Raw genomic sequence first — 72089 nt, 5'->3', positions numbered from 1 at the left:
CGCCCACCGTAGCCGCACGCTGTTGAGGCCACGGCGAAGGGAGCCAATGCAGCTCTTGGCCGGGTGATTTCAGCAGTAATCGGCTCCAAAAGTACTGAACTACCCTTCAGGCATAAACCAAACCATTTGTACGCACAAGCGAACCTTACGCTTTAGAATATTTGCATGCGAGAACTGGTTTTGAAGGCAGCGTCGCTTGCCGTTGTGTAGGCACGCTGCGTTTTTGCCTACACCCCATGTCGCTGTCGATCGCAGCGCCACTTTTGTTTACAAACACGACGCCTGTCTAATCGCTTTTGCGCGGTAACATCTTCATCAAGCACTTCTGTATGAGAGACGAGCACTGTCCATTGTCCACAAAAGAAATAGACGTTCCCTTTAATATTGCAGCCTGCATTGCAGACGACGCTCCACCGAGTATTCTCTTCTGACGTCACACGAGCACTTCAAAATGGCGGTTTCTATCGGTGGGAGGAGCTTCCAGATTGCAATTTCTATCGCATTTGTTTTGTAATATGCGCCGCGCGCTATGCACTAAAACTTTGCGAGTAGAATCACAAGCCTGTATATTATTCACAGAAGTATAAAATGGATAAATCGCCCCTTTAAGCGTCATTGTCATCGCCCTTTAAGCGCTTTGAAAATTTGAAAAAATTACAAGTTACATAGTGCCGAATTACTTAATTGTTTTAGTCTACCTATTAGGCCCCCATTACTCTGTATTTTAACCGAGACCGCATTGTTGCATTCACATAGTTACGCCCGCAGCCTAGCTTCAGGGCACCGTGCTTCAGGGTCATCTGCTGAAGGAGTGCTGGATGCTCCAGGTGAGATAGCTGTGTATTATTGTGCAGCAGCTTATTATTGTAAAGCTGTGTACAAGGCAGCTTCAGTGAAGAGACTTTCCTAATTTTTTTACAGACAGAAACAGAGCACAGGAAGTTCCGCTTGACACTAAGGAGAATCCGTGTTATGCAGAGTGTTGATTTTGAGCCGCCGGGGAAGACAGTACTGGATTACACATCTCAAAATGCAGCACTATACAACTGCAGTGGCTCCAACACACAGGTAAATGTTTATTACATTTGTAGTAATTTCGACACATAGCAAGGCTTAGCAATTGGAAAAATATTTATTTGCAAGCACCTGCAGCCGTTCACTTTTCACATTCCACAAGAAACCTATCACAAGCGCACTGTCTTCTGTCAGCCATTCTCAATCATCAATAGGAAACGCGCCTACCTTACTGAGTGCAATTTTAAAAACACAAAAAAGCTCTAATTCGGTCTCCACAACTGTACCTCCAAATGCGGGAAATGTGTTCTTATTTTGAAGAAGCTGTTGCTGGCATGGTCGTCTGCATGAACACAAGCTATGAAACTAATTACAGCATTCTAGACTAAGAAGTGCACCCCTCAGCATTTCTCCCATTCTCACTACTGTATAAGAATATGGTGTTGGTACAGCCACCTCCACAAACGCATCCTCTGAAGGCTTATTACAGCATTCAATGTCATGAACAGCACTGGGCGCCACACTGAGCACCAAGCTGCCGTGTGAATAGTGCACTGCAGCACTTACACCTGACTCGACCAAAAACAGACATACATCGACTTATTTAACACAAAAAGCACGGCAGGAGTGCGCTTCTCATCATGGAATGTAATTAACATCTGCCAAGTTCTAGCAATTTTAGCAACTGCATTCAAAACACTGAAATCAAAAAACATTGTTTAGGATATTGTGCTTGACAACGTTTTCTGAAAAGGCGTTAACAGTGATTATGCTGATTATGTTGAATATGTGATCTGTGCAATAAAAACAATTCTGTGCACTGGCCGAAGCATCGAATGTGGAGTATGTGCAGGGAACTTATATTCCATTTTCTGCCACTCGGCTGAATGCTATCCAGGAGTGTTAACGCGATCTCAGAATACGTTACCACTGTACCCAATATGTTGGTGCAGCGTTCGCCATGTCGTTGCCAAAAGAAATGTGTCGCGGATAGACGGGTGCAGCCGCCTTACGCTGTTTCACATCCATCATGCAAGACCAACTCACCCATTAGTTTGTGCTTTTATGTACAGTGTATTTCCAGAAAACGATTCATTCTGAGTGACACTTCCTATATAGCGCTACACAATCAATGTGCGGCTCTATGAATTTAACTAAACTAATTCTAAATGACATTAAATTTGCCCATTTTACCCAGTAATGATTACAGCAAATGAGATCGTGAATGAAACACTGAGACAGCTTTTCTCGTGCTCGCTGCTACATCAGATGGCGATCCTGGCTGAGCGAGCTATACGGTATGCACTGTTAGGTTAATCACAGTAAATAAGATCCGGAATGAAACACTCAAACAGTTTTCCTCATACCCACTGCTATATTTGAATGGCTGTGAGCACCGAGTCAGGCATACGGCACACGCACCGCTGAATTAATCGCAGCAAGTGAGATAAAGATTGAAACACTGAAGCCGTTTTTGTAGTGCTGGCTGCTGTAACTGAATGCAGTAGGCTCCAAGCCAGCAATACCACACACACACCAATGATTTAATTCCAGCCAATGTGGTCAGTAATGAAACGGTGAAGCAGCTTTTCCCGTGGTCACTGCTATGTCTGAAGGCGATCCTGCTGAACCGGCTAGATAGCAAGCATCAATTAATTAATCACAGCAAATTATAGCGGTGTTTTTTCAACAGTAGCAAATTCAGCAGCGGGTCAATCAAGTTCCAATACCTGTAGGACACTTGTGAATAGGTGCTAGCCCTACATATATTCAAGGGGTTCTACTCCAGATCATCACTTTCGGAGTCTATGTCATCTTCATCGAGATGGATGATGATGGTCTGGACATGTGCACTGCCACTTCTGTCTTCCGTAAACCTTTTTTTTTTTTTTCAATATCGATTACATGCCTGACAGCATTTTCCAAGTGTTCCGCTGTCACCTTGAAGGCTTTTTCTCTAAGGAGAACCTCAACATCTGTCACATTAAATGTGGCATTCCTGGCGGCCACAGCATGCTTCATCTGAGCCCATATGAGCTCGATTGGATCGAATTCACAGTGGTAGGATGGAAGCCGCAACACCCTACCCTTTCAGCTGCGCTGTCAACCCGCTACTTCATGTATTGGGGCTTTACAGAGGCCACAAGGTTCAGGAGCTCCTTTTTGGGCATTTTCTGCTGCCAGATGATAGTCCCTTTTGATGTCGGCCAATCCTGCAATACTCTCTTGCGAGAAGCAGTTATAGGCACTGCTTCTTCCAACCAGCAGTGGTACGAGGAATTGTCCATTACAATAACACTTCCTTGTGGCTATTTCTCCAGAACAGCATAAAACCACCTCTCGAAGCAGGTGCCATCCATTTCCTCATGGTAATCGCCGTTCTTCTTACCGCGAAAAACGTCCAAGCAACCGTCGATGAAGTCGTCCTCGTTGCCAATATGCGTCACGATCAGGAGCTGCACCACGCATGAAGGCGTCGCCGTGGGAAGCAATCGTCGTGTCTATTCACACAGTCGAGAGCCTGTATCCTGTATTCACCCGTGTTTCGTCCAGGATAAATATTCTCCGGCCTTCCTTCATGTACCTCACGATGTCATGCAGGTATCTTTGGTGCCAAGAGACGATTTCACCCCGCTCAATCAACCGCGAGTCCCGGCCCCTCTTCTCACTCCTGAATCTTGTGGAGCAGTCGGCGAACAGTCCATGGCTTTAGGGGAGTAACGTCGCCGCTTCGTTAAAATCGGCGGCAATCTTCTTCACAGTTGGGATCTCATTACGGCGAAAAACAAATTCCGAGTGGCACTTTGGACCACTAAAGTGCGCTAAGGCGACAGATGTTGTTAGAAACTTCCCTGATTCCTGGTTTACTGCATCTGCTTATATAAGCTGTGTGGTGCGGCTTTCTAGGAAGCGCCACATAAAAGGCGCCACACGGACGCCTGAATCGATATAACTAGATAGCATAAGCTACCAGCCACCATATAAAGCCCCGCTTTAATCAAGCCGCATGACCGTGTCTGCGTGGCCTAGGGATAACGTGAATTCAAGGGTCTTGGCAGACTGATTCTTATATGATCCTCCGGTGGGGAAGGAGAGACCCGAGTTGGCACAGCCTGCCAAACTATAGTGCCCTGTGATTGGTCAAGACCTCTATGACGTAATTTCCACCTCAGCCAGTCAGAGCGCTGCGAAAGTGTGACACTTGCTGACGATAACTATGAGCAATTAAAGGTTTTCGTCTTGAAACGATGTACACAAGGCTGCAATGCGCACTTCATGAAATCGTCATACACCTCCCTGCGCCGTTTCTTGCCTGCGCTTCGTGCGCGCTTCTGGGAGGGCGTTGTAACGTTTCCATCGTTTTTCTTCACCTTCTTAACATCCATCACCGACCCCACGCTTACTCCTAGGTCACTCACTACTGCGCACGTTTCTTCCACGCTACGCTCCGGGTGCTGATACCTCAAGCGAGCATACGCATTTCTGACCATCTTCCGTCCGCAACTGCAGATGATACGGCCGCTCTTATTCTTGTACCACTTGCGAGGCGTGGACATTAACTTTTCTCAGTCCTCACTGGAGAAGAATGAAACGCATTCTAATGTCACCTCAGTGCTCCATGGCAGAAAAGAGATGCAGTGAAGCGCAGAACAACAAATCCGTTTCATGAAAACTCGAAAGTGCTGAATGTGGCCATCACAATTCGTCGTTTACCTGTTATACTCTGATGAGCAAACGACCATCAATCGAATTGAGTAAATGTATGTATTTTTTCAGGAACTCACGAACATTTAGGAACTATTTGCCAGCACGGACTTACTTGAAGAAACCACGTTGCAAGCACTGCTCATAGGCGCAAGGCGGTCGGCACTGACGTCATGGTATAGCTCGGCAGCTATTGTTTGGAGGGGGGCCTTTGAGAGCTGGATGCCGAGACCACCCCCATATTTTGACAGGGGAACACGCGCGCCTGTTTTGGGATTGCGAAGGCTGCGTTGACCGCGGACGAGGCGGAGCCAGTGAGATCTGGTCACGGGGTGCTCGTCCGCTCACGGACTCCAGCAATTCCATCCGTCGTGTGAACCAGCCTTATTCGTTGAGCCCGCATCTGTGGCAGCATTTAGCTTTTAGAGGAAACAAACATAAAACCCGACGAGGAGGTGCCTTTGTCCCTTGTGCTGTTGTCAAACATCCAGGAACGCAACACGGAAAACCTCCCCATTGTGCGAAGGCTCCCCGCATCGTGCCGCGAACTAAAATCGCTCAGAAACGAGGCGCGCAGGCAATCCGGCCGGTTGAAGCACCCTGATAATTGTACGTACTGTCTTTGTCAATAGTTCATAGCCCATGGGGTCTGCTTCTGAGCCATACCAAATGGTACATAACGCATTCCAAGGTTCCCAAACTTGCTGAAGGCAAGATCTTTCGTCATATACCCTCTCTGTGGTAGACGTAGCCGGTATAACAAGCAAAACTGTTTATTTATAAATCAGGTAATGGCGCCCGTTTTCCGCTCTCTTTGGCGTGGTCGCCCATGCCGGGGTCTCCCGGCGGTCCGCCTGGTTAGCTTGCCGCTTGGGGCGCTGTCGTCAGTGGCGCCCACAACACCCCCCTTTCTTGGAAGGTTTGATCTCACAGGTCCAGGCGTTCTGGTCGCTTACAAACACGTCCATTTCTTGTGGTGCTCGTGTCCTGCAACGGTTGCAGGTGTCTTGCTGTACGCCTTGCTTGTCCTCTGTCGGTTCGTACAACGTAAGACCTTGGTTCTGATGTTGGCTGTGTTACCACGCCGTGTGATGCAGCTCCAGCGAGGATGCGCACCGCTGTGCCTGGTGGTAAGCGCTCTCGGCTCCGTACCTTGTGCCGGGTGTCGTATGATCGTTTTTCACGAGCTCTGTAGGCTTCATTATTTTGTCTGAATTCGCCGTCGTCCCACTTCGGGGCTAGCAGCTTCGAAGTGGTTGGTACTGTGGTGTTCAGACGACGACCCATTAAGAGTTCTCCTGGTGAAAATCCTTCCACGCTGTGTGTGGCCCTGTAGGCAAGCAGCGCTTCGTGTATGTTGGAAGACTTCCTCAAAAGCTGTTTTGCTGTCTGCACAGCCCTCTCAGCCATTCCGTTGCTCTGCGAGTAGTAAGGGCTTGAGGTTGTGTGTGAGGCTCCCCAGTGATGCACTAGTTCTTTGAACTCTGTGGAAATGAACTGCGGCCCGTTGTCTGTGCGTATTGTCCGTGGAACACCGTACCGTGCAAACACTGGCTCCAAGGCTAGGGCTATGTTTTTTGTAGCTGTCCTCGGCAGCTGTTCTAGCTCGAAAAATCGGGAGTAGTAGTCTACTACTACAACATACTCTTTCCCCTACAGCGTGAAGAGATCTATGCCGACTGTGTCCCAAGGGTGTGCTGGCAATGGGGTTAGAAGCGGGGGTTCTGTTTCTGGCTTCCTGGGCTCTCTGCAAGTTGGACACTTTTCCACGTTGTCTTCAATGTACTTGCCTATGCCTGGCCACATTATGCATTTTCTTGCCCTCGCTCGGCACCTCGTTGTGCCCAAGTGGCCTGGATGGAGTTTTTCCAGAACCTCTACTCTGATTTCTGGCGAGATGATTATTCTGTCGCCTTTGAATAGCAGACCGTCAACGAGCGAAATCTCACTAGCCACCTCGACGTACCTTTTCAGGTCAGGTGACAGCCATGCACAGTTGGCCATGATGTGGTGCAGAAGGTAGCCACCCTGGAAAGTGTTTCGTCTGACTGGATGCTTGCCCTGATTCTGTGCAGCATTTGGTTTGAAGCAGGGAGCTGTTCAAGTGCTAATTCTTCAAACTCGCGCACTGCACTCTCGAGAGTTCTTTCTTTGTCTGCTGGTTTCCCAGATGGCTTCCAGGACAGAAGGTCAGCTGTGTACAGCTTTTTGCCGGGAGTGTGGGACATGGTGTAGTCGTACTCCAAAATGCGCATCCTGAAACGTTGAAGGCGAGGACTCAGCTCGTCAAGTCGTTTAGTCGTCAGCAGCGGTATTAACGGCTTGTGGTCCGTTTCCACGTGCAAGGTTGATCCCAGCAGGTATTTGCGGAAATGTTCGCAAGCCCTTGTGATTGCCAGTGCCTCCTTTTCGATTTGGGCATATCTTTGTTCTGTATCCGTAAGGGAGCGTGATGCATATGCCACAGGTAGGAGCTTTTCGTGCGACTGCTGTAGAAGTACAGCCCCAAGACCGTATGAAGAAGCATCCACAGACACTGTGTGAGGTGACTGAGCATCGTAGGGAGTGAGAATCGGCGTCCTGATTAAACCTTGCTTGAGTTTGTCAAACCTCTGCTGCTGAGCTGGGCCCCAGTGCCAGTCGGCGTCTTGGTGGAGCAAGTCTCTGAGAGGCTTCGCAAAGTCTGCTAGCTCTGGAAGAAATTTTGCTAGGTGGTTTGCAGAGCTCAACAAAGACCTGACTTCTGACACATCACATGGCGGGTCAAGCTCTACTATGGCCCTGACCTTCTACGGGTCGGCGCTGACTCCTGTTTAGTTTACGACGTGTCCTAAGAATGTTACTTCTGTTTGTCGAAAGGAGCACTTGTCGATGTTGAGGGTAACACCTGCATCTTCCAGCTTCCTCAGCACCAGCAGTAGGTTGGTGTCGTGTTCCTCAGTTGTCTTCCCTGGGAAATGATGTCATCTTGTAGAAAACTCACACAATCTAGTCCTTCGAGCACACGGAGCATTTCTCGTTGGTAGAACTCTGGCGCTGTGGAGATTCCGAAGGGAAGCCTCAGGAACTGGAACCTGACAACTGGTGTGATGAAAGTTGTGTATTCGCGAGAGTCCTTGGACAGTGGCACCTGCCAGTACCCTGCTCGTGCATCTAGGCGGCTGAAAACTGTCGCACTTGCTATTTTTGCAAGACGCTCGTCCACCGTAGGCATGAGCACACGTTCGCGTATTTGTTGGTTGAGCTGACCATAGCCCACGCAGATGCGCAGCTCATTGGTCTTTTTTCGTGCGACAACCATTGGAAAACAGCACTCGGTTGCTCGCTCGATCTTCTGGATGACTCCCAAGTCTTCCATCCTTTCTAGGTCTTTATTCACAATTGGAAGCGGTGTAAGAGGCACGCGCCTAGGATAACTGACTGTATATGGCTCAGCATCCTTTTTTATCTTGATGCGGTACTCAGTCTTCATGACTCCGAGCCCAGATGTCAGCTTTGGGTATGACGCCAAGAATTTGGGAACATCAGTTGATTGTGCGAGGGTTTCGTCTAGCTCAAGAGAGCGCTGTAGAATCCCAAGTGATTCTATAGCTGGTCGACTGAGCAGCGGTTCTTTTAATCCTTTGATGATGAAGACTCCTTCTTGGACTTCAGTGTTGCGCAAGGTGACTGTTGCATCGATGTAGCCAACAGTGGCTATCGCTGTCTGGCCTGGGCCTATCAACAGCTGTTGCGTTGACTTGATGGGTCCCATGACGGTTATGACGTACTGGTCGTGTGCGATTGCAGTCACATCCGCGCCAGTGTCGACCTTGAAGGTAAAAGGCAAGTTGTTCACGGTAGCAGTAATCCTCCACGGCGTGTTCACTCCCACTTTGATTTCGCCTAGATATAGCTCTCCGAGATCTTTTGGTCGTTGTCGGATACTCGAGGTCTCGTCCTTGGGCTTAGACATGCAGACGCGGGCGTAGTGGCCTTTTTTCCCACACTGGTTGCACGTCTTGTCTATCGCGGGCGGGACACTGTCATCGTGCGGTCACGCACACCACCACACCACTTGCAGCGTTCGTCTCCCGTGTTGTGTGTACGTTGAGGGCGCGACTTGAAAGGCACCTTCGCTTCGTTCTGGCGAGTTTTGACATTTATCTGGCCGCGAACTTCTCCCATGTCGAGAGCTGGCTGTTCGATGGAGCGAATTTCTCTGTGTTGAAGTTTCGCGCTTTGAATTGCGGGAAGCTGTGATTGCTGTTTCAAGAGTGAGTTCTGCGTCAAGCTGCAGGCTCTCGCTGAGTTTTACGTCTCACAAGCGGACCACGAGCCTGTCCCGAATCAGTGCGTCTTTGAGAGTTCCGTAATCGCATCTTTCGGCCATCTTGAACAGTTCAGTCGCAAATGCATCGACGTTTTCATGCTGCTCTTGTTTCCGAGAGTTAAATCGCGTTCTCTCATAGATGACATTCTTTCGAGGTAGGAAATGCTTTTCAAAAGCACTCACCACGGCGGAGTATCATGCCATCTGTTCGTCTGTCAGTTTCAAAGCAGCGAGCACGTCCTCCGCTTCTTCGCCCATGGCGTAGAGTAATGTGTTGATTTGCGTCGTCTCTTCCTGTCCTGTCAGACCGGAGATGAGTCGGTAGCGTTCCCACCTGCGGTGCCATCGTGTCTAATCTTCGGGCTTGCAGAATCGAGCTTTGTCGGCAGTTCCACGGCGAGCGGGTTGAACGTCATTCTCGGAGTGCCGCTCGCGCGCTCTTCGTTCGCGCCGCGAGTGTCTGGCATGACGCTGCGGCCACTTACGTTGGGCTCGCTGTCCTTCTGGGTGTCACGCTGCGTTGGTTATCCCGCCGCTGCCACCATGTGGTAGACGTAGCCGGTATAACAAGCAAAACTGTTTATTTATACATCAGGTAATGGCGCCCGTTTCCCGCTCTGCTTAGCGCGGACGCCCATGTCGGGGTCTTCCGGCGGTCAGCCTGGTTAGCTTGCCGCTTGGGGCGCTGTCGTCAGTGGCGCCCACAACGCTCTCCAAAGCTATGACTTCGGCGACTTTTAAAAACGCCATGCTATACGGCTTAAACGCAAACCCTCTGGGCTCTAAACCTTTTGACAAAGGCTGTACCAGCATGCATCGCGGCAGCGGTGACGCCGTCAAATCGGCCTGGGTGGCCTCGAAATGTTCGCATGACGTCACGCAGCCTAGCGACCAATCCGCGTTCGACCGCGCAGCATCACCCTGGGACGTGATAAAAGCAGTTGTGAGTCATCGGGGAACCAACGCAAGCGGATGTCTTTTTTTGTTTTGTTTTTTTCGTTTTCTTTTTCCTAAGTAGTGCTCCTAAAGTTAGCTCGTTAAAAGGCGTTCATCATTTTGGAGATGCCCAGAAGCCTCTAGCGTTGGGCCGCAAACTCGTCGCGCGTCGGCCGGTTTCTCACATTTTCTCATCCACGGAGCAGCTGCTACTCTCCGGGAAAAAAAGAACAAGTTAGCGAGAAGAGCTGCATGCTGCTAATGAAAAGCGAAGTCGAGTGAATCGCACTCGCGATCTGGCAGAAAAAAAAAGGAGGCGACGAAGCTTATACCCATGTTAAGAACGGCAGAGCGTCGCATCGTTGTGCGGGCTTTTCCCAGATTCGGGCAACCCACACACCCAATGCAGAAAGCGATGCTGTCACCTGCTAGCTGGGAGCAAGAGGTTGAGCAGGGGAACCTGCACGGTGGCGCGTCGGAACCACAGGCAGGTTCGGTAGGCCACGCAGCTACCTCCACTGATGGCGCTGCCGTGTCGCGACGGTTCGGCTGAGGGCTGCTTGGGCTGGCTCATCGCCACGGCCGCCATGGTTTCCCGAGCTGTGCGCGCTCCTGCAAGCCCGCAACCTGGCTTAGCACGAGGAGAAAGCTATTTAAACTAAAATGATTCAAGTCCATGGGAAAATATACGACGGGGGAGGGTGGCGTTGCACCAAGCTGGAGGACCTGCCAGGAATGGTCGGCAAGAACACTCTTACACGCATTTGGTTCAGCCAACCGCTCTTAAGACAACCGTATTACGTCAGAGGAAGAGCTGCTGTAGGCAGGATCGGAAGTTGTGCGTATGAATGTGTGGCGTAAGAGTATCCCGATATATAGGCCTATGGCGAGTGTTGCATCTGATCTTGTCGTACAGGATCGGACAAAGGAGGATGAATTCATCCAAACATAATACTGTGATGTTTTTATCCTTCCTGACAGCCAAATTGAATGGCTGGTAAGTCAGAAGTGCTGCAGCTGGACCATGATGTGAGAACACGGGTGAATTGGCACTGAGCTCCCGCCAATGCAAACAGTTCGCGATGTCGTGCATGCGCCGACTGTAGCCGCGTAAAGGGCAAACGGTTTCTTTCTCGCGTTTGTTTCGTATTCCCTATCCTTGACAATGTCCGCCGTCGGCCCGGACGCTCATTCAAATCGGCGGACGAGGAACGTCCTGTGTTACCGAGAACTAATGCAGAGAAAATGACGGGCTTGCATAAGTAGCGAGCTAACAGTCACTGACAAAAGAATATTTTATTGATTAATGTGAAGTAACAGCTAAACGTGGAGATAGTTGGTTACGGACTAGAAGAAAAAACTGCCACATGCCGCCGGCGGGATCCGAACCCGCGACCTCCAAATTTTGCATTCGCTCTTCTACCACTTTTAATCCTATACTTTCTCAAGCATTTACGTTGCGTGTAGCCTATCCTTGAAATACTTCGCCATTATCACCCTCCTCCACGCCGGTAGAGGCTACAGGAAATCCCAACGTACTACTAGATGGCGCGAGCATCGTCAAGCTTTGTCCGCCCTGTCGATGGTCGTCGGTGGCATGCAACGGCGCGCACAGTATCAGGGTTACTGGCAGATGCCCGCCGTCTATTGGAAATCCTCCGTAAAGCTTTATTAAGTGTTCAATACTTCCCCATCCACTTTTCATTGTGGAGCCCTTTCTGCGCATGGAGTAAGCAGCGGTATTTTCCTGCCACGGGTCATAACACTTCCTGTTCGGTGTTGCAACTACGCATTTACCCATGCAGCCGCTCGACAGCAAAAATGGCCGGCTGCGTATTACACGCAACACGACTTGCAGCTCATCAAATCTGTTAACTGTTAGCTGCCACTGATGCAAGACGCGTCTTGAAGAAACAGCGTCTTATTAATAGTCCCAACTCCAAAACTGGCGTGACCGCGAAACGCAATTTCCAGTGACGGTAGTCGGTGAAGTGCCGATCGAAGCTTGCACAGGCGCTATTCCAGCAGTAAAGCAAAGCGTATCAGTTGCTTAATTTGGGTGACAGAAGGTCGAGCAAACTCTTTCACGCGATTGCGGCATAAACGGAAGCGCAGCCAGAATGTTCTGAAAATTTACTGTCGGCAACTAGCTATACTTGAGATGCACTTACCTGGAACCTAGCTTCGCAACAACGCGATATGGACCAAAAACCATTGATAAAGTTGTAATACCCAACTTGCAAGTCGACACAGGAGACAGTTTGCGCTAGCTAAGTCACATAACAATTTACTCACCTTTAAAAAGGGCGCGCCGCCATCGACACCCCCAGACACGAGCGCCTCTTGGCCTCTCCCGATTGACAAAAAAGTTAAACGGTTTCATGGATTTGTGCGTTTAAATTTTTTCACCTGTCGTAAAAGACTGCCCTTCACAAGGAGATCGAGATGTCGGTGACTTCAACGCGAGGCAGTGGTCTTGGTAGTACGCCGCACTTCACGTGAAGTTACCTGAGTATCTTACGAGCCGATGTTTTCACAAAGTCGAACCTTTTTTCGGGACCGTCGTTTTCCTTATTCCGCGCTGTCCACGGGTGTATTCACTCATTCCCACGGTTTTCGGAGGCACAAATTCCGGCAAGACGCGAATAGGCGCCCACGGATGGCGAGTAATATACTGCGCTGGTTACTGCGCCCGCAGACACGACCACGCACATGGCGAATACCGCACCAGCCACTGGCGCCCCTTGCGGATGACGTCACGTGAATGCCTTCTATACATGTGAAGTCAAGGTCGTTCAGGCATAGCTCGCATGCATTCCTTTGTGGCAGTTGGCTTCCTTCTTATGTATGTCATAACGAAGCCCATGATTCTCCATTTATCTGCTTGCTGGTCAGTGATCAGCTTAGCGATGGGCTTCGAAATTTACTGCCTTGACGTAATACGCATTGCGTAAGAGGGTTATCAAACAGCGGCAGCCTTCCCGTTAAATGACGTCCTACGTGACACTTGCTGCATCACACTTCAAGCAGCCGCAACCTGCGTGGAAACAGGCCTTTCGAAGCGGGCTTCAATGCTCCCCAGATAAATCCGAAGTCATCCGCATACGTGGGTACCACTATACATCACCAGGCAATCTAGCATCCTCCTGCATATGGTTCCAATCCGGGAAGTGCCACTCATACGAATCCTTGGTCTCTGGCTCCAAAGCGATAGAAAAGTAGACCACGTGCTCCACCTCCTCAAGAATACAACACAGCAGATCTCTAAAATGATCCGCCGGGTGGTCAGAAACCGAAAAGGCATGCGGGAAGAAGACACGATCCATCTGGTGCAGGTGCTGGTCATCAGTCGCCTCTCCTATGGACTACCTTACCTCACCCTGCTCCGAAGAGATCTCAACAAAGTAAACGCAATGATACGTGCAGCTTACAGGAACGTGTTAGGCCTCCCACCATACACCTCCAACGTCAAATTGGAAGCTCTTGGACTGCACAACACATTTGAAGAAATTCAAGAGGCGGTCCTCCTGTCCCAAAGGGAACGCCTTCTGTCAACTGAGACTGGCCGGCTCATTCTCAAGCGCGTTGGCTATCCTTCGGACGTACAAGCTATACAGTCAACGACTAACATTCCTGTTCCGTACCGGGCAAGAGTATATGTGTCCCCGCTCCCAAAGAACATGTCTCCAGTCCATAACGAAGGCAGAAGACACGCCCGAGTGAATTATCTTAAACGTGCAGTGGAACGCAGTCCGAAAACTGTCTATGTGGATGCCGCTCTATACGAGCATACACCGAGCGCAGCAGCAGTCTTGGTGGTGGGCTCTTCATACACAGAAGTCTCCAGCATGTCCATCCCGCACTGTACTACCACAGAAGCGGAAGTGGCGGCGATCGTGCTGGCCATTACCTACGGAGACGCGACCAATCGAGAGCTGCACGTAATCACCGACTCACAAGCGGCGTGTCGGCTCCTTCTTGCAGGCAGAATACCTAAAAAATTAGCTCGCTTCACAACTAACCCATTGGCTACAACCTCACAGCTCAAACATCAGATCACTTGGGTTCCGGGCCACTCTGGATTGGAAGGTAATGAGGTCGCGGATAGGCTAGCTCGAGGTCACACAAACCGAGCGGCCACCAATCCCGATCTCACAACCAGCATTCCTGTCCCAGCGACTTACGGCGCGCAACTTAAGTACCTACGGGAACAACGTAGGATTTATCCCCCTCCACACAAGGGTCTAAATGCACAGGAAATGCGGGAATGGAGACAGCTCCAAACCAACACTTACCCCAACCTACATCAATACAAGATAATATTCCCAGAACACTACACAGACATATGCCCTTGGTGCAACGACCAGCCCACCGCCTACCACGTCACATGGGGGTGCACAGGCACCAAACCTCCACACATAAACATGCACCATTCGGAGGCGCAGTGGGAGGCCACTCTGCAATGCTATGATCTAGAGACCCAGCGTAGGCTGGTAACTCAGGCAAGAGCGGCAGCCCAGGCCACTGGGGTCTTGAAATGAAGACTCCACTCACTGCCCCCCCCTTTTTTTTCTTTTTTCTTTTTCCTTTCTCTTTTCTTTTTCTTTTTGAAATAAAGTTCTCTCTCTCTCTCTCTTGCTGCATCACAGAACGTTCCACGTCAGCCGCTGGGGAGGAAAGTGGCGCTGGCGAACGCTCTTGGAATTAGGTTACACGTAACATAAATACCTAAGAAAGATGAAAAAGCCTTCACCGCAGCTCAGTGGTTTAGCACCGGACGCAAACTTCGGATCCCGCCGGCGATATGCGGTTGTTCTCTCCCATATTTTCTAATCACGTTTAGTTATTAATACACATTCATCAAAACAATCTCTCCTTTGTATCAGTGGCTGTTGGCTTCATTCTCATCTGTCTTACCGCAACTGTAAAGTGGAGCGCAATCCAACAGGGAGGGTGGGAGGTGTTTGATAACCCTCTTACGCGAAATGTTACCTCAGGTCAGTCTGAAATGAGACCCTCTATAATTAAACTAATCAGCAAACAATTGTTGGGTAAATGAGGGGTCTCGTTATGTGACGAAAATAAAGATAGCCAACATTCACCGACACCAAGTAAAGCATAGAAGATAATTGTGTGCGTATTGATCATTGTGAAGTAATAGTGTAATAAAAGAAATAATTGATTGAAATGCAGCATGAACAATCTTAAGGGACCGGTGAGATAAAAACCCACGACCTCCGAATTTCCCGCGCACAATGAAACCCATAAATACATGTACAGATCTGCGTGGTTGGCTGACGTTCTTAGCGGGATGGGTTTCCCGGCTGAAGAATTCTGCGCACGCTGTGAACCAAGCAAGCCGTCCCTCACCGGAGGCCACCAGCACGAGGGTGGCGGCGGTGCCCAGGAGCCCGGCCAGCACCAGCCAGCGAGTCAACGTGCGCGCCGAAGACCAACCGCCCCCTTCGGCCCAGGAGAACGTCGGTTGCGCGTTGCATCCGGCCTCAGGATCGCCCAACAGGCGCCGCTTTGCGTTGAGTAAACGTTGATACATCGCCGCCATTGCAGCCGCTGTCTCTTCTTCCTCACTGCCAGGGGGCGCGCTCCTTTCCGCATCGTCATCGTCATTGTAAATGGGACGGCTACCACTAGAGGCGAAAAGCAAGGCGCCCGTGTGCTGTGCGATGTCAGTGCACGTTAAAGAACCCCAGGTGGTCGAAATTTCCGGAGTCCTCCACTACGGCGTCTCTCATAGCCTGAGTTGCTTTGGGACGTTAAACCCCACCAACCAACCAACCATTATCGTCCTCTTTTCTCATTTTATCTTTGTAACGGCCAGATCCAGTACGCGTGATCCCTCCGCACAGAAGAGAAAGGATGCATCAGTGTCAGACGATCAGCTTTGTTTTTTTTTATTCGAAAGCGGTACGAAGCAATGCATAAACAGGTTCGGGGTGCGACCTGATGCCGGTGAACACCTCCGGCAACGCACTCCCTCACCATAACAGGAGTTGGCCACCCTGGTGCAGTAACTGGTCGCAACCTCTCATGATTAGTTACATAAAAACCCGGCCCTCAGTCACCAGCGGCTGCGGAACAACTGACCACGGCGGCGGTCAGACCTGTGACGCAGCAGGGGGTGCTAAGAAATCCTGGCTCCGCTGGACAGGCCGCCATTGGTAACTGACCCTGGCAACGCTTAACGCTAGAACACTAGCTTGTGAAGCTAGTTTAGCAGTGCTGTTAGAGGAACTAGAGGGTATGAAATAGGCTTAGTGAGGTTAGGAGGCCGAATGTGGCATATACTGTACTGAAGGACGGGCATGCACTGTGTTATCGAGGTTTACCGGAGAGGCGAGGTGTAGGTTTCCTTGTCAATAAGTATATAGCAGGTAATATAGATGAATTCTATAGTATTAATGACAGGGTGACAGGCATTGTAATTAGGCTTAATAAGCGGTATAAACTGAAGGTTGCACAGGCCTATGCACCTACATGTAGTTATGATGACCAGGCAGTTGGAAGCTTCTACGAAGATATAAAATCGGCAATGCGTGAAAAGTAAAAACGTTGTATACTGTACTAATGGGCGACTTCAATGCCAAGGTAGGGAAAAAGCAGGCAGGAGACCAGGTGACTATGGCATTGGTTCTAGGAATAGCAGGGGGGGGGGGGGTGCTAGTTGAGTTTGCAGAGCATAATAAGTGAAGTGTCATGAATACCTTCTTCAGCAAAAGGAACAACCGGAAATGGACATTGAAAAGTCCTAATGGGGAGAATAATAATAATATTGACTTCATACTATGTGCAACCCCCGCCATTATGCAAGATGTAGAGGTAATCGGGAAAGTGCGATGCAGTGACCACAGGATGGTGAGGTTCCGAATGAGTCTAAATCTGAAGAAGGAACAAAATAGATTAGTAAGAAAGAAATCCATGAATGAATTAGCGGTGAGGGGCAGGGCAGAAGAGTTCAGAATCTCGCTACAGAATAGATATTCAGCTCTGACCGAGGATCGCGACATTACCCTAGAAACAATAAACAATAATTTCAGAGATATCATAACTGAGTGCGCTGTAGAAGTAGGCGGTAGGATATTTAGAAAGGATACCGGTAAGCTGTCTAAGGAGACGAAAGATTAAAAAATGCCAGAGTATGAAAGCTTTCAATCCAACAGACCAGATAAAATAGGCAGAGATATCAAAACTAATCAACAAGCGCGAGGTGGCCGATATAAGGAAGTATAACATGGAGAAAATTGAGCATGCTGTAAAGAGCGGGGGAAGCGTTAAAACGGTAAAGAAGAAATAGGGCATAGGCAAAAACCAGATGTATGCGCTAAGGGACAAGGCGGGCAACGTCATCACGAATATGGACAAGATACTCAAAGTAGCCGAGGAGTTCTATACAGATCTCTACAGTAGCCAAAGTAGGACCGTAACGAGATTGGCGGTAGGGAAAAACAGTCAGATGTTAAACCAGTGACGAAGGACGAGGTCAAGAAAGCATCATAAACTATGAAAAGGGGGAAATCAGCTGAAGAGGATCAGAGAACTACAGATTTGTTGAAGGATGGGGGGGATATCGTGAAAGAAAAACAGGCAACTCTGTATACGCAGTGCCTGGGTTCCATAGACGATACCGGAACCACTGAAGAATGCAAACATTATCCCTATTCATAAGCAAGGGGACGCTAAGGAGCTTAAAAATTACAGACCAATCAGCTTACTGTCTGTTACGTATAAGGCATTTACTAAGGTAATCGCTAATGGAATCAGGACAACCTTAGACTACAATCAAAAAAGGATCATGCAGGTTTTCGGAAACGGTACTCTACTATCGATCATATCCATACCATCAACCAGGTGATAGAAGAATGCTCAGAATAGCCCTTATACATAGCATTCATTGATTACGAAAAAGCATTTGACTCAGTAGAAACCTCGGCGGGGATGCAAGCATTGCGAAATCAGGGGGTAGACGAGCCGTACGCGAAAGTACAGGAAGATATATATATAGTGGCTGCACAGCAACCATAGTTCTGCATAAAGAAAGTAACAAAATTTCCATAAAGAAAGGTGTTAGGCAAGGAGACACAATCTCCCCAGTACTATTCACAGCTTGCTTAGAGGAAGTATTCAGAGACTTGGAATGGGAGCAGTTAGCAATAAGGGTAGATGAAGAATACCTCAGTAATCTGCAATTTTCTGTTGACATTGCCTTGCTAAGTAACTCGGGGGATGGACTGCAAATAATGATTGATGACCTAGACAGGAAAAGTAGGAAGGCAGGCTTGAAAATCAATATGCAGAGGACTAAGGTAATATTCAACAGCCTCGGGAAGGAACAACAGTTCACGTTAGGTAGCGAAGCACTGGAAGTAGTAGGCGAATATGTCTACTTAGGACAGATAGTAACCGCAGATCCGGACCATGAAAAGAAAATAGCAAGAAGAATAAGATGGGGATGGAGCGCATTTGGCAACAACTCGCCGATTATGACTAGCAGCTTACCGGTATCGCTCAAGAGGAAAGTATACAACAGTTGCATCTTACTTGTACTCACCTATGGGGCTTAAACGTGGAGGCTAACCAAGAAGGGTCTACTTAAGTTGAGGACAATGCAGAGGGCTATCGAACTAAAAATGGTAGGGGTAACATTGAGAGATAGGAAGCGTGCAGAGTGGGTCAGAGAAATAACTCGTCACTGACATTCTAGTGGAAATCAAGAAGAAATGGGCATGGGCAGGACATATGTAGTGCGAAGAGAGGATAACCGATGATCGCTTAGAGTAACAAACTGGATTCCAAGGGAAGGAAAGCGTAGCAGGGGGCGGCAAAAAGTTAGGTGGGCGAATGAGGTTAAGAAGTTCGCAGGGGTCAAGTGGATGCAGCTAGCACATAACCAGGTCAATTGGAGAAGCGTGGGAGAGGCCTTCGCCCTGCAGTGGGTATAGTCAGGCTGATGATGATGAATACTATTCTAGGTTTCGAGCCTTCAGCGTAGCGCTCCGTTAGCCACGTGTTACCCACGTGACGCTGTGACATCACACCCACGTGACACTAGGCGATGTGGGCTAGCAGGAGCTGCCAAAAGCCTGCTAGGAGGACAAAACATCTTTTTTTATTTAGTCAGAGAGAGGGGGGGACCTTCAGTCCAGGTCCCGTTGGCCGTGGCTGCAGTAAAAGCGCGGCGAGCCATCCATTGCTGGCGCTCTGGGCAGGGGTCCTGCGGGGCGGCCTCTCAATCTTCCATGCAGGGTTGGGGGAGAGGGCTTAAAGAAGAGGTAACTTGGCACGCCCAAACCATGTGATAGAGCGTTTCCCGCTCAACGCAATGTCGGCAATCAGGGGAATAAAGGGAGGGGTACCAGAGGTTTAGGGGAAATGGTGTAATAAAGGTATTAGTTTGCAGGCGGCGGCAAGTTGCTGCTTCTTGAGTTGACAAGGTGGGAGAAGGGGGAGGTAATGTACGGCGAGACAGCCTGTAGTATTCAAGCAGTTCTATGTATTGTGGTTTCTAGGTGGGCATTGGCCACCAACCACCGCGGGTTCGAGCGTCGCGCGAGCCGGAGCCCCGATCAGCCGTCACCACGCACCCACTGAAACACCGCAGCGCGCACTCAACCTCCAAAGAGAGGAGAGCACTTCGCTGCAAGGACACAAGCCTCCAAGTTCACAAAGGAGACGTTTATTGAAACGCCATCCTCCAGCGGTACACGCATACACGTACACACATACACATATATACAAACGCACATACACACACATACTCAGTCGCCATGTCCCGGGAGCGCGCGAGGAGCAAGGCTCCCTGAGCGCACGAAGTGACACGGAGTGCGCGCCGCAAGCATGCAAGGGCGTGCTGTGATCTCTCTCTTGCGGTTAACAAACGGTTCCTTTGAGAGAGACCGCAAGGTACGCCTGTCGCGGATCGTTGGATCACGATCGACAGGCTCGAGCTGCGCTCTTAGGTACGACCCGAAGCGGACGAACTCGAGTACACAGTGGTCTGCGTGATCAAAGACCGGCAGACAACAACAGTAGCGTACGCACCTTGCGATGTCTCAGAGGGGTCTCTCCCTGGGCCCCGCTCGGAGAGTCTCCTTGATATCCCTTTATTTCCGCCGCCCCAGTTCAGGTGCTTCCGTTCATTTTGATAGCATATGCCGGGGCAGGCAAAAATCTTTTCCTTACTTCATTATTATTTTATTCAATAAAACCACTTACTACTACTCACTACATATCACGGGTCGCGCGTGCCCGGCGCTCTACTTTTAGGCACGAAGAAACGCGTTTGCTTATCATTATTTAGGGACCCTGAAGCCGGAATTAAATATACTAAGGTAATAAATCTGTAGTGGTCGTTTTTGTGCGTATTCTAGACGAATTAAAGGGGCGAGTGTGCGCGCCGGCGGCCGCCATCATCAGTAAGCTCCAGCTCCAAGACCGCGGCAACACTATCCACATCAAGTGGTTCCCGGCGCACGCGGGAGATTGTGCATCCTCACCGAATCACAACGAGACGGCTCATTCGGCGGCGCGAGAGCTTACCTTCCGCTCCCCCGAGAGGGACCGTTCCGAATGGTGGGTCGAAACAAAAGACCGAATGACCAGTTACGAGGAAGTGACTAAATTTCACCGCCTAGCTCGACGGACAATTCCGCCGCCTCAGGCCTCATTCTCACAGCCGGTGCTTCTCTCCGTCGCGGCGGCACTGGCAGGGGACACCGCACGACGGATGGAGCGGCGCGATGTTCAAACATAAAGGGCCGCCGGACGCCGTCAAATCTGTTCGGGCGGCGCTTCGCCGCTCCCACGTGACTACGTCAGAGCGCTTTTTTTTTCTCCTGCAAGAAAAAAAAAACGGAGGGCGGCTGCCCTCTCTGCAGCGGTGGAAGTCGTGTACTCCGCGTCTGTACGGGGAAAAAAAGCGTGCTGTCTCACGTGCTCGAGCAGCAGTTTGTTGCTAGAAAGCGTTTTCATCTCATCTTTGGTAACGGTACAAACTCCACGCGTACTGCACCAAAAAAAAAAAAAAATGAGTATAATTATAGCAAGTATGTATTAAACAGCAGAAAGTTATGCTCACTCCAATAAAATTATTCTTTGCAATCAGCACCATCACAGAAAACGTAATGAACCATTCTATCGATAAGAGAATTGTTCGCTACAACATGGCAAGATGGTTTTGATACAAGCATTAAAAAATCAAGTTAGAATGGCGCCGACTAAAATAATATTTCACGCAAATCTGTCGGAAGTCGAGGTTATCTGTGACGTCCTGTATATTGCAAAGTTAAATAAAATCGGCATTTTTTGTTAGCCTCTCGTGCTTTGGTGCTTCAGTAGCTGTACGCAACTCCACGCTACTCAAGACTGCTATCAATATAAGCATTGTTCACCAGCAATGAAATGTTCCTGTCGATACCACCATTCGTGATATTGTCACGTAGTGGTGACGAGGTCGACGACACAAATGAAGGGGTCGATGATTGCACTAAAGAAACTCTTTATTTGGTCTGACTTGCGCCCGCAAAAGAACTAAGCAACTCGGCGGCGGCGATAGCAAGCGTGCTCGTCGGTCGTCGGGCAAATAATGCCCGTCACACTCGGCAACTCTCAATTTAAAGGCTGCACCGAACAATCTAGATAACGTCGCAAACAGCTACCAGGGGCCGTATTACAGACGGCTCACACTCACAATCACACTCACACTCACAATCTTCCTATTGGCCAGAGGCAAAACGGTGGGAGTGGCCGTCCTTTACATCATCGACGTCTGCTGTTTACGTCATGAACACACTTGAAGTGGTGACGTCGACTACGGGCCAATTGTTAGCGGGGGATGTGAGCGACGCGAGCCGCTCACAACTCGTTTGTGAGCGCGCTCACAAAGGAAAAATGGCGGCGGTCTATGCGGCGGCCGGCGTTCTCGTGAGGCGGTAGCGGCGGCGCCCCGACGCGATCATCGGCAAAGGACGGTGTACGAAGACTGTTTGACGTGCCGGGCGAGATGTTTCGACGCATGTTGCTACTCGAGAAGGATATAGGACAGTGACTGTGCGACGCGACGAACTGAGATAGGTGTGTGCGGCCGAGTGCGCTGTCTGTGTGGCGGCAGATAATGTGTGCACTGCGCTTTTTCCGAGCTCCTAGTGGCTTCCAAACCGCTACTGGCAACGAGGCGAACATCGGCCTCGCGCAGCCGACACTTCGAAAGCGTTTGCGGCATGCAGCAAGGCGGCGGCGAAGAAAGGCTTCCTTCGTCACGGCAGCATACCGGGCGTCGTCCGGTTTGTCGACGGCCCATCGGGCGTCTACGAGTAGCCTTGTGATGTCCCTGTTTTCAGATATGAGATGCCGACATGATTTGGGCCATGAACCTCCCTACGTGGTATCTTGGCATGATGCTTTCTTCTGGCGGCCTTCTCGGCTGCACACAGGCATGACACAGGCCGAGGAAGGCCTTCTGCGAGGCGTCGAATTCACGACAGTGAGCCGTGCTGCTCTTTGCAAAATAAGTTACGGTAGGCTCCACATGCCTCACATGTATTGCCGTTCTTGGGCTTTTATAAAAGCTGAAACGTAAGACACGTCGTACATTTTTGAAATGCCTACGTAAGAAACGAATATGGGAATGCGTGTGTTTGATGCCTGTATTGAGTAGGAATGGGGCACCATTTATACCGATATGAAGTGCAAGGCTGTCCTTACAGCAGTGCTGCTGAAACTTTCAATCATTCATTGTCTGCACTCCCATGAATGTCATCGTCAGCAAGACCTGGCAATGAGCTACTTGATGCGACTCTTCCATTGTGTCAGCAAGGCTGTTAAAGTTTATGAGGCTGTTGAGGTCGACAACGACGAAGAATGTGGTTAACAGCGTGCCATTTTCGGTTATGCTGGTGAAAGGGGCACCTGTTGGAGACATGGCTGCCAGTGTCATGGCATCCCGGTCCGGACTCTCCATAACGGCTATAGAACAAGGCATACACCTCCACAAGGTTAATGGTGGATAACTGCGTAGGCTTGCTGAAGAGCCGCTTCCAGTGCTTGCAAAAATACTAGACGCTCCTCTACCAGCCAGAGCGTGTAACATGTGCCGTGTTGCATAACTTCTTTGGATGTCTTCCTGCCTGCAGACGAGGAGGGTGCTGTTGGCTTGGACAAGAAAGGGTCACATCTGTGTACCGGCTACTTGGAAGTGGGATCACTATTGCCATGCATACCTCTAGGGAAAAGCCATACAGAATCATGTTAGCCTGTTCCACAGAACCTGCCACCAGAGCTGGCTGGCACAGCTGCCCATGGTGCGGCAACAGCTGCGGCGTCAATGCCAGCACAACAATCGGCTATGATATACCACACGTAGCTGACCAACTCATCGCAGGCAGCCAAGTGCAGCGCCTTCTCGTTTCATGTCTGTGCCAGAAACCTTTGTGATAATGATGAATCTTCTCGAACCTCATCTGTCAAGTCAAATTTGTCTTCGTACCCCCCCCCCCATTCACTGTTGCTTGCAACCGTGCATGTTGGTGTTTGTGTGTGTGCCTGTGTTTGAGTACATAATTAAAGTGTTTCACAACGAGGCAGCAATTGTGATGCCTATCGGAATGGGAAAGTCTCACAGAAGTTTTTTAGAAGTACGTGTATCAACTGTGCCCCTTTATTTTCCTGCAGCGTTTCACACGCTTGAATATGCAGCAGCGAAACCAACTGCCTGCAATAGCACAGGCAGTTATTTGCACGTGCTGCACGATTGTGCTACACAGAGAAGACATACACGAATAATTTTTTAGAGCCTGTAAGCTGGCACTGTACTCATCGCAGGTCTGAAACACTTCAGAAACAAGAAATGAAAGTATTGTGCATAAAACTGCGACTCAGTGGCATGACACAAAATAATAGTTGCTTAATGATTACAGGCTTGCATAGTAGTTGTCATAGGTTTGGCACGTTTCAGAAGCAGGAAACAAAGTATGGCTCTTAACAGTGCAGAAACATGACACAAGTAGTGCTATGTACAATGTTTGCATAAGGTAGTCTCCATTAGTGAACCTTCCAGGACTACAGGCCTGCATATACTGTTAGGACGCATAGAAAGCATTTGCTTAATGCTAAACAGTGTAAAGCTGACAAATTGAATGCATAATATTGCGAGTTTTAGTGCTCACAGTTATTGTAGCGTACGCAGAAAAACATCACATATGCATCAAGAAAATGGTGTGTGGGCAGAAGGTATCGCTCAAAAACAAAGCAACTCAGTCATGAGAACAAAGAAAAAAAAATACAGAGCACACTACAACGAAAGCTACATCGAAAGCCCTGTCACGGTGGCACTGCAGTGAATGAAGGCTTCGGGTTCAGTCACGGCAGGGGTGGAAGCATTCCCATGATCATGTTCTTTCCTAAACTATCCAGCTACATACAAACAGATGATAATACAAGGACAGAGTTTCATTTTGGCCTACACTACATGCTTCACAGTCGTCTTGCATTTCCTAAAGAGAAACAAATAGAACCACGGAGCCTGCACGTTGCACTTTAAGCACTTTTCTCATCGATACTAGTAGGCGCCGACCGAAAACACCTTCGCAAGTTGTCTTTGTCCATTTCGGTGTCAAGCGCTCCATGAAATTTTATCGCTGCAGGCCCTGGACTTCGACTGCATTCTATTAGATTTTCAGCATGCTCACGGCACTTGCACGGTACTTCGATTACCGACGACACTAAAAAAAGCAGCACCTTCTCGGGGAATCAGCTGTTTGCTTGCAGGCCGCCATGTGCACGCCATGACGCCGCCGGCGCACCCTCGCGGCAACAAAAGTTACCTAATAGCAAGTATAACTACACAACTAAGAACGCTTCAACTTGAGCTCAATGTTAATCAATACTAAAAATAGTATCTTGCCAAAATAAACCTTTGTTTGTTTTATTTATTGCGTATTAGTTGCGTCGTGTTAGAAAAAGTTAGGAGACGGTCCCTGCTCAGTTTTGTGCCACACTGTGGCATCAACGTTTGCCGAGGATTCGGGACTACTAGGGCGGAGCCACGCTAAAAGTCGCTGGTAATTGGACGATTTCGCATACTCGTCACGATTGACGTCTCAAGGCTGCGTCACAGCTTCGTAATTTTGACGTCACGCTCACAAACTTGTGAGCGGAGTCCGTAATTCGGCCCCAGCACGGGCTGGAACATTGTGGAAAGACACGCGAGTGGCCGGAACCTTCGAGACAGATCTCGGTGCGTCTTGCGCTACAACAAAACTGATAAAGGTGTGACTCGTGACATCGAGCAGTAACAAACAAAGATTACGGAACTGATAGGCGGTCCAGAATCAGAGTGATAAGCCTGTATGCCGGCGGCTGTTAAAAAAAAAAACAACAAATACTGTTTTGAAGGTTTCGCGGCATTACTCCCCCCTTAAAAAAAAACATCGCCTCGATGTTTCAAAACAAAGAAACTTAAACATAAACACTGCAAAGTTTAAACACCACAGATTCTTTAACTCGCGTAATACGGCTTCAGTCGTACAACATGTAGAATTTCTGGGCGTGTGTGTCGCCGTTGTGATGCTGATGTTCCGTCGGGAATGACTTCATAGTCCAGTGCTCCGACGCGGCGAAGGATTTTGTATGGCCCAAAGTATCGACGCAACAACTTTTCACTTAATCCGCGACGGCGAATTGGTGTCCAAACCCACACTTGGTCTCCTGGATTGTACTCTGCGTGGCGTCGTCGTAAATTGTATCGTCGGCTGTCGGTGCGCTGTTGGTCTTTAATACGCAGCCGTGCGAGTCGTCGGGCTTCCTCTGCACGCTGCAGGTAGGCGGCGACGTCAAGGTTGTCTTCGCTGGTTACGTGCGGCAGCATTGCGTCGAGCGTCGTCGTGGGCTCCCTGCCGTACACAAGCTTAAACGGGGTTGCTCTGGTCGTCTCCTGGACTGCCGTGTTATACGCGAAGATAACGTACGGCAAGATGGCGTCCCAGGTCTTGTGTTCAGCGTCGACGTACATAGCGATCATGTCCGCGATCGTTTTGTTCAGGCGCTCCGTAAGGCCATTGGTCTGGGGATGGTACGCAGTTGTTCGTCGATGGCTTGTGTGACTGTATTCCAGGATGGCTTGCGTCAACTCTGCCGTAAACGCCCTTCCCCTGTCCGTGATGAGCACTTCTGGGGCGCCGTGTCGCAAGAGAATTTGTTCGACAAAAAATTTGGCGACTTCTGCCGCGGTACCATTTGGTAGTGCTCTTGCTTCGGCGTAACGGGTAAGGTAGTCAGTGGCCACGATGATCCGCTTGTTACCCATAGCCGAAGATGGAAAGGGGCCGAGGAGATCCATCCCAATTTGTTGAAAGGGCAGGATTGGGGGCGGAATCGGGTTTAGTAGTCCTGCTGGTCTGTTCGGCGGCGTCTTGCGTCGTTGGCACTCACGACACGTCTTCACGTAGTGGGCAACTTCGGCAGGCAGTCGCGGCCAGTAATACTTCTCCTGGATTCGACGCAACGTGCGCGCAAATCCGAGGTGGCCTTCTGTGGGCTCATCGTGCAACGCCTGCAGAATTTCTTGCCGAAGGGTTTTAGGCACTACGAGAAGCTCCGCGGTCTTGTTTGGTGCGAAGTTCTTCACGAGGAGGCCATTGCTTAACGTGAAGGATGATAAATGTCGCCTGAACACACCAGGAGGGGAAGCGGTCTTTCCTTCCAAGTAATCGGCTAGCGCTTTTAGCTCAGGGTCTGATCGCTGTTGTTCTGCGAAACTGCTGGCGCTTACCGGTCCCAAAAAGGCGTCGTCGTCATCGTCCTTCGGGGGAGCATCGACCGGAGCGCGGGATAAGCAGTCTGCGTCGGAATGCTTCCGGCCCGACTTATAGACTACAGTCATGTCAAATTCTTGAAGTCGTAGGCTCCATCTGGCAAGGCGGCCGGAAGGATCTTTCAAATTAGCCAGCCAGCAGAGCGCGTGATGGTCGCTTACCACCTTGAATGGTCGGCCGTATAGGTATGGACGAAACTTAGAAGTGGCCCAGATGATTGCAAGGCACTCCTTCTCGGTCATCGAGTAATTGACTTCGGCTTTTGTGAGGGATCTGCTAGCGTAGGCGATTACTTTCTCCTGTCCAGCACTCTTCTGGACAAGAACGGCTCCTAGGCCCACACTGCTCGCGTCGGTGTGAATTTCGGTCTCGGCGTTTTCATCAAAGTGGCCAAGTACAGGAGGGCATTGCAGGCGGCGCTTACGTTCGTCGAAGACTTCTCCTTGCGGCGCTTCCCATTTAAAAGGTACGTCAGCCTTTGTAAGCTGCGTCAACGGTTCGGCGATCCGCGAAAAGTTTCTGACAAATCGTCGATAATAAGCGCACAGCCCAAGGAATCGGCGCACAGCTTTCTTGTCGGCAGGCGGTGGGAATTGTGCGATTGCAGCTGTTTTCTCCGGGTCTGGGCGAATACCGTCCTTGCTAACGATGTGACCTAGGAACCGGAGTTCTTCGTAGGCGAAGTGACACTTCTCTGCTTTTAGCGTTAGTCCCGATGACTTGATGGCTTCCAGCACTGTCTGTAGTCGTTTTAGGTGGTCTTCAATGTTTGACGAGAAGACAACAACGTCGTCCAAATATACCAAACAAATTTGCCATTTCAAGCCTGCCAGGACTGTGTCCATTACTCGTTGAAACGTGGCTGGTGCGGAGCAGAGGCCAAATGGCATCACTGTCACGAAATCGGCGCCCATTTTCATCAATGTTACAGCGCTAGGCGCGCGCGGCGTCGCGTGGAGAGCATGGAGAGAAAAGCCCCTTCCCCGCGCGGGAGAGCGCGTAGCTTTGTACGCGTGGCCGTGACCCTCTTCCCCATTGCCCGGGGAGGACGGTGGTTCATCGGCCTGGAATGTGCCAGGCCTTTCGAGAAGGTTCTATGGGACCTGGCCAATGACGACGCGTGGCTCGACGGGAGGAGAAGAGGGAGCTATAACCAGCGAAGCTATGTGTGTGTGCGCGCTAGCTTTGGCGCATGTTAACAAACAGACGCGGCGCGCCCTATTTAAAGCGACCGCGCCGCTTGTTGAGTCAGTCAGTCAGTCAGTTCGTCCGTGTTTTGTGACGTATTCGCCTGTGCTTCGGCTGGACTCCCGGGGATCACCCGCTGCTGGCAAGCCCACGGACTTTCAAGGGAGCGGCGCTCGTCTCGTATGGCGGCCACATCGCGACTCTTGAGGCGTCGGACTGCAACAGTGCCCGGTGAACAATTTGGTGTTTGTCTATGTACTCTCTCGTGTTTCATCTGTTGTAAAGCCTCTACGTTATTGGATACCTGTGTAATTGCATGCTTAGCGTTTGTATTCTGTGAACCTCTCGCCTGTTATATTTCAAGTGACCTTGTGTATTCCTTTGTATCGTCTCTTGCTGTGCATAAATTGTGTTTTGTTTGTTACTTCTGACTCCGATCCTTACTCTGGTTTGAACCGGCGACCGCTGGGCACCAAACGACCACCCCCTTCTGTCATTACAAGGTAGTTGAATTCCGGCTGAGCTTGCCACGCAGGTCGAGGGCATCTCCTTCGCGACCGGAACAGCTATCCCCACTCACTCTAAGGGTGTCTGGGAGTGTGCGCCCGTTACGGCGCATCGTTAATAATATCCCCCTAATTATTAACGGGTGACAATTATTCTGGCGTCCGTGACAGGACGTTTGGTGCACTCAAGCTCAGAGGACGGAGAACGAGTTGGAAGAGTTTACGAAGAGGTCGTAAACGGTGCAGCAGCAGAGCGATAGCAAGAGGTACCGCGCTGAAGCGGTTGTGTAAGGTCCATTGAGAGTGCTATGTGTTAGCATTAGGCAGTTCAGATTGAAGATGAATCTCAAGGAGATTATTGCGTTGGGCCTAGAGAAAGGTCTCAAAGGAGCTGAACTGCGGGAATGGGTGGACCGAAAAGAAAGAGAGGTTCGAGAAGAGGCTGAGAAAGAAAGAGAGAGAGAATGGCAGAGGAAACAAGCAGAGGCAAAGAGACAAGAAGAAGAACGAGAGAAAGAATGGCTCAGGAAACGAGCAGAAAGAGAGAAGGAATGGCTGCAGAAGCAGGCCGAAAAAGAGAGAAAATGGAACAAGCGTAGGCTTGAGAAAGAAAGAGAATACTTAAAAGAGAGAAATATCCTTCTGAAGAAGCTGGCTGAGGTTCGGCGTTTGAAAGGTATTACCGAGCCTCCGGAAGTTACCTTTCCTTATATTAGGATGTACAGGGATACAACCGATTCGTCGACAGCCACCGGTGCTGTAGAAAATAGCTCCAGCAGCCAGAATGAGGAGCTTTCAAATAGCAGTCAGCACGAAAGCTTGGATGAAGGTGACAGTGCACATCCTAACCTTGAGGATTCAGAAATGGAAGAAAGCGAAGACTGCACTGCGATGAAAGAATTCAAAGAAAATTTTGAGGAACAAGAAGTAAAAAAATGTGAAGAGAAAGAATTCCCAGTTGAAAATGAGTCCTGCTTTGAGAAAGTACGACTGGAGGTCGTGAAGAAAAGAAAGAAAATGAAAAGGATTAAAGGAGAACGAAGTTCTCAAAAAGACGCTCCTTTCAGACAGCAATGTTCTGATTATGCGGGTAAAACCGGATCAAACGTTTCTCGGCCAAAGGTGCGAATAAAAGTGAAAATGGAAAGAAACAACTTCAAACCTGCCAAGTCAGGTGAAATGGAGCCGGAAAAGTCAAGAAGAAAGAAAAGGAAGAAGTTACTGAAGGACTTGAAGCGCAAGGAGAACAGCTCAAACAGAGAAGAAACTGGGCGGCCGGCACGGAATAATATTAGGCCTGCAGGCAACATTTCTCTCCGCGAGCGTCCTGTTGGGAGCCTCAGATACAAGGGCCAAACTACTTCTGATCGGCAAACAGACAATATAAGGAAGCTCAAAGCGCGAATGAGGAAGAACAGCAGGACACGCGTCAGAAAGAAGTACCAGTGCTTCGTAAGAAAGAGAACTGGCGTGCTAGGTAGTTTGAGAGGAGCTCACCTGTTCGAAGGAAGAGCCACAAGCCGTTTTTGGAAGTATAGGCGAAAGCATGCCGTGGGTTTGTGCGCTTCGCATTTGAAGAGCTGTGTGTTGTTGATTCTTTTGTGTATCTGACGACAGCGTGGTGCTATGTTTGTGAACATCATGGCATTGATGTGTGAATTTTGTAATGTGTTATTGCAGTTTGTGAAATCTGTGCAATGTGTGTGTTGTGGACATTTGCCCCATATACTTGTGAGCGCATGCATGTGCGCGCGATGTTCGTGGTTATTGTGAATATTGTGGGACAATATTCTTTAAGGGAGGGGCAGTGTCACGAAATCGGCGCCCATTTTCATCAATGTTACAGCGCTAGGCGCGCGCGGCGTCGCGTGGAGAGCATGGAGAGAAAAGCCCCTTCCCCGCGCGGGAGAGCGCGTAGCTTTGTACGCGTGGCCGTGACCCTCTTCCCCATTGCCCGGGGAGGACGGTGGTTCATCGGCCTGGAATGTGCCAGGCCTTTCGGGAAGGTTCTATGGGACCTGGCCAATGACGACGCGTGGCTCGACGGGAGGAGAAGAGGGAGCTATAACCAGCGAAGCTATGTGTGTGTGCGCGCTAGCTTTGGCGCATGTTAACAAACAGACGCGGCGCGCCCTATTTAAAGCGACCGCGCCGCTTGTTGAGTCAGTCAGTCAGTCAGTTCGTCCGTGTTTTGTGACGTATTCGCCTGTGCTTCGGCTGGACTCCCGGGGATCACCCGCTGCTGGCAAGCCCACGGACTTTCAAGGGAGCGGCGCTCGTCTCGTATGGCGGCCACATCGCGACTCTTGAGGCGTCGGACTGCAACAGTGCCCGGTGAACAATTTGGTGTTTGTCTATGTACTCTCTCGTGTTTCATCTGTTGTAAAGCCTCTACGTTATTGGATACCTGTGTAATTGCATGCTTAGCGTTTGTATTCTGTGAACCTCTCGCCTGTTATATTTCAAGTGATCTTGTGTATTCCTTTGTATCGTCTCTTGCTGTGCATAAATTGTGTTTTGTTTGTTACTTCTGACTCCGATCCTTACTCTGGTTTGAACCGGCGACCGCTGGGCACCAAACGACCACCCCCTTCTGTCATTACAAGGTAGTTGAATTCCGGCTGAGCTTGCCACGCAGGTCGAGGGCATCTCCTTCGCGACCGGAACAGCTATCCCCACTCACTCTAAGGGTGTCTGGGAGTGTGCGCCCGTTACGGCGCATCGTTAATAATATCCCCCTAATTATTAACGGGTGACAATCACCTTGAACTCATAAAGGCCGTCCGGTGTGATGAATGCGGTCTTCTCGCGATCTCTTTCGTCGACCTCAATTTGCCAATATCCGCTCTTCAGGTCCATCGTTGAGAAGTACCTTGCATTGCAGAGCCGGTCGAGAGTATCGTCGATGCGGGGAAGCGGGTAGACATCCTTCTTCGTTATGCTATTCAAGCGGCGGTAATCAACGTAGAAGCGAAGTGTGCTGTCTTTCTTCTTGACCAAAACGACTGGTGCCGCCCAGGGGCTGTTCGAGGGCTGGATTACGTCATCACGCAGCATTTCCTCAACTTGATCGCGAATGGCCTGGCGTTCTCGCGGCGATACACGATAAGGGCTTTGGCGCAGAGGTCGGGCGTCTTCGTCCGTTATAATGCGGTGCTTGGCCAGTGGTGTTTGTCGTACCTTCGATGATGACGAGAAGCACTCCCCGTAGCTTCGAAGAAGACTGAGAATCTGGTCTTTCCTGCTGTGGGTCAATGCCCGGTTGATGTCAAATTTGGACTGACGGAATTGGTCCGGTGCGTCTTCCAGCGTTTGGTCGTGGAGGGCGAATACATCTTTGAGGTCGGCTAATTCGTCGAGAAAAGCGATCGTCGTGCCCTTGTTGAGATGCCGGTATACTTCGGTGAAGTTTGTTACCAGCACCTGAGCTTGACCTCTCCGGAATTTCGCGATGCCTCTTGCGATGCCGACACCTCGTTCTAAGAGCAATTGGATATTTCCTTCGACGATGCCTTCAGCGGTTTCGATGTTTGCGCTACCTACGCAGACTGCGATGCTTGATCGGGGCGGGACGGTCAATTCTTCATCGAGGACGTTTAGAGCGATGTGTTGCATCGACGTCGTCGTAGCAGGAATGGCTTTGTCTGCAGAGAGCTTGATGAGCTTGGATCGCAGGTCGATGATAGCCCTATGTTCATTTAGGAAGTCCATGCCTAAAATCACGTCGCGGGAGCACTGCTGCAAGACCACAAAGCTAGTGAGGTAAGTAGCCCATTTACGGTTATTCTTGCAGTGCATCGTCGCGATGGAGTAATCAGGTCGCCACCTGCGGTGCGAATCAGCGGGCCATCTCAAGCGGTGGTAGCTTTTCTGAGCTGAGAGGCTAACGGTCCACTAATGACTGAATAGTCAGCTCCGGTGTCTACTAGGGCAGTGACTGTGACCGTCGACATCAACTTCGAGGTCACTTGTTCGCGTCCTCGCATTGCACGTGGGCCTTAGTGTCCGATCTCGGCTCCGTCGTTTCTTCAGGTCATGTCCGGGGCATACTGTTGTTACTTCGCTGGGCGGCGGTGTCTGCTTGCACTCTGGTCGTGTTGTCGTCGATGTCGTCGTGTGGAGCGGCGATGAAATGGTTGCGTCGTCGTTAGTGGTCGTCGGCGGCGGAGGATCTTCGTCTTTTCGCCGTTTAGCAACCTCACCTCCACAGGTTGCTGCCTTTAGTTTCCCCTAGGGGGCTTGGGGACCTTCCGCGCACGCTATCATCATAGTTACGTCCTGGCGACGCAAAGCGGGCCCTGTACGGCGATGTAGACCTGAATCGACGGCTTGGTGGCGCAATCTCACCGCTACGCAGATAGTTGTCGATTTCTTACGGTCGTTCACCTGGGCGTGGTCGTGGAGCGTCGACTGCAAATCCGCGGAGACCGATTCGTCGGTACGGGCAGTGCCACAGAATGTGGCCGGCCTCACCGCAGCGGAAGCATAATGGCCGGTTGTTCGCTGTCCTCCATGCGTCGCACTTCCTGGGGCTTGTTGGTCGTTGGTAGGCTTGGCCGGCGGGAGCCAAGGGGCGGTTTTCAGGAACAGGCCGGTAGCGGCGAGGGCTCGGAAAGTCATCACGTCGGGGCGGAGGACGACGTAATGCACCAGCATAGTTCATCGCTGTTGCCTCTTGTGCTGGAACAGTCGCAGCCGTCGCTTCAGGAACGCCCAGCGCCTGCTGGACTTCTTCACGGACGACGTCCGCGAGCGTCGCCACCTGGGGTTGTTGCGATGATGGCTGCATTCGGCGGAGCTCCTCTCGCACGATCTCCCGGATGAGGTCACGAAGGTTCTCTCCACTTGCAGATGCGCTGGGGTAGTGGCTTGAGTAGTCTGGCTGAAGTGGCCGCTCGTAGTGGCGCATCCGGGTGTACAACGTCTTCTCGATGGCAGACGCTTCCGTTTCAAATTCCGCCACTGTTTTTGGCGGATTTCGGACAAGATTTTCAAAAAGCGATTCTTTGACACCTCGCATTAAAACTTTGACTCTCTCACCTTCAGTCATGTTAGGGTCGGCGCGGCGAAAGAGGCGCTTCATCTCCTCAACGTACGCCAGGACAGACTCGTTAGGAAGTTGCAGTCTTGACTGAAGAAGGGCCTGGGCTTTTTCCTTTCGGACGATGCTTGAAAAGGCAGTCAGAAACGCTTCCTTGAAAGTCTCCCAATCCTTCATAGTTGCCTCATGATTTTCGAACCAAACTCGGGCATGTCCTTGAAGAACAAAGTAGACTTGCCTAAGTTTCGAGGCGTCATTCCAGCCGTTGAAATCTGCCACATGGTCGAAAAGGTCCATCCAATCTCCCGCATCTTCATCCGGTAGTCCATGGAAGCAGGGTGGCTCCCGGGGTTGGACGAAAATAACCGGTGATGTATGCTGGGCCACTGTCAGCGTCGACGCCTTCCGAGGTCGAATGGGGTCGAGCAGCAGACCGTGTTCGGGTTTTAGGCCTTGAAGTCGGTGGCTGGCTAGGTTACCTGTAGGCTGGTCTTCCAGGGCGACAGGAACACGGCTTGGGTCTTCGCTTGAAGGAACAAAGGCAGCACCTCCACCAGATGTCACGTATTGGTGACGAGGTCGACGACACAAATGAAGGGGTCGATGATTGCACTAAAGAAACTCTATTTGGGCTGACTTGCGCCCGCAAAAGAACTAAGCAACTCGGCGGCGGCGATAGCAAGCGTGCTCGTCGGTCGTCGGACAAAGAATGCCCGTCACACTCGGCAACGCTCAATTTAAAGGCTGCACCGAACAATCTAGATAACGTCGCAAACAGCTACCAGCACGGGCTGGAACATTGTGGAAAGACACGCGAGTGGCCGGAACCTTCGAGACAGATCTCGGTGCGTCTTGCGCTACAACAAAACTGATAAAGGTGTGACTCGCGACATCGAGCAGTAACAAACAAAGATTACGGAACTGATAGGCGGTCCAGAATCAGAGTGATAAGCCTGTATGCCGGCGGCTGTTAAAAAAAAACAACAAATACTGTTTTGAAGGTTTCGCGGCAATATTAAGGTAGCGCTTAATATTTCGCTATCACCTGCAAGTGCCAGCCAAACGGCTTCAAAAGCTGTGGCTTCCTCTTGAAACGCAGTTTCGTCACAGCTTTTTTTTTTTAAGGGTTCTCTGTCTTGCGCGGAGATTGCGACCTTTTCTTACATTTTTTTCCCCCATTGATATGCTTTTTCTTTACTTGCTTTCTTAGACTTCCTCCCCTTGACGAAGTTTTCTTGCCGCGGCATTTACCCGCTGTTTCCATTTTTTTTTCTCTCTCTTTTGTTTGTTCACTTTTCTCCTCTGCTCCTTTCCTCATCTCGCCCATTACCTCTTCCTTTCCCTTCTTCACCTGTGCAGCAGTCGTTTTGACTTCTTCGCCTGCCTAGCCAGCAGGTTTTCCGTCCATCTAAATCTTTACTGCCTCGAACTCCGTACTTGTTTTTGGTTCTGGTTGTGTCTATATAATGGCTCTTAGCTCAACTTGTGAGCCACATGCTTTACATGATTTCAATTTGTCAAGAACCTGTTCTGCGTTTGGATCGACTTAGGTTGGCGAGAAAAACTACCAGATTAACTCTTTGCAACGAGGTACCATTTGCGTAGCTCCAAAATGAAAGGAATGAAATTCCAAATCTACTACTTGAAAATAGTGCTACCTCAGCATCTCAGGAATAAAAAATTCCCCGTCTCTTATGTTCCGCTTTAAGTGTCGCGACTTCTCGCAGCAGTTCAGAGTTGGAACGCCTTCTTATGTCAGCCTCAGTACAAACACCGTACGTACTACGGAACAACAAATGGGTACGGATATATAGCAAGCCAGTATCCAAGCTCAGCATAAATGCGCACATCCATAATATTATTCATGGCAGTCAGCGAAATAGAAGAAATCTATAGGAACATATATCAATAAAGGAATGGGTCGACAGAACTTGCAAGATTTCTTTTGATACACCCATTCAAACATACAACTGAAATATCGTAAAGTTTTGCAGGAGGTCGTGTTTAGCTGCGACACCCGGTGCCAAAAAAAGAAGAAAGAAACGGCATCTGTTGTCTCTGTCAGCGCGCGCTTCGCGGGGCACCAAACAGGAGGGCAACCACCGCTTTTCTCTCTCGCTCTCTCTCTCTCTCTCTCTCTCTCTCTCTCTCTCTCTCTCTGTGTGTGTTCGCGCACCGGCGTTAAAGTGCTCACTTTACTACCGTCTGCATGCGAGCCCGCGATGGCCGCGTGGCCGCTCCGCCAGCTCTCGCTCGGTCGCGACACGCAAGCCGTGACGTAGAGTCACGTGAGAGAAGCGAGCGCGCTCACTGGTCTGTCTTTCGTGGGGCGGAGTCCGCCGCTCGCCGGACCGGCGGCGCCTTGGAGCAACCCCACGGCGCCGGCCACCCGATTTCTGGGAGTACTGGCACCATTAACTCCCCTTCTCGGGCGAGCGCCGGCGCCACGGAGGCGACGGAGGAGAGAAAAACCGGCTGTGAGAATGACGCCTCACCCGGCACTCAGTCGGGAGGAGGCGGTCATCATAAGGCAAATGCAAACCGGGTCACTCCTAGCCCCGGCCATCCTCCAATCAGACATCTACACGAGTGATATGTGCAGTGTATGTAAAGTAGGTCCGGCGGACCAATGGCACATCATGCGGGACTGTGCCAGGTTCCCGACCGAATCTGCATCCAGGACATACCCGCCGGAACTTCAAAGGGCTGTGCAAAATACAGACAAGGACATTCAACTATGGGCCGTCCAGCAGGCCCGGGGTGCGCTCGAAAAGCACAAGCCTCACAACACACCACAAGCGGGCCTAATGAGGTAGTGCAGAGTAGGACATAACCCCGGGTCGACGCTTGGCCAGCGTCACGACGCTTTAACTCGCCATTTGCCGGCTCCTTAATAAAGTTATACATACATACATACATACATACATACATACATACATACATACATACATACATACATACATACATACATACATACATACATACATACATACATACATACATACATACATACATACATACATACATACATACATTCATACATACATACATTCATACATTCATACATACATACATACATACATACATACATACATACATACATACATACATACATACATACATACATACATACATACATACATACATACATACATGAAATAAAAACTTCTGCGTGGACACTGCGATTTACAAACAGCTTCTTTAATGCTCTTGGCGAGAGCTCGCGACCAATTACAGCGACACCCCACTGGCTCTTCATATCCACCCCCTTCTCGTTGACATCAGTTGGGCTTTCTGTATTCTCTCTCTCATTTGGGCTCCCCCTAGTGACGTGGGCGAGACAGGATGCGTTATGGTGCCGTCCTCACCTATTGTTCTAATTTTTCCCTTGTACACCGGCATGTGCGGAGTTGAAGGGGGATCAGAGGAGCATCGTTTTTGATCGCCAACAGCTTCGGTGTTCGTAGAACTACACTCTAAGAAAAAAAAGGACTAAACGGTTTAGTAAGGTTAGTCCTTTTGGGGACCAACTGGTTTGTCATAACCAGTAATCCTTTTGGGGACCAACTACAAGTGGATAAGCATTTAGTCTCCAAAGAAAGAACTGTAGGAGAAGGAACGATTGCTCCTTGCAGATGCTCCCCAAGAGACTAACATCTGATCCTCGAAAATGGTCCTAAGGAGAGCACATGTTACTCCCTTAAGGACTAACAGTTGATCCTCGAAAATCAGACTAAGCAGAGCACATGTACTCTCTCAAAGATTAACTGTTGGTCCACAGAAATGATCTCTGGGAGTGCAAATATTACTCTCTCGGGATTAACTCAATCCTCAGAAATGAACCTTGGGAGGGCAAATATTACTCCCCCAAAATTAACTTAAATGCCTCTGTATTTAATTGGATCGAAGATTTCCTTACTAACCGCTCCCAGTTTGTTCTCGCTGACGATTACTCTTCCAGCTTCACCCCTGCTCTCTCCGGTGTACCCCAAGGTACCGTACTTAGTCCTCTTCTTTTCCTTATTTATATTAATAACCTACCTGCTGCATCTCTTCCAATATCCGCCTTTTCGCCGATGACTGTGTTATTTACCGTCCCATACATAACCCTACTGATAATTTGGCTCTTCAGGCCAATCTGGCCAAAGTTGAGGAATGGTGTCGAAATTTTTAATGACCCTAAATGTTAACAAGACGGCCCTAATTACCTTCCACCGACGCCAACACTATTCTTCGTACAACTACTTACTAAACGGAACTATTATTTCATCGGTATCTTTTTTGAAATATTTAGATGTCACAATTTGGCAGTGATCTTACATGGCATTCTCACGTTAGATCCGTTACTAACGATGCTAACCACACACTTGGCTTTCTTCGGCGTAACCTAGCTCAGGCACCTTCTTCTGTTAAACATATAGCTTATGTAACTCTTGTAAGGCCCAAATCGGAGTACGTATGCGCATTGTGGGACCCGCATCTTCAAAACCTGATATCTACCATAGAGTTAACATAAAACTGTGCAGATAGATTTATCTTCTCTGACTATTCTCGTAATACTAGCTCCACTAATCTAAAAGCTAATGCTGGTCTCCTAAGCTTGCAAGCACGCCGTAAAATATCTAGACTGTAATAGGGCGTTTATTGAAGCTCAGATGGAGAGCTGTGAGGACAGGACCTTGCAACGGCGAGCCCAGCGTACTTCGTCTTCGTCGCACAACGCACAGGTGCATGTCGATGGCGATGACTATCACAGTACATTTTCCCCCCGGGTAAAAAAAAGGAGCCATCCTGGCGACTTATGGCGCGGAAAGCACAGCGGGGTCATAGAATGGCTTCAATCGGTTCACGTGAACTGTTTCACGACCACGGCGACGCAAGTCCGCAGAGGGCGTGACGGGCTCAACTACGTAGTTGACTGCAGATGTTTGCTGGAGGACCCTATATGGCCCGTGGTAGCGAGCAAGAAACTTCTTTGAAAGGCCAGGGGTTGTGGAGGGCACCCAGAGCCACACCAGTGTGTCCGGGAGATATGGCGAAGATTCGCCGGTATCACGGAGGTATTTTTGTTGCCACTGATTTTCTGTTGTGAGAGAGCGGGCGAGCTGACGGCATTCTTCTGCGTACGTGACGGCATCGGATAGCGGGGAAGATTCGGAAACGTCAGGGCGGTAGGGAAAAAGTGTGTCCATAGTACAGGGTGGCTCGCGCCCGTAAAGGAGAAAGAATGGAGAGAATCCAGTAGTGGCCTGTGTCGCGGTGTTATATGCGTAAGTAACAAACGGTAGAACTTGGTCCCAATTGGAATGGTCGGTGTTCACGTACATAGCCAGCATGTCACCGAGAGTGCGGTTAAAACGTTCTGTCAGTCCATTCGTCTGAGGGTGGTACGAGGTAGCGGTGCGGTGTATGATGCGGCATTCTTTCAGGAGAGCCTCAAGAGCGTCTGATAAGAAAACGCGTCCGCGGTCACTGAGCAGTTCGCGAGGGGCACCATGGCGAAGAACCAGGTTTTTCAGAATAAAGGCAGCCACGTCGCGTGCGGAAGCAGAGGGCAATGATGATGTCTCAGTGTAGCGGGTTAGATGATCCACTGCCACGATAATCCAGCGGTTGCCAGCTGAAGTTGTAGGAAGGGGACCGTATAGATCTATGCCGACACGATCAAACGGACGGGCAGGACAGGGCAACGGCTGCAACGAAGCAGAGGACTTGAGAGGAGTTTTTCGGCGTTGGCAAGACTGGCAGGAGCGGACAAAATGGCGGACAAAGCGGTTCATTCCACGCCAGAAGAAGCGTAGACGCAAGCGCGTGTAGGTTTTCAACACTCCGCCGTGGGCGCACTGGGGATCAGTATGGAAAGCAGCACAAATTTCGGCGCGGAGATGACGGGGGATGACTAAAAGCCACTTCCTTCCGTCGTGAAGATAATTGCGGCGATAGAGCAGCCCGTCACGAATTGAAAAATGGTGAGCTTGGCGGGCAAGCGCCCGAGACAGACGACCTGGAGAGTGACTTGAAAGAAAGTCCAGAAGTGTAGATATCCACGGGTCGCGCCGCTGTTCCGTGGCCATGTCAATAGTGGCAAGCGAAGACAAATCGTAGGCGCAGATCTCATCAGGCAACGAAGAGGGAGGCAGCGGTGAGCGCGAAAGAGCGTCCGCGTCAGTATGCTTGAGGCCTGAGCGATATATGACACGAATGTCATACTCTTGGAGGCGAAGAGCCCAGCGAGCAAGGCGGCCGGACGGGTCCTTGAGGGACGCCAGCCAGCACAGAGCGTGATGATCAGTGACCACATAAAATGGTCGGCCATAGATATACGGACGGAATTTGCCGATGGCCCAAATAATGGCCAAGCATTCTCTTTCCGTAACAGAATAATTGGACTCTGCCTTGGTCAAGGTGCGGCTTGCGTACGCCACCACATAGTCTCGGATACCAGGTTTGCGTTGGGTGAGAACGGCGCCTATCCCAATACCGCTAGCGTCAGTGTGAATCTCAGTTGGCGCATTCGGGTCGAAGTGGCGGAGGATGGGAGGCGAAACCAAAAGACGGCGTAAAGTGTTGAAGGCGTCATCACAAGCAGGTGTCCATGCGGAGAGGTCGGAGCTACCGGAGAGGAGCTGGATGAGAGGAGCAATAATAGAGGCGAAATTTAAGATGAAGCGGCGAAAGTAGGAGCATAGGCCAATGAAACTTCGTAGCTGCTTCAGTGATTTTGGGCGTGGGAATTCGGCAACTGCACGAAGTTTGGTGGGATCGGGAAGAATGCCATCCTTAGAAACGACATGACCTAGAATTGTTAGTCGGCGAGCAGCAAAGCGGCACTTCTTCAGATTCAGTTGGAGGCCGGCGGTAGCGAGACAAGTGAGAACGTCCTTCAGTCGGAGCAGGTGGGATTGAAAATCGGTAGAAAAGACTACGATATCATCGAGATAGCAAAGACAGGTTCGCCACTTGAATCCACGAAGCACAGTGTCCATGAGGCGTTCAAATGTGGCCGGGGCGTTGCAAAGCCCAAAGGGCATGACGTTGAATTCATATAATCCATCTGGTGTGATGAAGGCAGTTTTAGAGCGGTCAGCGTCAGCCATTGGCACCTGCCAGTAGCCAGATCGTAAATCCAACGAGGAGAAAAACTCGGCGCCCTGCAAGCAGTCTAGTGCGTCATCGATGCGTGGCAGAGGATAGACGTCCTTGCGCGTGATCTTGTTGAGCCGGCGGTAGTCGACACAAAACCGGAAGGAGCCATCTTTCTTAGGTACCAACACAACTGGAGACGCCCAGGGACTGTGGGATGGCCGAATGACACCCCGACGGAGCATGTCGTCCACATGATCAGCAATTACTTGGCGCTCCGAAGCCGACACGCGATAGGGGCGCTGGCGCAAAGGTGCAGTTTTACCGGTGTCGATGGTGTGCTCTACGACAGACGTGCGGCCCAAGTCAGTTTGAGGAAAGTCGAATGAAGAAGCGAAGTTCTGCAAGAGGGCGACAAGTTGATCACGTTGCGCAAGTGGAAGATCAGCATCAATAGCATGTTGGAAAACGTCGGAGGGCGTCGAAGCGGTCGCAACATCGCAAGAGCACAGACTAACGTCGAAGGAGGGGGTTGAGTCAGCAAGAGTGGTGATATGACTGGGATCAAGCTCTTCAAGACGTCCAATGCATTCGCCACGGAGCAGGACTGCTGGGCAAGAAAATGGGTTCGAGGCGTAAAGTGCACTCTTGCCGTCTTGAATTTCGAGAACAGCGAACGGAAAAAGGAGGCAGGGATGACGGGAGGTGGCTTCGGAAGGTGTAAAAATCGCAGTCAAAGGAGTTACCCACTCACAAGACAGTGGTACGAGGGCAGCAGAGAACGGAGGAATGTCGGTGTCATGGGCGACGAGAAGTTTTGCAGTGCGGGGAGGGGTATCACAGAAGGGGGCATCACAGAGGGGGGCGAAGGCAATTTGTGCACGAGCACAGTCAATAACGGCTTGATGAGTCGATAGAAAATCGTATCCGAGGATGATATCATGCGAGCAGTTCGGCAGAACAATAAACTCGATGGGGTACAAGACGTCTTGAATGAGCACACGGGCTGTGCAAGATGCGGAGGGGTGAATGTGCTGTGATGAGGCGGTGCGGAGCGAAAAGTCGGAAATCGGAGTGGTCACTTTGCGAATTCGACGGCAGAGCGCTTCACTGATGACGGAGACGGCTGCACCGGTATCGACGAGAGCGAGAACTGTGGCGCCTTCTACAGAAACTTTGATAACATTAGCGGGACGGCATGGAGGACTTGAGGAATTCGAAACAAGCGCAGTTCTTGCCCCCGGAACTGCGACTGTTAGTTTCCCTCAACGGTGCTGGTAGAACGTCGCAGCATTGGAGAAAGCGATCGGCGCCGAGGAGAATGTGATCGACGAGTGGTATAGGTTTGGCGATCTTGTGGGACAAATTGAGAACCGGGCGGAATCATTTGCGAGCGTGAGTCGGTATCGTACGGGTAAAATCGAATGTCAGGCTGTGAAGGTTGGAGGCGCTGGCGACAAAGGCGCGCAACATGGCCCGGCCGACCGCAGGCATAGCAAATCGGAAGGTTGTCCGTAGTACGCCAAGGTTTCATAGGATGTGGGCGGAACCTTGAGGGTGGGGCTTGAAACGAAGGCTCAGCATGCGGCGGTGAACGGTAGGCAGGGACCTGCACATAGGAGCCAGACGTGGGCGAAGGTGGTGGCCTAGCCGTTACTTGGGCATACGTGAGAGGTGCCGTCACAGGCGGCACCACGGGGTTGGACGGCAAGGCATCAGCGACGTGTTCTTGCACGACACGGCGTATAGCAGGGGCCAAAGATGGAGCCAGTTCAGGAACGAGGCGCCCCGAGTCTTGAAAATGGGGAAGGAGTGAGATTTGACGTGCGACCTCTTCACGAATAAAATCTTTGATTTTTTGATTCAGCGGGCTCCCTTCAGAAGTTGGCGAACCACCCAGGGCTAATGCGGATACGCCTTCGTCGCACACACTGGAGCGGCGCCTAGAAGCGCGCCGCTTGCGGAGCTCGTCGTAGCTCTGGCAAAGCTTCACAAGTTCACTAACGCTGGTGGGATCTTTCGCTACCAGCATCTGGAAGGCGTCCTCAGAAATGCCCTCGAGGATGTAGCGGATTTTGTTTGCTTCCGGCATGGCCGGGTCGACTCGTTTGCAGAGATCAACGACGTCTTCTATGTAGCTGGTAAAGGTCTCATCAGCGCGCTGAACACGATCGTGTAAACGTTGTTCGGCACGAAGCTTACGCACTGCCGGGCGGCCGAACACTTCCGCGAAATTCTTTTTAAATGTCGACCAAGATGACAGGTCAGCCTCATGGTTGCGAAACCAGAGGTTCGCCACGTCCGTCAGATAGAATATGACGTTACTGAGCTTGTATGAGTCATCCCACTTGTTGTAGGTGCTTACTCTTTCATAGGATGACAGCCAGTCGTCGACATCTTGATCGGCCGTGCCGCTGAACAGGCAAGGGTCACGCTGGCGCACGACGCCAGCACACATGATCGTGGGTGGAACGGCCGGCAGCGTCGAAGTGTCTTGCATGGCGGTCGTAGAGGGTAGTGTACGGCTTCGCAGTTCCAGTTTGGGTGGGATCGTTTCCGGCACCTCCGCCAATTGTAATAGGGCGTTTATTGAAGCTCAGATGGAGAGCTGTGAGGACAGGACCTTGCAACGGCGAGCCCAGCGTACTTCGTCTTCGTCGCACAACGCACAGGTGCATGTCGATGGCGATGACTATCACAGTACAAGACTGTTATTTTCATAAATTTTATCATGCCTTATCACCTAGCACAGCAGTCATCACGCCGATTCATCGAACATCCAGTCGCATCATCCACACCTTGGCCGTTTATCCGCCACATGTGCGAACGACAATGCACCTCAACTCATTTTTTGTAATGACAGCCACCGACTGGAACGAACGATCTTTCTGCTGACATCGTCGTTCACTCTAACCCAAGCCATTTCAGAACCGCCTTTGAATTTTTTTTGTTTATCGCGACAATACTGTCAAGCCTGCCCCTCATGTAAAACCCCGCACTCCTAGGGTCTTTGAAGTACTGGAAATAAATAAACTGTTGATCCATATTAACGAATTACAAAGAAGTAACTAGTAAACCACTGAGTCTAATTTTTTATCCACTCTCGCCCACCGCAGACATGCTAGCTTTGATCGATTGTGCTCCAATCACCGCTGCATGAATGGGCTTAAGAATGTAAAACCAGACAGTTTAAATGCAGTTTGTAATATTATTTATTTCAGTTAGCTTCTTGGCCTAGTCGGCAATGTAGACGAGAGTGGGAGTGGACATCAACAAAATAAAGGAAGGGAGCGAAGAACAATGGTACATTACATTGTTAGTTACGAAGCCAAGTGATGTTGACAATGCAGAAATTACACAATAAAGTACTAAAAACAGCACAGTTAAAACAAAGGCTACGACCGTAAGTAGCAAACTATTTGATGGCAAAAACACAGTACAAGGTGTAATTAGGACAATAAACAAACATCGGTAACGCTCAGGATATAGCATAGTTAGCATCCTCAATAATAGCAATAAAAGGAAGCAGATATGAAGTTGCGTACAACCCGTAACGTTATCATCGGTAAGACAAAGTACCCAATCAAACCTGCAAGACATGTGGCTAAAATTATTTATTGAGAATTGGCCGTTGTTGCACAGTACACATTGCTTTTGAAGTCGTTGACATTGTCGGGAAGCACCAGTTCCACCCCGATGTTTCGGCTATAAAGGAATATAAGATAGTTTGAAAATCAGGTATTCCCACTAAACAAAAGTTATTGATACGTGATGCGAAATATGCCAGTGGCGTGATAAGTGAATTTTTCAAGGTTGGATTATTGTTATAAATTTAAAAAAAAAAGAAGACAAACGGAAGATTTTCTAGCATCAAGACGAAGGTGCTAGTGACACTATCTTTTATGAGCGTTACGCTCTATAGTTATAAACGACCATAATCCCCAAGAAAAAAACGTTATTAACACAGTCTTTGCGCCATGCGCACAAGTTGTGTTGGCTGAAGGCCGCTGCACAGAAACACGGGTTCCCTATTCCAGAAGCTCGTGCCTACATCACAGCACGAACGACTACAAGAAAAAAAATACTTCATTTAGCCAAGTGGCTAACGCTACGAGTGCACGCCAGCCACTTGACAGGTGCATGCTTCGCACATATATTAGCGTCCACTTCAAGTAATGCACGGCTCATGCGCCTCCATAACACAACACGTGGCCATAGAAAGTTCTCAAGTTTGACAAGAAAGTCAAGAATGCAACATTTCTCACCTTGCCGTCGCCCTGTTAAACGCGACACTTAGGAAAACTAGCCGTTCGGCAAACCGCGTCAGACCTGGTCGCACCGGCCGGCTAATACGCCATGTTGGCGCAACGGCGTGCCTTGGTGCCTTCACATGCCACTTTGTCCAGCGTGCTGTAATAAACTGTTCGAAATGCAGCTCAGTTTCGCAGGAACACAACATATTACACCTCGCCGCGGTTGGAAACTGCAGGAGCGTCACGAACTGCGCCTGAACAGCCGGCGCGCCTGTTCACGAGCTACGAAACTTAATTGGCACCAGGCGGCAGGGTCATGGTAAACTGCTTCAAATGCAGCGTAGTTCAGAAAAAAAACGTTGCTCACTTTGACGTCGTTCCAAACCGCAGTCATTCCGCGTAGCAGCCCACGAGAGATAAAAATATGTGGTCTGTGCCGATCAGGCGCGGTGAAGCACGAGCAGACAACCGCTCGCTCCCTTCGACCACTTTCGACCAGCAGCACACTCTCGATGCTCCTCCGCCACGCCAGCTAGATGGTTTGAAATGGACAAAGGCGCGTCTATTGATTGCGATGTTGTCTCAGAAATGTCCCTTAGAGAAGTGTATTGTGGCGTATAATAATAATTATGAGCATGTAAATTACAGAATTACAGAACACGCCGTTAAGCGAGTGGCAAATTACTTTTCCGCTGTACTTCCTCTTCGCTTGGCGTGCACGTAGCGCCTTCATGCGTGTGGCGCACGGAATAAGATAGACAGGGCATGGCCTCAGAGATCTTTATCGCGCCAGCTCGGAAAAACCGGGTGCTTTCTGATCCACCTGACTGGATCAGTGTGCTCGATGAACTGGCTGTCCTCAAGAAATTTTAAACCTTTCGTGACAGCCGAAGTCTGGTTGTTGCGAGTTTTACCATTATTGTGGATCTTTTTTGAATTGATGTGAACTCAAAACAGGCAATAAAGAAAAAAAAAGCTGGCGTGGCGGAGTGGTTAGCGTGCTCGTCGCGCACCCCGGAGGCCCATGTTCAATTCCTCAGGTCGACAATTTTTCCAACACTTCTTTATTTATTAATGCTTCTAGAATGTTTCGCTCACGGCCAACGCCGGACGACGCGGGACGGCGGCCGCCGACGACGACACCGACTTTTCTGCGACACACGGCCCTTAACGCTACCGCGTTAAAGCAATGGACGCTGGCCAGCTTCATGACATTATAAAGAAAGACATACTGCGATTGGAAGATATAAGGTCCGTTTGATTCGCCTGCACTACCTGAACTAGTTCACTTCGTGCTGCACTTCGCCATTCGTTTCCTGTGTGCAGACTAGCGCCCTCTGCACGACGGTGTTCTTTTCACGCAAGTGCAGATGTCGTGCAGGCCTAGTTCAGCTAAACTCTGCACTTTCTCAACAGCAAGTGCTGATTTCGTGCAGCAGCAGGCAGCAGACGACGGCGGCATATATGCTATTTTGGATGGAGTGAGGACGTTAATCTTGCCAGTAATTGATAAAAATGGTCAACCTACACGCGTTGACAACGGCTACGCCTACTCAACACCAGGTATGTGTGATGCTTTTTGGCTGCGCAAAGCGAGCACGTGCGTGAAGCACGTGAAGGCCGTCAAATCCGTCACATTGTTGGGCACGTGCTGCAGCCACATACACCGACCTACTACTTGTCATTTGTTTACTTACTTGTAGCTTGTAGTGCGATTTCCCTGTACTCATCTTAGCCAAGGGAAGGAAGCGACGCAAATTTTCTTTGTTATGCCGGCCATAGTTCGGCAGAATCATTCATGCATCGACTCATTCGCGCTCGATCACTATCGATCACGCTCATATACAGATCATGATCTGAATCGTGAGTCCGCGGCTTAGATCATGATCTGTGTTTTCGTGATGATGGTGTGCGCCTTCTTTTCTCATTATGCGTACAATGGAGGAAAGGTATTGTGCGACGACAAAGGACGCTTGCGGGCGCAGTGGCTTGACAACGTCTCTTGGTTATGGGAAGAGAAACGTTATTGGAAAGCCGTCCTACGCGCGCTCCCTGACATGCATTGTGCATTTTGCACACGATGAGTGTTGCCACTGATATATAGTTTCAGGTGGATAAAGGCCTATTCAAGCCCTTTCAGAATGTTTATGCCTGCTGGCAATATCCTATGATATTAAACTTTGGTTACAGTTGATAACAAAGTAAAAATCACAAGTGGCGTTTCCCTCACGAAAAACGATCAGCCAAACCAAGGCACTAAAAACTATGTCTCCTGCCTAAAATAATTGTCTTTGGTCTAAATAAATTGCTCAGTTCAGTGAGTGAGTTCAAATGACTAGAGTTGAAATCAGTAAGTCCAAATGAGTTGCGAGCCCAGTGAAGTGTGACATATGCAACGAGTGATTGACTCGTTTGAGTCTAAATGAGTGATTCAAAAGTTCGGTGAGGCCGAGCATGTGTGAACCTGAGTTTGAGTGAGCCCGAAGGTTGACCAAGATTTAGTGTGGTAGCACTAGTGATTTTGCCGAGGTATACTATCGGCATTGCGTTTTCAACGCTTCCTTGCTTTTTTGCAGTGCCCAAGAAAATATTGCCATGTGCCTAGCGCCGCGCGACAGCCGGGCTTGGTGCCGACGACGACGAAGCGGTTGTTGGCACGAGCGGCGCGCTGGTGCTGGACTCTGTGATCGGAACTACAAGCCGACCTTATTCTCACGTCCTCGGCTACGTGTACCTTCACGGCTCCCTGTGACTTGAGTCGTGACACTGGTGGAGGTACCATCGATGATCCCTTCTACTGCGGACGACCCTACGCGGCCGCCTCTCATGACCACTCCTGTTCATCGTACCAGCCGACGGCTCCGAGGCTTGCCCCCCGAGGCCTTCCCTCTTGACAAAGAGACCCTAGCTGTGGCAACGACACCACCCGCCCGTACCATGGCTGTCCCTTCCACCCCTTCTCCTGTCTCATCCTTCAGACCCCACGTACCCCTAAGCCATTTCACGGTGAGCAGTTTGAAGACGCCGAGGACTGGCTAGCTCACTACGAAAGGGTCGCGACGTTTAACGGCTGGGACGACGCTGCGAAAATGCGGAACGTCTACTTCAGTCTTGAAGACGCTGCTCGGACATGGTTTGAGAACCACGAGGCCATATTCTCTACGTGGCCGGCATTCCGAAGCCAGCTGCTCGGTACGTACGCCAACAGTGACTGCCGAGAGAACGCCGAGCGTGCATGCCCTGACCTCTCGAGTTCAGCGTCAGAACGAAGGGGTCGCAATGTACGTTGAAGACGTCATGCGCCTTTGCCATCGCGCCGACCCGTCCATGAGTGAGGAGATGAAGGTGCGGCACCTGATGCACGGCGTAAAAGACCAGCTTTTTTCCGGCCTCGTGTGGAACCCGCCCACCACCGTCGCGGCGTTTCTGGCTGAAGCTGTGATCATGGAGAAACTGCTACAGCAGCGATGCAGCCAGTACGCTCGGCCGCTGAATTCCATCTCCACACTACCGCCGTCTGACCGAACCGACTACAATCCCGGGACAGATATGAGCTCCCTTCGCGACCTCATTCGCATCCTCATTCGCGAGGAGCTCCAGCAACTTCATGGATCATTTACTCCTGGCGCGACTGCCCTGGCCAGCATCATCCGTGAGGAGGTCCAGAACGCACTCACGCCCCCGATAAGTACAGTCGTCCACCACCACCCCCGGGCCTCACCCAATGGATGACTCATGCTGATGTCACACGCCGCCCAGCCCTGCTACCTACCCCTTCGCCTTACACGCCACCTCAGGTCGCTGTGCACGCTGCGGAACCGCTGCCCCTTTGGACAGATCGGCGCCAGGCGCCCCGGAAGACTGATCTCTGGCGCGCTCCAGATAACTGCCCTCTCTGCTACCACTGTGGCGACTATGGCGAGGCAGGTCACCTCTACCGGCAGTGCCCTTATTGTCAGATGGGCCTTAGAGGATTTTCCCCCGACAGCCCTCGTCTACGGCCTGGTCAGCGGCCTCAGGACATCGCCGAGTACGTCACCCGCTAGCGTAGTCTGCCACATTCTCCTCGTCGCGAGTCGCGCTCACCTTCGCCTCGTGGCTCGTCGCCCTCTGGGCCACGGTATACCACTGATTGCCATGGTTCCTCGAGCCCTCATCGGGAAAACTAGCTCCGGCGACCTTTGGGGCCGAGGCCGCTGCACACCGTTTCGCCGCGAAGCTTCCAGGACCGCATCGCTCGATTCGCCCCGACGTCAAACGCCGAATTCCTGTCCAGTTTTCGCCGCACAGACCAGATCGCCCCGACGTCGTCCGCATCGCCGACCAGTTATCACTGCCGTGTCGCTTAAATCGCCCCGACGCAGCCCACAGAGCTGCCGCCCAGCTTGCGCCGCCGCACCGCTCGCTTCACTCCGACCTGCCGTCGACATTGAATTGTCCCGACGCCGGCCACCCAACTGCCGTCCAGCTTCCTCCGCCACACCGCTCACTTCACTCCGAACCGACATCGACAGGCCCTGGTCTTGGCCGGGTCTCCCTGGACATCCCTGTTATCGTTGACACGAAGGAGGTCAGCGCTTTAGTTGATACGGGAGCCGATTATTCTACCCTTCGCAGGCGGCTTACAAGCCCTTACGGAAATGCCATATCTGGACTTATAAAAAAAGTCCAGATCAGGTATATCAGGAATTGGGCAGATATGGTATATTAAAACAGATCTAGGCCAGATAAGGCATATCTGCCCAATTCCTGATTTCGAGTACCAGATGAGGCATATCTAGTCAGATATGCCTTATCTATCCAATTCCTGATTTAAAGATCTAGCCCGCATGCAGATAGGTTTTGAAGTATAGATCTATATATCTGCATTCAACATAACACTTTATTACAACGTACACAAAACAATTTCAGTATTCCAGCTAAACGCACACTCAATCAAGTTTGCCTAGGGAAACCTGAATTTCTCCTTTTATTTCATACCTTACAGGAAAATAGCTTTGAAACCACAGGTTTTCTTTTTTCCCTGCCTATATGGAATCGCTCAAAGACGGTCCTGAATTACGTGTGTATACCGAGGGTCAAAGACATGCTCATCCGTTAGTAAATATTAGGATCCTACTCATTTACGCGCAATACTATAACAAACTAATGAGATATCTGAACAGAATAATGTCTACACGAGAAGCTAAAGTGAAATACATTAACCTATTAATTAGATATTACATTTTTATTCTACTCTTTTACACACACAGCTTTAACCAGTAAATGCTTTTAGTTTGAGCTGGTTTACTTGAGAAGCTAAATAAAATAAACGGCTATTAATCAAACTAGACTATTAAAATGGAATTTAAAGGTTTGTCGACACCCGGAAAAGGTACCGCTAAACCGTAGGGGGATAAAACACACACTGCTGGGACTGCTGATAATACCTAAACCATAGCAAAGTACATATAGGCTGTCAGGAAGTACTGGTGTTACCTTAAGCAGAGTCAGTTCAGTTCAGGCGCTCAGTCATGTCCGACTCTTCGTGACCCTATGGACCATGTCACGCCACGCTTTCCGGTCTCTCACTATCTTCTTAACATCACATAGCTTCATCTGCAATTCCTCGAGAATGCCATCTAACCATCGCGTTCGCTGCCTACCCCTTCTCCGGCGACCCTCAACCTTTCCCAACATCAAATATTTCTCCAGCGACTCCTCTCTTCTCATCAGATGACCAAAGTAGCTGAGCTTTAACTTTAGAATTTGACCCTCCAATGAGCAGTCAGGGTTTATAGTCGACAATATCGACTGATTTGATCTTCTGGCAGTCCAAGTCTTCGCCAGCACCACAATTCAAACGCGTCAATTCTTCGGCGGTCAGCCTTTTTCACAGTCCAACTCTCGCATCCATACATCACAACTGGAAAGACCATAGCACGGGTTATACGGATCTTGGTTGGTAGACAAATGTCTCTGCTCTTTACTAGGCGGTCAAGCTAACCATTGCTCTCTTTCCCAGAAGCAGGCGTCTCCTAATTTCATGACTGCAGTCTCCTTCCGAGGTAATCTTGGCGCCCAAGAACAGAAAATCTGTCACAGCTTCCACTTCTTGTACATTGATGCACCAGGACTTGATAGGGCAAGACGCCATGATCTTCGTCTTTTTAATGTTCAGTTTAAGCCCAAACTTCTCACTCTCTTCTTGTACGCGCATCAGAAGTCTCTTGAGTTCCACTTCACTTTCTGCCATTAAAGTGGTATCATCCGCATATCTAAGGTTGTTGATACGTTTTCCAGCAATCTTCACTCCAGCTGAAGACTCGTCCAGACCGGCCTTCCTCATGATGCACTCTGCATATAGGTTAAATAGGCAGGGCGACAGTATGCAGCCTTGCCTCACCCCTTTCTCAATCGGAAACCAATCAGTAAGGCCATGCCCAGTTCTGACTGTGGCCTCTTGCCCTTCATAAAGGTTCCTGAGGAGACAGATGAGGTGAATTAGAACTCCCATCTCTTGGAGAGCTTGCCACAATCTGCTCTGATCTACGCATTCAAACGCTTTCGCATAATCAATAAAGCAGAAGTAAATGGGTTTCTGGAACTCTCTTGCTTTTTCCATGATCCAGCGAAGGTTGGCAATTTGGTCTCTAGTTCCTCGGCCCTTGCGAAACCCAGCTTGCAAGTCCGGGAGCTCCCGATCCACATACTGCTGCAGCCTACCTTGCAGGATTTTTAACATCACCTTAAGCAGAAACTGCAGTGTAAAATGAGTGAACGCGCCTAACTCGTGGTTGCTTTTCAAATTTGGAGAGAAAACGAAAAAAGCATGTCCGATGGGATTTGTCATGACAGCGATAGCTCTGCCCCTAAACCAAATCAAGCATGAAGCTACTTAGGTAGTGCAAATAATAATAATAATAATAAATAACGAAGGACCCTATCAACCCACTGAAATTTATCAAAATTGCTGGAGCGAAAGACAATTAAGCAACGAAATGTACGAACAATATCACATACTGGCAATTACCATCCAATTTACTGATTGGAAAATTAATTTTCCATCAAAATTATAAAGTGAACAATATCCTGAGGCTGGCAAAGGCTAGTTCCCGACAAGAAGTCTCACGCTCTCGGTTTTGGTGATCGGGCGTGAAGATGAGGCGGCACGATGAGGGTGCGATCCGACACAATGGTGAAGATTTGGCCGGGCCACCCAGGGCAGAAGCCCCGAAAAATTCAATCGTCCATCAGGTTCGCTGCCAAGGCTGGGGAGGCAGCTTCCACCCGCAGTGGGACACAGTAATTTCCTCTGTGCCAACGGTCAGACTGAAGCTCTTGTAGGTTTGCTGTCGCATTTTTATTACATGCACACAGCTAATAGCGAACAGGCGCTGGCACACACACACACACACACCAGCATACACAACATGCAGCACGCCCGCCAGCCGCACCGAACTCCGATGTCTGCCACCGAAAAGGAACGAGATACCAAGTGCTTAGGCGCACGGAGTTGAAAGGGAGAGGGCAAAGAAGTAAGCACACACAAAACGGAGAGCTCGCGGCCTACGCGGTATAGAGCGTGGCAGCGAGGAGGAGAGATGAAATGCGAGCCAGCGACGCAGGGGCCGCCGCTGTCTTAGAGGAAAGAGGGGAACGCAGGAGAGGAGGAGTCACTGTCTAGCCACTGCGGCCCTCGACGAAGCAACCGCCAGCTGTCGCTGAGGGTGAGTCACCGTCTGACAGCGCGGAGGGGGCCGTATACTGAACTGCCATCATTTTCTTGATATTTTGAATCGCTCAACTTAACCGACCATGCGCTTGTGCACCGGACTGCGGCCGCATTTTAAATGAAAATGCGAGTTAGTAGGCGGAAAGAGGAGCATGTAGCTATAACCCAGCACCCTCCTGGATTAAGGAACACATGGTGTAATAATTATAGTGCAGCGAAATCTGCAGAATATTTGAAATATTAGGAGTTGTAGCTATTTTCTAAATTGGATACAATTAACACTAAGCATGCAGGCCATGCTGAGAGTAGAAAAATTGAAGCTCGACCACATGATGCCAATATTGGATATTTGCAGAAGTAGACAAAGGCCATATATTGCTAATATACAATAACTATGGTGCCTACATAATTAGGGCCCGATGAGGTTATATAAAGTCCTGTTGATGTCGGGCATATATGGCCCTGGTCTGTCTATATAAGGTCAAGACGATGCCATATATGCCCTTTATCGGGCCACATAAGGTCGCGAGGATACCATATATGCCCCTGATCAAGCCATATAAGGTCCCGCTACCCGTTCAGATATGGATTATATCTTGCACGATATGGCCAAATCTGAGCCATATAAGGGCAACATTTTGCACATATATGACCTTATCTGGCCATATTTTGCTGCCTCATATATTTATATCTGGCAGCATATGTTCCATATCTGGAGCAGATATGGGATTTCCGTAAGGGAGGACACTGCAAAAAGTGATGATGCCATGGAACGAACCAGACATACAGACGGCAAGCGGACATGTGGTTGCACCACTGGGCAGGTGTACAGCCCGGGTTACGGTGCGAGGCTGCACATTTGTTGCGACTTTTCTTGTTCTACGCAAATGCTCTCGTGATGTTATTCTTGGCATTGACTTCCTTCGTAAGCACAATGCCAGTATAGATCTACCGAACCGCTTGGTGACGTTTTCCGCCAAACTGGCCACTGAAAAGCATGAGTACCGTGGGTCCCACTTCATGCTGCGAGTCGCCGATGATAGCCTCACAGTGCCACCACGCGCCAGCATCCTCGCCAGAGTTACCTGTGACGAGCCACATCACAGTCTCCGGGTTGCTGAGCCTAATGTCTCCCTCTCACTCGCCTCGGGCGTTTCTGTGGCAAGAGGTCTTTGTTTCCTTCGTGGCAGAGAGACGGTGGTGCTTGTCATCAGTTTCTCCAATGAACATCGACATCAGTTCCTTCCCTTACGGAAATCCCATATCTGCTCCAGATATGGAACATATGCTGCCAGATACAAATATATGAGGCAGCAAATAAGACCTTATCTGGGCCAGATAAGGTCATATATGCGCAAAATGTCGCCCTTATATGGCTCAGATTTGGCCATATCATGCATCATATAATCCATATCTGAACGGGTAACGGGACCTTATATGGCTTGATCAGGGGCATATATGGTATCCTCGCGACCTTAAGTGGCCGGATAAAGGGCATATATGGCATCATCATGACGTTATATAGACAGACCAAGGCCATATGTCTGGCATCAACAGGACTTTATATAACCTCATTGGGGCCTTAATTATGTAGGCGCCATAGTTATTGTATAGTAGCAATATATGGCCTTTGTCTACTTCTGCAAATATCCAATATTGGCATCATCTGGTCGAGCTTCAATTTTTCTACTCTCAGCATGGCCTGCATGCTTAGTGTTAATTGTATCCAATTTAGAAAATAGCTACGACTCCTAATATTTCAAATATTCTGCAGATTTCGCTGCACTATATTTATTACACCATGTGTTCCTTAATCCAGGAGGGCGCTGGGTTATGGCTACATGCTCCTCTTTCCGTCTACTAACTCGCATTTTCATTTAAAATGCGGCGGCAGTCCGCTGCACAAGCGCATGGTCGGTTAAGTTGAGCGATTCAAAATATCAAGAAAATGATGGCAGTTCAGTATACGGCCCCCTCCGAGCTGTCTAGATGGTGAATCACCCTCAGAGACAGCTGGCGGTTGCTGCGTGGAGGGCCGCACTGGCTAGACAGTGACTCCTCTCCCGCGTTCCCCTCTTCCCTCTCAAACAGCGGCGGCCGCTGCGTCGTGGGCTCGCATTTCATCTCTCCTCCTCGCTGCCATGCTCTATACCGCGTAGGCCGCGAGCTCTCCGGTTTGTGTGTGCTTGCTTCTTTCCCCTCCCCCTTTCAACTCCGTGCGCCTAAGCACTTGTCTCGTTCCTTTCGCGGTGGCAGACATCGGAGTTCGGTGCGGCTGGCGGGCGTGCTGCATGTTGTGTATGCTGGTGTGTGTACGCCAGCGCCTGTTCGCTATTAGCTGTGTGCATGTAACAAAAATGCGACAGCAAACCTACAAGAGCTTCAGTCTGACTGTCGGCACAGAGGAAATTACTGTGTCCCACTGCGGGTGGAAGCTGCCTCCCCAGGCTAGGCAGCGAAGCGGATGGTCGATTGAGCTTTTCGAGGCTTCTGTCCTGGGTGGCGTGGCCAAATCTTCACCATTGCGGCGGATCACACCCTCATCGTGCCGCCTCATCTTCACGCCCGATCACCAAAACCGTGAGCGTGAGACTTCTTGTCGGGAACTAGCCCTTGCCAGCCTCAGGATATTGTTCACTTTATTATTTTAATGGAAAATTAATTTTCCAATCAGTAAATTGGATGGTAATTGCCAGTATGTGATATTGTTCGTACATTTCGTTGCTTAATTGTCTTTCGCTCCAGCAATTTTGATAAATTTCAGTGGGCTGATAGGGTCCTTCTTTATTTATTATTATTATTATTATTATTTGCACTACCTAAGTAGCTTCATGCTTTTTGTACCGAAGCGGTGGCCTTGTGGTAGAGCATCCGCCTCGCATTCGGGAGGTGCCGGGTTCGATCCCCGGTGCCGCCGGTTACCCACCGGTTTCCAATGGGTACAAGATTTTTACCCCGGCCTGGTGCTCGGCTCTTCTGGGGTGAAATGCTTGGGAAAAGGGGTCACGGCCCAAATAGTTGCGCCGATGTGGCAGTGATTCGTTCCGCCATCGGACAACAATAAGTCCGCCTTGCGCGGCAACAGCCCATTATGTGGCCCTTTTTTTTCTCGCAAAGTCAGACAGGCCGGAAATCCGGACTTGCCGTGGGACTGCAGTGATCTCTGAGAAGTGAACTTCATCAGTGACAGTGAACCTTTACGTCTTTCGACACGCTGGCTTAGAGCGTTTCGCACTTGAATCAAGGCATTTTCTGAGTTTTCGCGTGTGCAGGACACGACTCGTTTTCAGTTTTGAACACCGTGAAACACGGTAACTCGAACCACCTTTGCAGGCTGAAGTGTTCGAAACTATTTTGCCCCAGATGGAGCGCAGCGGGGTTTGCGGAGCCTCTTCCAAGCGCACACCCCTGTGAGAGCCGGGCGCCAGGCCGGGGGGCGCTTGTACCCATTTTTACCGGTGGGTGTCCGGCGGCGGGTTTCGAACGAACCACCTCCCGCAGCCGAGACGGGCAGAGCTGTCGCTGTCATGACAAATGCCATCGGACATGCTTTTTTCGTTTTCTCTCTTAATTTCAAAAGCAACCACGAGTTAGGCGCGTTCGCTCATTTTGCACTGCAGTCTCTGCTTAAGGTAACACCAGTACTTCCTGACAGCCTATATGTTTAGGTATTATCAGCAGTCCCAGCAGTGTGTGTTTTATCGCACTGCTGTTTAGCAGTACCTTTTCCGGGTATCGACAAACCTTTAAATTCCCTTTCAATAGTCTAGTTCGATTATTAGCCGTTTATTTTATTTAGCTTCGCAAGTAAACCAGCTCAAACTAAAAGCATTTACTGGTTAAAGCTCTGTGTGTAAAAGAGTAGAATAAAAATGTAATATCTAATTTAATAGGTTAATGTCCTTCACTTTACCCTCTCGTGTAGACCTTATTCTGTTCAGATATCCCATTAGTTTGTTATAGTATCGCGCCTAAATGAGTAGAATCTCAATATTTACTAACGGATGAGCCTGTCCTTGACCCTCGGTATACACACGTAATTCAGGCCCGTCTTTGAGCGATTCAATATAGGCAGGGAAAAAAAGCCTGTGGTTTCAAAGCTATTTTCCTGTAAGGTTTGAAATAAAAGGGGAAATTCAGGTTTCCCTTGGCAAACTTGATTGAGCATGCGTTTAGCTGGAATACTGAAATTGTCTTGCGTGTGTTGTAATAAAGTGTTAATGTTGATATGCAGATATATAGATCTATAGTTCAAAACCTACATGCCATGCGGGCTAGATCTTTAAATCAGGAATTGGGTAGATAAGGCATATCTGACCAGATATGCCTTATCTGCCCAATTCCTGATTTAAAGATCTAGCCCGCATGGCATGTAGGTTTTGAACTATAGATCTATATATCTGCATATCAACATTAACACTTTATTACAACACACGCAAGACCAGATATGCCTTATCTGGTACTCGAAATCAGGAATTGGCAGATCGGGCATATACAACCAGATATGCCTTATCTGGTGCTCGCAATCAGGAATTGGGCAGATATGCCTTATCTGGCCTAGATCTGTCCTAATATGCCATATCTGCCCAATTCCTGATATACCTGATCTGTTCTTTTATAAGTCCAGATATGGCATTTCCGTAAGGGTTGGCGCTGTCATTGCTTACGTTGGCCATCTGCAGGAAGTCGCCGAATGTTTTGCTGAAGCTACGCCTAGCACTGAAACGGATCATGCCGTACACGCTGTCGACATCCATTCTAGCCTTTCCTCCGCTGAAAAGAGGCAACTCCACGATCTATTGCTGGAGTTTCGAGTGTGTTTCACGTCTTCATCAAAAGTGCAGCAAACGTCGGTCATTAAACACCGGATTACCACGCATGAAGGCACTCGACCCATCCATCAGCAGCCCTATCGTGTGTCTCCTCAGGAGAGAGACGCTATCTAAAAGCAAGTCAAGGAGATGCTCGCCGATGGCGTCATTCAACCTTCAAGCAGCCCATGGTTGTACGTCGCCTGTAGTCCTCGTTAAAAAGAAAGACGAAACACTTCGTTTCTGCGTTGACTATCGGAAACTTAACAGTATGACAAAGAAAGACGTCTATCCGCTGCCACGGATTGACGACTCTCTCGACCGACTTCGCCCAGCTAAGTACTTCTCCTCCATTGACCTCAGGAGTGGTTATTGGGAAATTGAAGTTGATGAGAGGGACCGTGGAAAAACTGCCTTCGTAACACCAGATGGGCTCTATGAATTCCGCGTCCTCCCTTTCGGGCTCTGCTGTGCTCCTGTCACCTTCCAGCGGATGATGGACACTGTGCTCACAGGTCTTAAGTGGCAGACATGCCTTGTTTATCTCGACGATGTGATAATTTTTTCACTGACGTTCACGGAACACCTGCACCGCCTGAGAACTGTTCTCGAAGCCGTCCGGTCTGCCAACCTTTCTCTCAAGCCTCAAAAGTGCCACTTCGGGTTCACCGAATTGAAGTTTCTTGGGCACATCGTGGGTGCTGATGGCATCCGAGCTGACCCTGAGAAACTTGATGCCGTTGCTGCCTTTCCCGTCCCCGCCCACAAAAAAAGCAGTCCGACGATTTTTGGGGCTGTGCTCCTATTATCGTCGCTTTATCAAAACCTTTGCACAGATGGCCAGCCCTCTGACTCTCCTGACTCGAGATGACGCATAATTTTCCTGGGGCGCCGAGCAGAAGATGTCTTTCGACGAGTTATGACGCCGGCTCCAGTCACCCCCGATCCTGGATCATTTCGAAGATGATGCCGACGCAGTTAAACACGGATGCGAGCAACGTCTTCCTTGGTGCCGTTCTAGTTCAGCATCAAGACGGGGTCGAGAAAGTAATTGCCTACGCCAGCCGTGCACTTTCCCGTGCTGAGTGCAACTATTCCACCACTGAAAAAGAATGTTTGGCGGTAGTATGGGCCGCTGCCAAGTGGGCCCGTACCTCTATGGCCGACCGTTTCGTGTCATCGCTGACCATCACTCGTTGTGTTAGCTGAAAAACTTAAAGGATCCTTGTGGCCGCTTAGCACGTTGGGCATTGCGCCAGCAGGAGTTCGATTTCGATGTTATTTATAAGTCTGGCCGGAAGCACACCGATGCTGATAGCCTGTCCCGTGCGCCCGTCGGCCCTCCTTCGTCAGATGCCACCGACGACGATAGCTTCCTCGGCGCAGTCACTACGTCTGATCTCGTTTCCAAACAGCGTGCCGACGACGAGCTGCGACTGATTATTGACCATCTTGAAGGTGGGCATCCTACAATACCCCGGTATCTTGCTCGGGGGTTGTCGTCGTATTGCCTCCGCAATGGGGTGCTTTATAAGAATTCTACGTCGAGTGCAAAAACATACCTGCTAGTCATACCGGCTGATCTAAGGCACGAAATCCTCCTGGGCTGCCACGACGAACCAACTTCAGGGCATCTTGGCTTTACACGCACCCTAAACCGAGTCCGGCAGAACTATTACTGGCCACATCTTTCTCCGAGTGTTAGACGTTACGTACAGACCTGTCGACAATGCCAGCGGCGAAAAAGCCCACGCTCAAGCCATCCAGTATGTTACAATCTATTGAACCACCCCTCACACCCTTCAAGCAAGTGGGCATGGACCTTTTAGGCCCATTTCCTTTATCCTCGAACGGACACAAGTGGATCGTAGTCGCCACAGACTACTTAACACGCTACGCTGAAACGAAGGCCCTTGCCCGAGGTACTGCCGGCGAAGTTTCTCGATTCTTTATGAACGACATTGTGCTCAGACACGGTGCACCGTCGACCATCATTACTGACCGAGGAAAGGCGCTTACAGCTCGGCTACTGCGGGACACCTTAACTCTCAGCCATACCGAGCATCGCACAACAACAGCGTATCACCCTCAGACAAATGGATTAACGGAACGACTAAACAAAACATTGGCGGACATGATCTCAATGTACATGGACGTTGAACATAAAATGTGGGACGAGATCCTGCCGTATGTCACCTTCGCCTACAATACGGCGCCGCAGGAAACCACGAAGTTTACGCCGTTCCGTCTCGTATATGGCAGGGAGGCCCGCACGATGTTGTACGCGATGTTCCCGTGCGGGGATGAAGCGGTCGAACCCGATGCCGCCCATTTCGCAGAACAGGCCGAGCAAGCCCGTCAGCTGGTCCGCTTGCACATCAAAGAGCAGCATGCCACCGACGCTCGACACTATAACCTTCGGCACAGGGAAGTCCACTACGAACCAGGGGACCAAGTGTGGGTGTGGACCCCTGTGCGCCACAAAGGCTTGAGCGAGAAACTGCTCCACCGCTATTTCGGACCCTATAAAGTCCTGCGCCGCTTAAACAGCGTTAATTACGAAGTCATTCCAGATGGAACTGTGACCGTCAGTGTTCGGCGCCAGCGGCCTGAAATTATGCATGTGGTGTGCTTAAAGCCGTACTTTTCGCGTGATTGAGCGCTTCCTGCAAGTGAAACCTTGCGTTATTGTACAGTTCACCTCACACCTAATTTTTTTTTCTCCTCTCACCTTGTCATCGGGACGATGCTTTCTTTCACGGGGGGGGGGGAATAATGCCACGTGCCTAGCGCCGCGCGACAGCCGTGCTTGGTGCCGACGACGACGAAGCGGTTGTTGGCACGAGCGGCGCTGGTGCTGGACTCTGATCGGAACTACAAGCCGACCTTATTCTCGGGTCCTCGACTACGTGTATCTTCACGGCTCCCTGTGACTTGAGTCGTGACAATATGAAGTTAACATCAGTGAATATTTTTGTATTATCCCACAGATGGCACAGTCGTGACTGTGTTTTTCGGTGACACTGAAGGTCAGAATCAAACGCCACCCCCAGCACCTACGCCACCGCAGCCTGGCTCTCCTGAGCCAGAGCTCTGGTTTCCAAGGAAAACTAGATTCCTTATTGAGAAATATAAATGCAGAAAGGAGCAGGTTAGAAAAAAAGAGGCTTCCGGTAAGATAGATTGATTTCATTGTTTTGTAAACTACTTTGTTTCCTCCGTTGATAAACACTCATTATGCAAGTTTGCATGTTACCTAGCCCAGTTTATTCCAGCAAAAGTTGATCTAGAGCCTTTTCTTTAATAATGAAAGTTCTGTGAGGTTAGCCAAATTGTTGCCGCAAATGTTTTGTACTTTAGCTCCAAAGTATGTTAATTTCAGAACTTGGGATTGATATCCTTTCTTTTCTGTGATATATCATGCAATGCAGAACCAAAACACTGTGGCAGGCGCTTGCCGACGCCATCAACGACGAATTTGGGGGAGAGACTACAGCCATTCAAGTCGAAAATAAGTGGAAGAGTTTGGAAAGAGCCTACAGGCGTACGAAACTCAAAAATGCGTCATCGGGCCATTCCCGTGCGACATGCGAATTTGAAGAGTGAGTGCACTACATCTCTGTTTCACTATGCATTTTAAAAATTTTGTCTAATTTTATTTTTCCTCGTTTCAGAGAACTTGGTGATGTTCTTGAGAAAAAACATCACATTTCGCCCACAGTTTTGCTTGCACCTGGAATAGTGCTAGAGAAAGGAAAGTCCAGGTAAGGTTACAATAATTGTGCAGTTCAGTACAGCCAAGGCTGAACGTGCTTATTTTTTTTTAGCACATCGCTGGACACTGAAGTGAGCGAACCGCCTTCTGACCAGCCGGAGTCGCCAGCTTTCGAAGAGCCAGAAGGGACGCACTTCTCTGGTGAGGAAGATGAATTAAACCAGCCAGGCCCAAGTACAAGAAATGAAAAAAGGGGAAGAAAAAAAAAAAACATCGCTGGGGACATTTATCAAAGTTTTTGAAGAAGCAAAAAAAAGAGAGAACACAAAGATTTAATAAGAAAATGGTTCCTTTAGAGCGCCTTGTTGCAGCTGTGGAAGCCCAGGCTGCACAACAAAATGAATAAAGAATTTTGCAGAAGCTTCTGACAAATGTTTATTCTTGCACTGTAGCCATTAGAAACATGTAAATGCTTGTAAGCGAGGGCAGTCTTTCCAGAAATCGGGAAAACTGATATAAAGAAAAAATGCTTCTGTTAAAACGCTCCTTCAGCAATTTGCAGAAGCAAAGAAGGCGAGGGCATAAAGGGTGGAAAAAAATTGGCTCTTTAAGAACGCCTCGTTGCTGCCGTTGGGGGGGGGGGGGGGGCAGGCTCCCAAAAGCAGTGAATAAACTTCCTTTCTTTTTCATACATGTTTATTAATTGTTTGCGCTGTAGTCATAAGAAACCGCACAGTGACCTAGTTCGCAAGAGGCGAACACTCAGCTCAGCACTGCGTTTGAGCGATATCATTTCTCATGCTTTCGCAGTTGCCAGAACTGTCAAAAGTGACACCATCTTCGTCATTCTCAATATCTTCGTGCTGGGGTAGATGCTCTAGGTCTTCGAAGAAGTCCCTCTCTTCATTGCACATGCTGTACAGCACACATGCCGCCATTACGATCAGGCAGCATTGCTTAATGTTTGCGGCATCCAGAAGGTACAACCTTCTAAAGCGTTGCTTAAGCAGTCCAAATGAATTTTCGATCGCGATCCTTTGTTGGGAATGCACCTTATTGAACTTCTTCTTCCACGAAGGAAAGTTTCGCCCATTGTCCCGGTACGGGCTCAAAAGCCAAGGTAGTAGCGGATAATCCGAGTCACCAAGCAAGTATGCATTGCTGTATTTCTGAGAACAGTCTTCAAAAAGAGGACTTTCCCGAAGTACTCTAGCGTCATGGGCCGGACCCAGGAAACCCAATAAACACATCAATAAACCTATTCCGATCGTCGCACAGGCCCTGCAGTATTATCAACGGCCACTTTCTAAGGTTGTAGTACGACTGCGGCGACTCTGGGTTAATCTCAACGTGGCAGCCACGCAGCCGATTATTTTGCGTGGTCCCTTGCCGCCGGCTTTCGCCAAGAAGACAGCCTTGATGCGCTCCTGCCGACGCTGGTCAGGGCAGGCGATTACAGACGCACTAATGCTGTTCAAAAAGTCCAACACTCTATCAACGCAAGCACTCACCAGCGAGACTGACACGTCGAGTCGGTCAGCCAACGAATACATGCTATTCTGGTGCCGGATGTAGCTCAGAGCGATAAGACAGGCAGTCACTTGAGGACAACCTCCGGTGGGGCATGGGAAAAAGTGCGACGCTTCGAAAGAACTTACAACAGTTTTAAAGGGGCCACGTGACAGGCGAAACAAACGCTTGAATTGGAAGTCATAATATCACCCTACGACTTCTTCGCAGTAGCGAGGCATGCGGTTTCGCTTCAGTCTCGCCAGCTTCGTCACTGCCACTGCAATACATTCCTCAAGTTATCCACTGCTGTCCGAGTCTATTAGCTCCATAGCTGTTTGTATAACCGTTGGCAGCAGGTCCATTTTCTTTCCCTCCGTAGCTCAGAGAACACAAATGACAAACGCGCGCGCGTCGCAAACGAAGCAGAAGGCTTGCACGACTTTGGCACTTTGGCATTCGTTACTATTTGGCGCTAGTGTCGCGCTACGCCTGCACGTCTGAACTGGCGCTGAATGAGTGTAGCACTTGCACGGCACTTGAAAGGCACTGCACGAACTAGTGCAGATCGTGCAGGGTGAATCGAACGGACCTATAGGCTACACGGTTGTGGCAGTTGTCTCGGACAACAATTCCCTTAATAGGAAAACTATGATGATGTTTGCACAGCCGCATAAATTATGGATTGTTTACCAAAATCCCGCAGATCTTTCATGACCGCTCTTTTATGTAGTCGAAGCTGTGCACCTCTTGAAGAACATACGAAATAATTGGATTAATCAGAAGAATCCAGGCACATGTATGTTTAACCCCAACTTCGACTTGCGGACAACAGTGTACATCCTGATCGTATCGATACGGCATCTTTCAAAGGCGTGAGAGAACTGTACAAGCAAGAAGCAACAGACCTTTTAAAGACTGGGTATGGACTAACATCATGGGCACTCAATCCAAGCAATTTGAAGCGCCAAAATGTGATTTTGGCGTTAGAGATTTTCCATCCGTTTGTAGCGGAAGCCCTTAGATCTAACAAAAGTGCTCCAACTTTATATCATGCAGAATCTACAGCACATTTCATCTCTATTATTGTTCGGGGGTGGAGCATTGTAACGTAAAAACGCTATTGAAGGGCGTCCACCATCGTAACACATTCTAGGAACCTGTCTCACAAACTTATGATGATCCTAGAATTCTTTTGCTTGAGGTCATGATAACGTGGCTTGATATTTAAGAATTTCTGAAGCATTACGCTGGAATCCTGACAAGAGAGACATTGACTGCATTGAGGCTCTCCGTAAACTCACTTTCGCAGTTTGCAAAATACTGTTCGCAGGAGCTTGGCCACAGGTACGTCTGGCTCGGGAAAATTCAGAGGAGATCCGTTTTGGCCAATACAGGCAGCTGGTAGGCAGCCAGTACCATATATCTCTGCGGCAGCTATATGAGAGCGAGGGATGAATCCGGCTGCAGAATATTGTGCCTATAATCACTGCTGAGGATTTGCAGAAAATTGAAAATAACACCTTGAGCTGCGCGCAAAGCACACTTTCGATTTCTGGTATCAAGAGTGACCTGAATGGTTTAAGCTCCCACATGGCTGTCATCACTTATGTTGGTAGATATTGTGCACATGCAGTGTTGAAAAAACTGAAATGCGACACTTGCAGGGAAATTTTAGTCACTGCTAGAGAGCAGACTGAGACGGAAGATGTTGACGATATGCATTCGTTATTCAGGCACCTAGATCGAGGCGGTTTGAAATTTCCCTCTTCCTTTGTTGTCACCATTGTTATGCATGCAGAAGTGATTGTCGAGAAACTTGCGGAGAATAAAAATTGTAATGAGTTTCTGGGTGGTTCTGACGAAAGGACGCTTGTCAGGGCACTCATTATTAAATCTTTACCCGAGCATGATGAATTAACAGAATGCATCAAAGGGCACACTTATGAACAGTTAGCCAGTTTGCTAGCAAACTGGGCAGATAACATACTTTTGAGCAATCTGTGCAAGCAGGGGAACGACCTTGCACGTTTTGCAAAAGAAGAGAGCGCAAATGAAAGTCGGTAATTTACTGTCTTGCAAGGCTAAGTTGCATACTTCATGCATTTTAGTAGTTGAAAAAGAATCACTGTGAATTTGGTGCAATTGCAGCGTTTCCTGACTTGGTTGATTGCATTATCTCTATTGTGTGCTCCTTACTGTCACTAAACGCTGTGCATATTGTTTACAGTTAAGTGCCCTCATATTCGAACTTTGTAAAGGCTGTTTTTTTTTCTGCTGTCTGAATTTATGCATGCTATGTGAACTCTACTAGACTGGGGTATAGTGCTTAGAGATCGAATGCATTTGAGTGTTATTCTGAAAAGTTGTTGATCGTAATGCATTAAAGAACCACTATGTATACAATTTGTGTATAAATGAATGGTTTACATACGTTCAGGTCCTCAATCCCTACCAAAATATGCATGACTTCAACAATACAGTAATTTGATTTGCGTATGTTGTAGAGGAGCACAACATTATAGTACACTTACAAATTGTACTCGTTATGCACTGTGTTGATGTTATTCTTACTAAAGCATTGTGAAGAATCCAAATAGATGCTGTGCTGTGAGCTTGTTATATCAGCGTATACTAATGAATGACCTTATCATTCCGCTAATTAACATGGTCTTTATTGAAAAAGCCTTGGCGAGCGATGCCTGTTTTCAAGATAGAGTGGCTCACGACGCCTTAATGCTGGAAACAAGCTCTGCAGCTTTCATAACTTAATATTCCAGACTCATTAAGCCACCGTCCGTGCAAGTGTTGATTGCTTTTTATCAAAATTTAGTGCACAAAACAACTGGCAGACTGAGTTGCTTGTAAAGAGATTTTTGGATTGTAAAACGTTTATTGCCAACAGTCTGAAGGGCATATAGGCCCCTCGCCTAAACGACGGCCAGAAGGTCTTGGCTCCTGGCGGCGTCTTCGGCCAGTTGGACGACTTGTTTGAGTCTCCGGATCGGAGCTGAGTAGGAGAGCCTCCCATTGTTCAAGTGACTTTATTTTTTGTCCCTCCAGGGGGGCAAAAGGGCATTTCCAGAGAATATGGTTGAGATCCGCTTTGGCCTTACATTGCTTACACTCGTTTGAATATTGTCCCGGATAATAACGACTACACATAACCGGGTTCGGAAACGTATAAGTTTGGAGACGGCGCCAAGAGGTGGCCTGACTCTTTGTCAATGATTTATCAGCGGCGGGGTACTTCGTTCGATTAAGCCTATAATGTTGTGTGATCTCTCTGTAACACACAAGACGATCCCTGTCTGCGAAGCCCTCGGTATGGCCACTGGCTCGCAAAGCAAGACCTCGAGCCAGTTCGTGAGCTGCTTCATTTCCAGCCAGGGATGCGTGTGCAGGTGTCCAGACTATGCGAATTTTGCGGTCGTTCCCTGCAGTCCGCAGGATTACGTTCGTCAGAGGGGAGACCCTCCCCTTGGCAAAGTTCATCACTGCTACCTTTGAGTCACTGACTATTGTTGACGCATCCGTGCCCACTATTGCAAGTGCGATGGCGGCTTCTTCTGCAATTTCGGGACTGCCCGTCGTGATCGAGGCGCCGGCTCGGAGATATGTCTCGGCGCTAGCTACCGCTATCACCATTCTCCCCTTCCCGCAATTAGCTGCGTCCACGTAGGCCACGTCTTCTATTGGATAGTTTTTGAAACATTTGGCTAGGGCTTCAGCCCGTTTCTCTCTGCGATCCTTGTGGTGGACGGGATGCATGTTTTTCGGTAGTGGTGGGATCATCAGCCTATCGCGCACGCTCTTAAGCATGTCCACTTTCGGACCTCGCTGACTCTCGTAAATTATTCCTAGTTTCGCTAGGATTTTCCTGCCTGTAACGCTTCCCGACAGCCTTTCGTACTGCGAGATTGTCACGCCTTCCACAATTTCATCCAGTGTGTTGTGAAGGCCTAGTTCTAAAAGTTTTGCGGTGGGGGTCCGAATTGGTAAACCCAGCGCCTGCTTGACACTTCTGCGAATGATCCCTTCCAGCATGGACTATTCCGCTGCCTTCAGATTAAGGAAAGGAGCTACGTAAGCAATCTTACTTATTACAAAGGCTTGAACTAATCTGATTAGATTCGTTTCTTTCATTCCATAGCGCCTATTTGCGATTCTGCGGATGAGCCGCATAGTCTGTTGCGTGCATATCTCCAACTTTTTTATTGTTTCTCCATTGAAACCGTTGTTTTGAATGTACAGCCCTAAGACTCTAATCCTGTCCGCCGTCGGGATATCGAGTCCCTGAGCCTTCAGAGATATCCGCGGGGGATCCGACCGTGATTTCCTCTTTGGTTGGTATAAAGCATTTCCGATTTTTGCGGGGAGCACCTAAGTCCCCTATCATTTACGTACTTTTCAACTTCTCCTATGGCCATTTGGAGAGTCTCCTCTATTTGGCCGTCGGTTCCTTTGCCAATCCACATAGTAATGTCATCCGCATACATGCAATGACTGAGACCTTCAATCGCTGCTAGTTTGCTAGGAAGCCCGATCATGGTCACGTTGAATAGAAGCGGGGACAGTACAGATCCCTGCAGGGTCCCCTTGCTACCTAGCTCTATGTAGTCTGATTTACTTTCCCGAAGTTAATTTGGGCCACTCTGTCGGAAAGGAAATTTTAAACATAGTTGTAGGTTTTCGGGCCTACTCCCAGGAGGCTGAGATTATCCAGGATCGCCTTGTGCGTGACGTTATCGAAAGCCTTCGCCAGGTCAAAACCCAGGATGACCTTCGTGTCCCGCGTTTGTGAGTCCAGAATTTCATGTTTCAGTTGCAGCATCACGTCCTGCGTTGAGAGATGAGACCTGAATCCCACCATGGAGATAGGATAAAGATGGTGGTCTTCCATGTAGTTGTTGAGACGCGTCTGCACTACATGCTCCATCGATTTCCCTGCACAGGAGGTTAGGGATATAGGCCTTAGATTCACGATCGACAGAGGTTTCCCCGGTTTAGGAATAAGTACCACCTTAGCCGACTTCCACTGCTTAGGAATCTCACCCGCCTCCCAACATTTCTGCATATAGGCAGTGAGTGCTGTTATGGAGTTGTCGTCGAGATTTCTGAGCAATTTGTTGCTTACCCCATCCGGCCCGGGCGCTGAATTAGTATTTAATCTAGCAAGCTCTGCTCGCACTTCGGATTCAGTAATGGGTTCGTCCAAGCGATCTTTGGGTATCCCACAGTAACCATGCAGAGGTACCTTCTCGGTGTCCCCTATGTACTTAGATCGAATCTCATCGAGCAGCTCTTGCTCTGTGCCCTCATGTTTATGCTGGATCTTTTGGAGGTTTTGCCTCTGGGCCGTTTTACATCCGACAGGGTCTAGGAGGTATCTGAGTAAACTCCATGTGCGGGCCAGACTTATATTCCCGTCCATTTTGTCGCATAGCGATTCCCAGTTTTGCCTAGAAAGTTTGAGCGCATATTCCTCTATCTCTTTGTTGTGCCTTGCTATCCTTCTGCGAAGGTTACGATTCCACTTTTGACTTTTAAGTCGCTTTTCCATACTGGTTTTGGCTTGCCATATATGGAGGAGGCGGGTGTCCATTGTTTCTAGGCCTGAGTCTTCCGCCACAGTCTTGGTCGCTTTACGAGCGTCCAATTAGAGCTGCCTTATCTACTCCTCAATGTCATCAATTTCTGTGGTGTTAGCACTCTGTTCCCGAATTTTTCGGAAGGCATCCCACTCGACGAGTGAGTGACGTCGGCCTGGGCATTTATAGGGCCCAGCAGTAATTACCGTCTAAATTTTCTTGAGTGTTAACCCAGTTTGCGCTGCCGACGTTCTTAACAAGGGTGAGGTCCGGAGATGTGTCCGTACTGACGCTATTTCACAAACATTCTTTATGAAACCCATCGGTATCACGCTTGCGACGCATGAGTAGCAGTGCACCGCGTTCGAGGAGGCGCGCGCCAGCCGGCGCTGCGTGATGTAGCTGACGTCACATGCGCGCGCCAGCCGGCGCTGCGTGATGTAGCTGACGTCACATCACGTGAGGCGCAGCTGGGTAATCCGCCATTAAGTTGTCGCTAGCAGCAGACGCGCTGCACGGCACTGCCACACAGCGTCGTCTGCATGGTCGCGTAATGCGCGCAGACGATGCTGGCGCGATCAGACAGGCCGACTGTGGGTTCTTTAGGATTCTAGAAATACGTCTGCACGAGTGCGAGAAGGCAAAGGATCCCTCTAGCGGCGCCTACGCGAATGGCTCGCAAGGGCCAACAGACGCGAGATCGACGCCAATCCGGGCAAGTATCAAACTACTCGTCAAAACTGAAATCATGAATATCGGCGATGTCGACGGGCGCCCAGGTCCAGACGCGTAGTGCAGTCAGTCATTCGCGCTTGAAGAGGCGTAGCTTGAACAGGTCCACGTCGCACTACTGCTTTGCATTTTTCCATAGCGCGGCCGAATTTTCGGGCACAGAGACGCGTACGTTTCTCAGGAATCTGCCAAAAATTGCGCGAACGTAAGAGCAGCGCACGAAAAGCCGCGTGTTTGCTCGGTGGACCGTCGAAAACGACAGGCACTTGCTCAATTCAGCATGGCTGCGCTGCCCGCCGTCTGCTGCCAGCGACAACATCATGGCGGATTACCCAGCATGTATCGCTTCATGCCAGCTCCCTATAGGAGGTGTTGGGCCCGGCTAAAGAGAAAATTGAGGCTATTGAAGGCCTTCAGTCCCTGGCACAAAGAAAACATCGAGCAGCACTCTTAGTTCGTGCGGATACTACCGCAGCTATGTTCCACATTTTGGAGAAATCACTCTACCACTGACATGCCTAAAGGGAAAGCCGTGCGGAATAAAATACCGTGGCCAGATGATACGGCCAAAGCCCCTAGAGCCCAGAAGAAAGCTCTATGCCAGGCTGTTTCGCTGACCACTCCAGACCCGCGAAAGCCGTATCTGGTATTTATGGACGCGTCAGCAGTAGCTACTGTTTGGCGCAGCTTTCTGATTACTGCACGAAGGCGTCCTTAAGCCTTCGCCATTCACTATTCCCTCCAGTGCAAATGCGGTGGGCTGCAATTGAAAAAGAGGCTTATGCTTAAGAGAGGCTTATGCTTAAGGGAAGCCTGTGAGCATCTAAACATTTGAGACGTGGGTGTTCGGCGCCACCGTGGCAGTCTTCTCGGACCACAATCCTCTCATTACTTACGAGCAGTGGGCCGGGCCCCAAAGCGGATTCCAAGGGAAGGATAGTGTAGCCGAGGATGGCAGAAAGTTAAGGGGGCGGATGAGGCTAAGAAGTTCGCAGAGGTAAACTAGATGCAGCTAACACAGTATTGGGTTAATTGGAGGAATATGGGAGAGGCATTCACCCTGCAGTGAATATAATCCGACTGATGATGATAATGACGATGATGATGCATCAAAGCGCTAAGCTTACACGCTGACTCTTTTGCTGCAGCGCTATAATGTTGCATTGAGCATCTCAAAGGAGTTCCAGCGCTTGTTGGAACTGGCCACCAGCTGACATCCCGCAGTGACCGCTGGGGACAGTGGGCCAGATAATGGTGCGAAACAACAAACTGAATTCGTTGGGACTTAAAAAGTGCACACATGGACCGAACTCAGTAATCTGGTGGATTTTCCATCCATGTTTATTTCTTTTCACGGGATATGTTTGTGGATGTGTCTGACAAAGGGTCGAGCAGCCAGACTCACCGACTTCCATAGCTGGCTTGTGCTGCATTAATCAACCGCCACTTGCCAAACTTTATTCTTGTTAGCATGCATCGGCTTATCTTTCGTAGATTACCCGAGTCTTGTGGGGAAGGTGTAAGGTTGAGCGCATTGCCGTATGTATTTTTGGTATGCATAGTTTTGAAAGAAACTCTCGGCAAGGTTCTGCGGTGCGAATTGCGCGTCAAATTTGGTCCCTTTTCGGACACGCGGTTCCTAGAAGGAGACCATAAGTTCTCAAATGCGAGCTCTTCGTTCGGAACCCTGCTGCGCTTGCTTCCCTTTGCTACGGGAGACGGGAGAGGCACTTTGCTTTCTCCCCGTTGCCCCATCGCCCGAGTGGGAACGGCATGAGGCGATAAACCCACGAGAAGGGTCGGGCTTTCGTTCCGCTGAAAAACGTGCAGCTTACTAGAGCACCAACGTAAGTATGCGAACCGGTCGGACAGCATGGGATGTATAGCGCGCATCTGGGGCACGTGCGGAGGTTTCGGAGGACAGAAGCCAAAGTTACTGTGTCTATTTTTTTATATACGGGACTGTGCCCGGATGTCTTCTGCTGCAGCTAAACTCCATGCGATAGGGTTCTTGAGTGGCCGAGCACTGGGATCTGCGGCTAATTTAGAGCTGGTGCAAGAAGCACCAGCTCGACTGCGGGTACGTGGAGTCTATTGTTGGTCTGTTTAGCAATGGCGAAAAACGTCAGCGCGAAGGAAATAGCAATCTTTCCAGTCCCATCTTCTTTTCGCAAGCTATGAATAGTACTGGGGAGATTGTGTCTCCTTGCCTAACACCTTTATTTATCGGAATTTTGTTACTTTCTTTATGCAGAACTATGGTTGCTGTGCAGCCACTATATATATCTTCCAGCACTTTCACGTACGGCTCGTCTACCCCCTGATTTCGCAATGCCTGCATCACCACCAAGGTTTCAACTGAGTCAAATGCTTTTTCGTAATAAATGAATGCTATGTATAAGGGCTGGTTATATTCTGAGAATTTTCTATCACCTGATTGATGGTATGGATATGATCGATAGTAGAGTACCGTTTCCGAAACCCTGCTTGATCCTTTGCTTGATTGCAGTCTAAGGTTGTCCTGATTCTATTAGCGATTACCTTAGTAAATACCTTATACGTAACAGACAGTAAGCTGTTTGGTCTGTAATGTTTAAGGTCCTTAGAGTCCCCTTTCTTATGAATGAGGATAATGTTTGCATTCTTCCATGGTTCCGGTACCTTCGATGACACCAAGCACTGCGTCTACAGGGCGGCCAGTTTTTCTAGCACGATATCCCCCCCCCCCCGTCCTTCAGCAAATCTGTAGTTATCTGATCCTCTCCAGCTGATTCCCCCTTTTCATAGTTTCTAATGCTTTCTTGACCTCGTCCTTCGTCACTGATGGAACGTCTGACTGTTTTTCCCTACTGCCGATCTCATTACGGTCCTGACTACTTTGGCTACTGTAGAGATCTGTATAGAACTCCTCGGCTACTTTGACTATCTTTTCCATATTCGTGATGACGTTGTTCGCCTTGTCCCTTATCGCATACATCTGGTTTTTGCCTACGCCCAATTTATTCTTTACCGCTTTAAGGCTTCCCCCGTTCTTTACAGCATGCTCAATTTTCTCCATGTTATACTTCCTTATATCGGCCACCTTGCGTTTATTGAATAGCTTTGATATCTCGGCCAATTCGATCTGGTTTGTTGGATTGGAAGCTTTCATACTCT

At 49.5% G+C, this 72089-nt stretch overlaps 2 pseudogenes; one reads left to right on the top strand and one right to left on the bottom strand.

The window, feature by feature from the left end:
- Positions 1-15278: 15278 nt before the first annotated feature.
- Positions 15279-61507, top strand: LOC146201127 (uncharacterized; annotated as a pseudogene).
- A 4033-nt stretch (positions 61508-65540) lies between these two features.
- LOC146201126 (uncharacterized) lies at positions 65541-66795 on the bottom strand (annotated as a pseudogene).
- Positions 66796-72089: the final 5294 nt, after the last annotated feature.

The sequence above is a fragment of the Amblyomma maculatum genome, chromosome 2 (genome assembly GCF_055883805.1).
Source record: "Amblyomma maculatum isolate TAMU_Amacu chromosome 2, ASM5588380v1, whole genome shotgun sequence".
NCBI lineage: Eukaryota > Metazoa > Arthropoda > Arachnida > Ixodida > Ixodidae > Amblyomma > Amblyomma maculatum.
The sequence above is the reverse complement of the archived record's forward strand: the minus strand, read 5'-3'. Positions and strand labels throughout refer to the sequence as shown.